The 72,089-nt window shown below is 43.6% G+C and overlaps 1 protein-coding gene and 1 long non-coding RNA gene across 2 annotated transcripts; both read left to right on the forward strand.

The window, feature by feature from the left end:
• The first annotated feature begins 1,784 nt into the window (after window positions 1–1,784).
• Window positions 1,785–3,684, forward strand: htr1a (5-hydroxytryptamine receptor 1A). Its single transcript, XM_033029961.1, has one exon. The coding sequence runs from the start codon at window positions 1,939–1,941 to the stop codon at window positions 3,166–3,168; it is 1,230 nt and encodes a 409-aa protein (XP_032885852.1). The 5' UTR covers window positions 1,785–1,938; the 3' UTR covers window positions 3,169–3,684.
• Window positions 3,685–18,614: 14,930 nt separating this feature from the next.
• On the forward strand, window positions 18,615–28,720 carry LOC116975084. The gene is made up of 3 exons (XR_004412536.1): window positions 18,615–18,625; window positions 23,114–23,116; window positions 28,682–28,720. It is a non-coding gene; the product is annotated as an uncharacterized LOC116975084 (long non-coding RNA).
• The last annotated feature ends 43,369 nt before the right edge of the window (window positions 28,721–72,089 follow it).

The following is a 72,089-nucleotide window of genomic DNA, read 5'->3' on the forward strand; positions in this document are numbered from 1 at the left end:
AGGGGGGTCTCGACCCGAAACGCCACCCATTTCTTCTCTCCAGAGATGCTGCCTGTTTCGCTGAGTTACTCCAGCGTTTTGTATCAAGGATTATTCCGGTGTCTTGCGACGTTCCATTTTAGCTGTTCCATAGTAAACCTTGTCTTGGGACCTATGGACCGCACCATGATACAAATATGATAAAAACGTAGGCAACAGTGAAATGAAAGAAAGGAAAACACCGTGTACATTTTTACGATCGATAGTTTGCAGAACTGTTTTTCTTGAACTTAATAATTCAAGTTACCTTGAGCATTCAACAGAAATCCTGAGCTATTTCTCTGGAAAAAGTTTTATTTAAATAATTCAGATTGTTCAGCTTGCGTGAAGGAGACTTTCTTGTGTGGTAGCTTATATGAATAAAGTAATGAAAGAATATAATTGCATCTCGTCAGTCGTCCCATTCCCACTGGCGACGCTGATATTAAAATGAAAAAAGAGAAATCTTCAAAATATCTGGATCGCCATTAAAGTCAATCTGAGATATGATGAACTAACTTCTGTCGAGCTAATGAAGTTTTGAATTATTGAAGCCACAGAACTGATGTTTCAAAATTCTAATTGTTGCATTATCTAGGGGAAGTCCAGTAGAGTATTTTCCCTGTTCCAAATTAGATTGATTCCGTTTGGGAGACGGGTCTTATTCTCTGCGGTCTGTGCGAGCATTCTTCGGAAGGGCTCTGCTGTTTGATCGGTGGTCACCTGTTTATTGATCTCTAGGTGGCAGCAAATCTCCTTTGCGTTTTGAGTGGTGCGCTATCCGTGGTGCTGAAAGTACAAATACAGCGAAACAGGTGTCTCCGTTGCATGGGCGAAATAGTAAAGAAACTATTTAATCGATTGTTGTAAGATGACGGTATTTTACCTTTTTAATTAATATTATAATTACGTTTTACCTCACCAAACGGCAGGCAAACAGATATCACCCGTAATGTAAAAAGCTTGCTGTACTTTTTACTCTGCCCGCTGATTACACTTATAACTCAGCGTAGCTCTACCCATGCAGCCGTGCAACGGGTTTATAGTTCCATTAACACTGTATATTTGATCCCTACATTTGGCTGATTAACCATTATAAATTAAGAGACAGAGCTCTATTTAGCTTCGATGCTTTGGGTTGTTCAGAAGTGTTCAACAATGTGAAATCTCTCCACCCTGTAATTTGGAAAATAACGCACGGAAAAAAAAGTTATGGAAGCCGAAGATGTCAATGATGAAATGAATCTTTATCGGGTGTTACTTCACACTCAAATGTAAATTCGTAGCTAATTGTTAACATTTTTTTTTTAATACTGTAGTTTTCAAGTTTCGGCTGCAACAGAATATACAGCAAAAACAAACGGCAACAGATGAGGAAAGGTGAATGGACCCCGGGCTGCACCACTAGAAACAAGCAAGAGACATATTTCATTCTTAATGTCATCACGTTGGGAAAGATAAGCGCAGAAAACGGCCGAGCGACGTGAGCTAATGACCAACGCCGTCCGTATTATTGATCCAAGAATCAGACCTGGTTGAGGCATAATGAGAAGAAAATTTGTATTTTTTGGACGTGGGAAATCTGGATACTCGAGGCGTGAGTCAAAAGGAACAAATGAGGAGGAAAAATGCAGCCGTGCTCCTAGCCGCTCTCAGTTGCACCAACATCAGTACCAGTAAGGAAAGGCGCACTCCAGAGACCTATTAGCTATCTGACGTATCCTGGACGGCGGTATATATTAATTCACTCAGTCATCATTCGTTGAGCGAAACGCCAATGATTTATAGAAATAAGAAAATGTGGCGACGTGTTCGATGTGTTTAGGACTTCACCTTCTCATTTAAATAATGTAGTTTCGACGGGAATTTGCAGACCGCACGCTTGACACAACTTCTCCTCGGCTCCTTGGCGATCTCACCATGGAAATGTACAACAACAGCACCTTTTCCTACTCGGGGTTCACCAAGGAAAACAATACGAACTTTTCGGAGGTGACGCTGAGTTACCAGATTATAACTTCACTGTTTATAGGAACTATGATCCTCTGCTCTATTATTGGGAATGCTTGTGTGATCGCCGCTATAGCACTGGAGCGTTCTCTACAAAATGTAGCCAACTATCTAATAGGGTCACTTGCTGTCACCGATCTGATGGTGTCGGTGCTGGTACTACCCATGGCTGCTCTGTATCAAGTTCTGAACAAATGGACCCTGGGACAGGTAACCTGTGACATTTTTATCTCTTTAGATGTGTTATGTTGTACATCTTCTATCCTGCACCTTTGCGCGATTGCTTTGGACAGATACTGGGCTATTACTGATCCAATAGACTATGTCAACAAGAGGACTCCGAGACGAGCCGCTATTTTAATAAGCTTGACATGGCTGGTCGGATTTTTAATTTCAATCCCACCCATGTTAGGCTGGAGAACGCCCGAAGACAGAGCTGATCCCGATGCTTGTAATATTAGTCAAGACCCTGGCTATACCATTTATTCCACCTTCGGTGCCTTTTACATCCCGCTAATATTGATGTTAGTCCTGTATGGAAGGATATTCAAAGCCGCCAGGTTCCGCATACGCAAAACGGTGAAGAAATCGGAGAAGCAAAAAGTAGCAGACACTTGCCTGACTGTTTCTCCAGCCGTCGCGCAAAAGAAAAGCAACGGTGAGAACAGCAAGAACTGGAGGAGGAGCGTGGAGCCCAAGCCTGCCTGCATCAACGGGGCCACTCGGCACGGGGAAGAAGGGCCAGCTTTAGAAGTTATCGAGCTGCACCACTACCACCCCAAAGGTCACCTTCCTCTGCCCAGCCACACCAACAGCCAATTGACATTTTGCTTTGAGGCGAGGAATGATAAGAACGTTGAAGCCAAGAGAAAAGTAGCCCTCGCCCGCGAGCGGAAAACGGTGAAAACTTTGGGCATCATTATGGGCACCTTCATCTTCTGCTGGTTGCCATTTTTCATCGTTGCCCTTGTACTGCCATTCTGTGGACCGCACTGTTACATGCCAATGTGGCTCCACGCAGTCATCAACTGGCAAGGCTATTCCAATTCTCTCCTAAATCCCATAATTTATGCTTATTTCAATAAGGATTTCCAAAGTGCTTTCAAAAAAATTGTAAAATGCAAGTTCTGCAGGCAATAATTCAACCATTATTCCAAATTCATTACTGTGGTGCATTAGTCCAAAAACAAACCATACCATTTTAACGTAATGTATTTAACATTTATTTTAGTCTGTACCTGTGGCACGAAGACAACTGGATTCAACTTGTAGCCAGATTGGCATTGCTGTACACATGACAACATTCGTGCTGACATCACATTTCAAACAGCATTTCAAATTAGAAGACAAAGGCCTATCCAGTTTCGATATAATCGTTATTTCCTTGAAACCTAATTGGAAAGTGTCCGTGTTGTTCTGCGATTTAACCACGCAATTCTGGACCTTGCATCCGCAGCTGTCAAGGTGCCGAGCTAAGCGGCACCATTTGTAGACGAAAACTGATACCTGTCTTCACTTGATGTGTGTCTCACAACCCCACGTATGCCGTGTGCTGAGGTTTTCTGCTAGTCTTTACTTTTGTGATTTTTTTCGAAGTTGCAGAGTTGGGCCTGTGATCGTTCGCAATCAGTAACAGTGACTTCCACTTAATGCAAAATAAAACTCGCCAGTTAAAAGAAAATACATGCTTGTGTGCGTTTATTGAACTGCGTACAATGGGACAGTGGGGCCGAAATTCATACCATTTACCCCACTGCCTCCAACGATGCATTAACTTATGTTAACAATTTCATGGTGTTAGGTACTTGGCATGAAATTGTTTTAATTTAACTGATGAGAGTGCTCCATGGCTAGAAACTGCTGTATGGATCCAGCAGCATAGTGGTCAGAAGCTACTATACAGATAATTAAATACCTGAATATCGAGGCGAGTATAATCAAACTCCCCCTCCCCAACCCATTCTGGAAAATTATAGCCCTTAGGAAAAATTGGACGATTTAAATGCACATGGACTCGTATAAACAAGTACAGAAATATCATAAAAATCCTCTCAGGTTCACCGGAGCCCCGAAGGACGTTTAAATATTTATGTGGCTTGGCTTATAAATGACCCACTCCAGTAGTTGAATCTTAACGGCCATCTGAAATGGGGGGCGAATCCGCTAACTGATAGACCAACACGTCTCCAAATCCTCAGGTTTATTGTAGAGCCTGAGCTGTTTAACAGAAAGTAAAACAATACATCAAATGCAAATAGTCTTTTGTGCAATCTGCGGTGACATGGGTAGTTATGTTACGCCTGTAATTTAAGCAGCAGTTAAAAGGCAGGTATTTGACACAAATGTCGATTTATAATTATATGAGGCATTAATTGTTTGATGATGCATATTGCACCTGTCATATTTCAGTAACCCGTCTTCTTAAATGTAAGAAGATCATCGACCAACTCCAGAGATTATCCAAGACTGTGTCAACAAGTCACATGAACTGTGACTTACTTACTGGTCTGGATTTGCTTCTTCCCAGTCCCGGCCCAATTCCAGTTTGACGACATTGGACTCCATTAAGTAAAGTCTTCTGAAATAATGTTCTGATCGATTTCAATTTACTGCGGTTCAATCTATCACCCTGTTCTACAACCTCATTGTGCTCCCGACAGCGCTATTTAATGATCTCTAACGAAGGGCGGTGATCATTTCAATGACTCCTTCCCTCCTCATGCAAGGCACTATGTAGATTCGTAGGTGCTCTCCCCGCAAGCCCTGTGACCTGTCACCTGCCCCATAAGATTGAGTGCCTTCTGAGGAAGGGTAAATTTAATTTAATGTTTTGTTTATAGGGACAGTGCATATTAATGAACATTTTGCATATAAAATATGCGAGATTGTAGCCAATCAGTAGCTAATTTCCGTCTCTAGTCTGGCTATTTGCTTGGAGGGTCGCTTCAGAAACAGAGCTGAGATGATGGGAAAAGACAACGTGCAAAGACCTAGATTGTATTGTGTATTGGTAAAGCTGCCCAAGCCCGCCTCGTTTCACGGGAAATGTATTGGCGGATGAGAGAAGCCAATGTTAACGAATAAACGTGCGGGTAAAACGCCGAACAGGTGTAGGCGCCGTCGTGCTCCTGTTTCAACTGGATGTCACTTGAAACCTCCAATCAGGGTAATACAGATGATAGATACAAAATCATCTATCTATGAGTAACTCAGCGGGACAAGCAGCAGCTCTAGATAGAAGGAACGGGGGACGTGTCGGGTCAAGACCCTTGTTCAGAATACCGATTGTCGTTTAGAGTAAAGCAAAACTCGGTTGACACAGAAAGACACAATGTGAACTCTCGGCCGAGGAGAACGATAGGCAAATCCTGAACCCCCCCCCCCCCCGAACCATGGGTAGTTCACAACTGCTAGTAGAATGCCCTTAGCGGAAGGATGTGACCAGGTTAGTGCTGTAACACCTGAAGCAGATCTTCCTCGTGAATATCATACTGCTAGAATGACCCACGCCCCAGCCGCACCATCATCCCTCAGCACCCAGTCTTGAAGAAAACGCATTCTTTACGCATTATTCATTTTGGAGAACATTCCCACGTTTAAATACAACGTTGTCAGGTAAAATGTTTATGTGGTGGGGCGTGAGGCTATTAAACCTGTGCCCACAATCTAGAGGTCATCATTTTGAATTAGAAATCTGGAAGGAACCTCAAACCCTTCTGAACTCAGACTCTAATTACTCCCGTGGCTGGATAGTAGCTCTGCTTGGTTTCGGTAATTTAAGGCAAAAACCTTTATTTTGGCAATTTTGCGATTTGTTTGGAGCCAATATAGTTGAAGCCAACAAAAATATTACATAATGCAAACTGTACCAATATACAACGTCATCATCAATATAGCAGAGCATCTCAGAGATATTTGTAATTGTGACCAACTTCAAGGAAGAAGACAATTTCTAAACCTGTGAATTACAGAAGGGTTTCTAGTTATCTATCACAGGGTGGATTTTTTTTGCCAGGATCCTTCAGAATTTTCTCCTGTGAGTAACCAAATAGATTTCCTCTGAATCACACTGCAGATTATATCCAATTCGAGGCAGAATGGACAGCTTCACTTCAAAATAACTACAAGAATAATGGAAGAAAATGCATCCTCCATTTAACCAGGCTTTTTCTTTTAAACTCACCAATTACGAGGGACTATGGAGCACCCTCTTCACATGCAGCTGGGCACAGAAATATGTCTCCATCTTATAATGCTCTCCATGATGACCTGTATGCAGTAGGTCCACATCGGAGCAAATGTCAGTGAAGACCATGTCAAACAAAGGTGTACATTGTTCTCACACTTTTCTAATTCTGTCTCATCTCAATGTTGCTTCCAACCTACACCAAACTTCCCAGTGGACCCAATCTTCAGAAATAATGGGAAACTGCTCAACCTATGATGATTATACTCCAGAAAAAAAGATTACCTGAACCTGCGTAGTTAATTTGTATTATACAGATAATGCTTGCATTTGCAAACAAACACAGAGGTTGACCTCCAGGCTGTTTACTGAAGCATTTGTTATTATACATTACAGATGCAAAGCAAATGTCCTCCAACAACTTGCCTGAACTTGCCTCAACTCTTGCCCTGCCCCTAATCATATAGATTTGTTGGAAAATGCTGGAAAACAAGGATGACCTGATATTTCGGCATCCATTGACTGGTGAAAGTAGATGCAAATTGAAAGTCACTTTGCCTTCAATGCACCAACACAGCCTTTAGCAACCTAGGCTGCACACCTGGCAGAAAGGTTACAGCAGGAATCTTCTTTTCTGCATGCTTCAGAAACCTGGACTGCCTGCAGCAGGTATCGCAAAGCGCTGGAAAGATTCTGCCTGTGCTGCCTCGGCAACATCCTCCAAATTCACCGGGCAGATCGAGAACCAATGTCACTGTCCACCCCCAGACCAACATATCCAACACTGAGGTCCAACTACATTGAGTTGACTATGTTGGTAAGGCCATATTGTTTGTATAAAGGCTTGAATGTTAATAATAATAATGACAATAATATTTGCACTTTGCACTTTAGTCATTATTTTCTCAAGCAATCACAACTCACTTTCTGGTTATAGGCTGTCAGAATCAGAATATTTCTTGGCAGCTCTGTGTAGTAAGTTCAGGATTTGAGGATCTGGGCTCATTGCACACCCAAACATAATAAGCAGCCCACAGTATGAATTTCAATACAGTGCTTTGTTCTGAATGTTGATTAATCCATCCAACCAGAATTTTGATTGATATGATATAATTACAACAGTACAATACTGAGAAGGCTCCATTTATATTCCTATTAGTAGGTTGAAGTGTAATGATGAGACATTATTTCAAATGGAAGTGGAAATCAGTATAATTATCCACCATAAAACATAATCCAGAAAATTACAGTGGCCATTTTTTCAACTACAGTTGCCACGAGCTCTTGTGAATAAATGGGTCAAGAAAGGACATCATGCAAATTTAAGTCTGCAATTGTACTTCAAATAGTGTATTTTAAGATCACACTTCTGTGGTAAATGTATAGCACAATTGGAACCCATTTGGCCTTGAAACTTTGCAAGTTCTTGGAATAATCTGAGTCCAATCTATTTGCTCTGACTCATCTGTTGTCTTCCAGAATTATTTCAAACAAAGTATTTTCTCTTTAAATAGGCAATGCCTTCTACCTCAGGTTTTTCCTACAGCAATGTATTTACCGTCCAAAATTATTTTAAGAGGTTTTGCTAATTAATTTTAACACATCTATCCAAACTATCACAATATATCCAATCTTCCTTTCTTCTCTGTTGGGTTTGAATGTTTCCCCATCTTTTCCTTTTATTTTGTTTGAGTCATTCCATTATGCTTTGTTCCACCTGCAGTCTCGAATGACCTTCATCAATATCACAAATTATATTTGGTATGATCATCGCTTACTGTAGTACAATAGTAAATTATATATCCACATCTTACTTAACCTCTCCACAGACTTTGACATGGTTGATCACCCAAATCTCTTCCAAAGTTTCTCTTCCATTAATAACTTGCTTAGTTTTACCCAGCACATTCTTGTCTATTCAATCATAGTTGGACACTCATTGTTAATGGCTTCTCTTCATGCTGCTGCAATATCATATCCACAATCTATTAGACCTTCATCCTTGGGCAAATCTGATTTGTAATTTGCAAGATGCTCCTCACTAATCCAATTGAACAACATGTCAGCCTTAAAATTGACCTCACCACCACCGTTTTGACTTTATCAACATCTCTAATTTGCCAGCCTTGTATTGATTGTGAAGAAAATTCTACCAACTTATGTTTTCAAATTCGAGTAAACTTTTGTTTGCTCTCCATCAATGTGTGTGTGTCTCTCTCTATCAATAACCAGAGGCAGAACATTTGCAAATTTGATCTCATTGCATTCGACAATGAGATGACCCTCCAATCACACATGCCCTTTATCACCAAAACTGTGATTTTCCACCTCTGTATATTGCCTTTCTTAAGGATACTCTAATGATGAAGCTCACATCCATGCCTTTGTTGTTTCCAGGCTTGGTTGTTCTAATCCATTCCTGACCAACATCCTATTTTTAATTTTACATAATTTTGAAGTTATCTGAAAGTCTGCTGCCACATCCTAATCCTCATCAAGTTCTCTCCATTTACAAACCCACGCTCAATGATTTTACAATGAGGTTTAATGTAGCTGAGCCTAAATTTTAAAATTCTTATCTCTGTTCTCTGATTACTACATACCTTCACACTTTAGTAACTCTGCAATCATGAACAATATAAACCTTTGTTCACTCTGCCCTCTGTACTCACCTAACTTTGGCATCTTGTGTCCCCCTAGTTTCAACTACTGCAGCATAATAATGAATATCAAATTCATGCCATCCAAAATTGTATTTACCTCCTTCCATCTTCACTGGATCCTCATGAGAAGCATGCACATCAAAGACCAGAAACCTCCAAACCTGTTATCACCATCACCAGTAGCCAAAACCAATGCATCCACAATGGAAGGAGCCATGTCTTTTGGTGAATGGATCTTCTATACTTCTCTACCACTTCTGCTTTAAAGCTTCTCCTTAACTTCTCCTTAAACCTTATGCTGTTAACTAAGATGATATCATCTGTTCATAATGCCTTATGTGGCTAAGTGTCAGATTTATTTGATAATAGAAATGGAGAAATGCATATGTACTTAATAAATTTGTGAAGCACTTTGGGACATGCAGTATTATTACATAGAAACACAGAAAATAGGTGCAGGAGTAGGCCATTCGGCCCTTCGAGCCTGCACCGCCATTCAATATGATCATGGCTGACCATCCAACTCAGTATCCCATCCCTGCCTTCTCTCCATAACCCCTGATCCCTTTAGCCACAAGGGCCACATCGAACTCCCTCTTAAATATAGCCAATGAACTGGCTATGAAATGATTTTCTCATCTCGGTCCTAAAAGATTTCCCTCTTATCCTTAAACTGTGACCCCTAGTTCTGGACTTCCCCAACATCGGGAATAATCTTCCTGCATCTAGCCTGTCCAACCCCTTAAGAATTTTGTAAGTTTCTATAAGATCCCCCCTCAATCTTCTAAATTCTAGCGTGTACAAGCCGAGTCTATCCAGTCTTTAACAATGCTACATAAATCTATTTTTTTCTGGTTGTATCATTCTTTTCTGATCAATGTTGGTGAGGGATGAAATTCAGTCCCTTGCGAGGGTTGACATAGGGACTGACGATGTAGAGTCGCTGTGGATAGAATTGAGAAATTGTAAAGGTAAGAAGACACTAATGGGAGTTATCCACAAGCCCCCAAATAGTAGCCTGGATATAAGGTGCAAGTTGCAGCAAGTTAAAATTGGCATGTAGCAAAGGTAATGCGAGAGAGAAAACGGGGAATTATAGACCAGTTAGCCTGACATCGGTGGTGGGGAAGATGCTGGAGTCAATTATTAAAGAAGTATTAACGGCGCATTTGGATAGCAGTAAAAGGATTTGTCCAAGTCAGCATGGATTTTTGAAAGGGAAATCCTGCATGACTAATCTTCTGGAACTTTTTGAGGATGTGACAAGTAAAATGGATGGAGAGCCAGTGGATGTAGTGTATCTGGACTTTCAGTAAGCCTTTGATAAGGTCACACACAGGAGATTAGTGGGCAAAATTAGAGCACATGGTACTGGAGGTAGAGTATTGGCATGGATAGAGAATTGGTTGGCAGACAGGAAACAAAGAGTAGGAATAAACGGGTCCCTGTCAGAAATGGCAGGCAGTGGCAAGTGGAGTGCCGCAAGGCTCAGTGCTGGGGCCGCAACTATTTACAATATATATTTATGATGGAATTAAAAGTAACACTAGCAAATTTGCAGATGACACAAAGCTGGGTGGCAGTGTGAACTGTGAAGAGGATGCTAGGAGCTTCAGGGTGACTTGGACAGGCTGAGTGAGTGGGTAGATTCATGGCAGATGCAGTATAATGTAGAAAAATGTGAGGTTATCCACTTTGGCGGCAAGAACAAGAAGGCAGATTATTATCTCAATGGTGTCAGATTAGGAAAAAGGGAAGTGCAACGAGACCTGGGTGTCCTTGTATACCAGTCACTGAAAGTAAACATGCAGGTACAGCAGGCAGTGAAGAAAGCTAATGGCATGTTGGCCTTCATAACAAGAGGATTTGTGTATAGGAGTAAAGAAGTCTTTCTGCCGTTGTACAGGGCCCTGGCGAGACCACATCTGGAGTATTGTGTGCAGTTTTGGTCTCCTAATTTGAGAAAGGACATCCTTGGTATTGAGGCAGTGCAGCGTAGTTTCACGAGGTTAATATCATGGATGGCGGGACTCTCATTTGAGGAAAGATTGGAAAGACTGGGCTTGTATTCACTGGAATTTAGAAGGATGAGAGGGTATCTTATAGAAACATATAAAATTATAAAAGGACTGGATAAGATAGATGCAGGAAAAATGTTCCCAATGTTGGGGGAGTCCAGACCCAGGGGCCACAGTCTAAGATTAAAAGGGACGCCATTTAAAACTGAGATGAGAAAAAACTTTTTCGCCCAGAGTAGAGAATTTGTGGGATTCTCTGCCACAGAAGGCAGTGGATGAATTTAAAAGAGAGTTAGATAGAGCTCTATGGGCTAGCAGAATCAAGGGGTATGGGGAGAAGGCAGCAACGGGGTACTGATTGTGGATGATCAGCTATGATCACAATGAATGCCGGAGCAGGCTCGAAGGGCCAAATGGCTTCCTCTTGCTCCTATTTTGTGTTTCTATGTTTAATATTAATTTGATATCTTCATTGTCAGCATTCCTCAGCATGGGTAAAGCCATTCCCTATGGATATGATCTGAAGACTTCTTTTAAATTATTATTTGAACAAGAACATCTTGGCAACACATCACTTCATTTATTTTAGCAAAGTGGAAAAAAAAATAAAAATTTCTCCAGTGCAATATTAGCAAATTATCTCCATTGCTAGGTTTGCAATTTAAGTGGAGTGAATCCTCAACAAGTATGTAAATATAAAGCAATGAAAAATCAAATTCTGAAGAGCAGATCAAAGAGCTCTCGGGAGAGAAAAAAATTGGTTATAATCCTTCTTCAAGATGAAAAAGAATCAAGAGCAAGTGAGCAATTGAGTGGGATTTGAACAAAGAAGTAGAGGAAAATTAAAGAGATGGGTGAAAAGTTTAAAGAAAACATTAACTTTAAAACAAAATTGACAGATTCTTGATTAGTAAGGGTGTCAGGTGTTATGGGGAGAAGGCAGAATAATGGGGTTGTGAGGGAAAGGTAGATCAGCCATGATTGAATGGCAGAGTAGTGCCTAAAAGGTCTGTCCCACTTTTCCGAGTTATTCACAAATTCTCCTGAGTTATTCACGAATTCTCCCGAGTTTTCAAACTCGCAGAATGTTCGTAACGAGTACGTAGGAGGCCGTAGGAGTCCGTGGATATATCGTAGCGGCTCGTTATGCCAGCCGTAGGTACTCGGGGCAGCAGGTAAGTCTGAACGTTTTTTCGGCCTGATGAAAAATGTCCACGAGTAAAAAATTAGCCCCGAGTACATACGGCTGACATAACGAGCCACTACGAAATATCCACGGACTCCTACGGCTTACTATGGACTCGTTACGAACATTCTGCGAGTTTAAAAACTCGGGAGAATTCGTGAATAACTCAGGAGAATTTGTGAATAACTCGGGAAAGTGGGACAGGCCCTCGATTCTGCTCCTAGAACTTATGAACTTATGCAACCAGTAAAGAGCATCAAAAGAACATGAAAATAAGTGAGGAAGTCACGAACAGCTGAGAGTGAGAGGCAGGTCAGGTGTAAAATGGAAACAGAAATGCGGAAATAAGTATTTACTGCATTTGTCATCTCAATCATGCAAAGAGAAGGTTGGCAGCAGACACTGAGTAGGTTGGGTACTAACGAAGATAGACCTTCCTGTATGTAATGCAGATATAAAAGCATTCTTGCTCACATCCTTCAATAAAGTATGTAAAAGTATGTGAAACAAAGTCCCATTATTTCCCTACATATGGCCTGTTATGAAAGTTTGTCCCTGCGGCTGTCACACTACTCAACAATGTACCTCGGTGACTGCCAATCACCCCCCCCCCGGACACTCCTCCCACAGGAAAAACACTATGTCTGTATACATGTAAATATATTTATTTATTGAAATCATATTCTATGTCGCTCTTCCAGGGAGATGCTAACTGCATTTCGTTGTCTCTGTATTGTACACTGACAATGACAATTAAAGTTGAATCTGAATCTGAATCTGAATCTGAACTAAAAAGATAAATAATCTTTAGCAGAAACTCATTAGCTTGAAGACATTTTTTAAAAATCATTTTCACCCTTAAGGTGCTCTCCCACTGTGGCGACCTAATTGGTAAGTTTAGAAGTGTTTAGGAGAATTTGGAAAAAATGTCATGTTGAAGACCTCCTTCGATTATGTGGAAGACCTCCTTCGACTCCCTTCAACTATGTTGAAGACTAGCTTTGACCAGCTTCGACTAGCTTAGGGAAAATTGGACACCGAATAGTGGAGTGAAGATGACCTCCTTTGATCTCCTTCCACTATGTTGAAGACTATCTACGACTACCTTCGATTATCTTCGACTACCCTCGATTACTTACGAATAACATGCCGACCTACTACGGCCTACTTCGACTAAACCTACGAGTAAAAAAGTATCGATTTTTTTCCATGGCGACCTTTTTTTACTCGCGGGCATTTTTTCAGCATGTTGAAAGATACGCCGCGACCTAGCTGAGGCCTCGAGTACACGGGGACTACTCTTGAGCATGAAGGAGAGTTACAAAGACCTCCTAGGACCTCGTGTCAACCATGCTGCAAGTATGAGTCAAGGGCAAACTCGCCTGAACTCGCGGATTAGGTTGCCACAGTGGGACAGCCCCTTTACTTCAGTTGCAGTTGTTTTGTTTCATTGAGATTTTTATATGATATCATTCCTGAACTGCAATCCCACTCTACTCCTTCTGCGATCTGCATACATTTTTTCCCAAGTTCTGCCTAAATGTATTGTAATATTAGGCAACTTCTATTTCTGTTGTGCTAATAGGCTTTGTGTAAATATTGTCATATTAAATGGAAATAGTACAGGAGGGCGACAGAAAACTTAGTGTAATGGCATCAGGACAATAACCTCTCTCTCAATGTCAGCTAGATGGAGGAGCTAGTTAATGACTTCAGGAAGCATGGTGCAGTACATGCTTCAAGTGACATCAATGGTGCAGATGTGGAAATGGTTGAGAGCTTCAAGTTCCTAGGCATTAATAACACGAAACATTTGTTGTGGACCAACCACATCCATGCAACAGCACATGAGGTACACCAATGCCTCTACTTCCTGAGGAGATTGAAGAAATTTGGCATGTCTCCCGTGATTCTTAAAAACATCTGCAGATCAAGATGCACCATAGAAAGCATACTGTCGGGTTGTATCACAACTTGGTTTTGGAACAGCTCTGCCCAAGATCACAAGAAATTACCGAGAGTTGTAGATATAGCCCAGTCCATCACAAAGACCAGACTTTCCACCATTGCCTCCATCGACACCACGCTGCCTCGAAAAAGCAGCCAATATAATCAAAGACTTGCTTCACCCTAGTTATTCCTTCTTGTATCTGTTTGCATCCACCAAGAGGTACAGAAGTGTGAAAGCACGCACCACCAGAATCTGGAACAGCATCTTCCCTGCTGTAATCAAGTTTCTGAACGATCCATCCATAAGCTGGGGCACTGTTTAATTCACATCTGTCCCAGTTTGTCAATGCAACTGTTGTGTTCCAATAGCGCTACAATGCTGAGAATAATAATCTGTGCATTGTATCACCCCCTTTGCTCTATCTATTGTACATGAGTTTGACCTGATTGTATTTATGTGTGTTATATCTGATCATTTTGAATAGAATGCAAGACAAAGCTTTCCACTGTACTTAAGAACATGTGACAATAATAAACCTAAACCCAGTTCAATCAAGATTTCTATCAAATCTCCATCGAAGGAGACACTGTGTTCGAATGTTGTCTATATTGGAGACTTCAGATCCGATGAAACATCTGTCCAAGAGGATAGCGGACAAATAGGCTTGTAGTATCATTTAGTAACCAAAACACGGTTCAATTTTGATTTTGTGGCAAAGCTAGAAGTTTGTGCTCTGCTAACATTATAACAACATGTCTAAATTGTGGCCAAGCAGCCAATTGAACCAACAGTCGACTTTAATTATACAATAAGTGGCCAATCTAAGATGTTTAAGGTCCTCACTTGACAATTTTCTTAGACCATTTTCCCAAACGTGCTCCAAATAGCCAGACAAAGCTAAATAATGTAGCTTTCATGGTTGAAGTGGAAACTGATGTGTTAGTTAAACAGTTTAAATTGGCTTAATGAAGGTAATGCGAGCAAATAAATATATTGAAGAATTTTCTAATGCAGTCAGGAACCAATTCAGTCAATTAATTTAATCTACTACTAAATCATTTACTTAACTGTTCCCCTTAAACGCAAGTGATTACATAAATGAGATTCAGAAGATTCAAGTAAATCATGAAAATGTTTAAAAAGCTAATTGCATGATATTTCACAAAACACTTTGAAGGCCATGGAACTTGACATATAATGATCAGCTGTGAATAAGTGATAGTCTCCCCAGATTTTGTAGGATACTAGACCAAGTGGGACCCGTTGGGTCCCATCCCCTCAATGCCCGGTTCAGGGGGGGGGGGGGGCGGCCTGCGGCATCACACACACACACACTAACCACCCCCCACATATACACACTACCCACCCCCCTTGATATTATATTAATATTATTCTGCTGCCCAAGAAGGGGGAACTCCGCTTGTTGAAAAACTGGCGCCCGGTCTCTCTCCTATGCACAGAGTATAAAGTTTTTGCACGGGCGATGGCAAATCGCCTGGGCTCCGTGCTGTCTCAATTGATTCACCATGACCAGTCCTACACAGTCCCTGGCCGGTCCATCCAGGATAACATCCACCTGGTTAGGGACCTGATTCATCTAGCACAGGGTACTGGTCAGTCAGCTGCTTTTCTGTCTCTTGTTCAGGAGAAGGCTTTTGAAAGGGTAGAGCATGAATACCTTTTTGGGACGTTGCAAGCGTTTGGATTTGGACCGCATTTTGTGGCCCGGGTCCGCCTTTTGTATGCTGCAGTGGAGTGCCTTGTGAAGGTTAATGGTGCGTTGTTGGCTCCCTTTCATTTTGGGAGGGGGGTCCGTCAGGGGTGCCCCATGTCAGGTCAGTTGTACTCGGTCTGTGTGGAGCCGTTCCTGTGACTTCTTCGGAGGAGGTTGACAGGCCTGGCCCTACCTGGCCCGGGGGTGGAGGCGGTTCTTTCGGCATATGCCGATGATGTACTCCTTATGTTCACCGATCCTGGTGACCTGCGGAGGATGCGTGATTGCCAGAAGATATTCTCGGCTGCATCTTCTGCCAGGATTAATTGGAGCAAGTGCTCTGGACTTTTAGTGGGTCAGTGGCAGGTGGACGCCCTGCCAGAGGAGATGGCAATGTTTGCGTGGAGCACCACGCACCTCCTCTATCTGGGAGTGTACCTGAGTCCCACTGAGGATGTTTGGCCGGCAAACTGGCAGGAGTTGGAGACGAAAGTGGTTGCCAGGCTGGGGCGCTGGTCAGGCCTGCTTGGAGTTCTTTCTTTTCAGGGGAGGCTGTTGGTCATAAATCAGCTGGTGGCCTCCATGTTATGGTACCGGCTGGCTATTCTTGTCCCGCCTTCCATATTTGTAAATGCTTTACAGAAGAAACTGGTGGACTTCTTTTGGGGAAATAGGAAGCACTGGGTTTCCGCAGCGGTCCTGAGTCTCCCGTTAGAGGAGGGTGGCCAGTCCTTGGTATGCGTGCGTACCCAGGTGGCGGCTCTCCGCCTCAGGACTCTGAGGAGGTATATGTATATAGAGACCCCCCCAGATGGCATGCTTTGGCCACGTATTTTTTCCGACGGGGTCGTTGTCTAAGGGGGGTCTCGCGGCTCCCGGAGGCGGGCATCAGTCGACCCGCCCTAAGGGGCTTGCCTGTTTTCTACCGGGATGTGTTAAGAGTGAGGAATCTGGTTGTTTTCAGCCAGCGTGTTGCTCCACGAGGGGAGGGTGATGTTGCGGCTGCGGGAGTGGCCGGTCCTCACCCAGTCATGGCGGGTGTTGAGGAAAGGCGTGCGCCTAGAGTGGTTTTGAATGAGCTCTTACCCGCTCCGTCAGATCTGCTCATCGGGCCTCGGTTCCGGGATATATCTCGGGCACCGGCTCCACACAACCTGAGCCGCCTTTCTGAGATGATTAGCGTGCCGTTTCGTGACACGAAGAGACGCTCACTGTATAGAATGTTCCTGCACATTCTGCACCTCCTTGCCTTCGTCTCCCATCCCGACACACCATGGCGGACGGTGTTACCACCTGAAGGCGGGGAAGGTCCCCAGTGGGGGTCCCTCCACAAGGGAGTTGTCCCCCTTTACATTGGGGACCTGGGGTGGAGAGTGCTGCACAGAGCGGTGGCATGTAACAAACTTTTGAGTCGGTTCACGGGCTCGTCCGCTGCCTGTATTTTCTGTGGCGAGGAACAGACCGTGTTCCACGTTTATATGGAGTGTGAGAGGCTACTGCCCCTGTATCAATATCTGAAGGGGTTGTTCCTAAAGTTCTGGTTGCATTTTAGTCCTGCGATTCTTGTGTTTGGACACAAGGCAGGGTGTGGGGAGAGCCAAGTGGGAGGGTGGGACCTACCTGTCGGTTTACTCCTGGGCCTGGCCAAGATGGCCATACGCGGGTACAGGCAGCAGGCGGTTGATGGTCAGGCTAGAGTCAGCTGCCTGCCCCTCTTTCGGGCCTACGTCCGTGCACGTGTGTCCCTGGAGAGGGAACATGCGGTGTTCACGGGGACTTTGGAGGTTTTCCGTGGGCACTGGTCACCGCGTGGGGTTGAGAGTATTGTGAACAATGATTGTAATGTTGTATTATAATGACACTTGATATAATGTAATTTCTTTTCTGTTTATGACTTGATCTGTTGTATCATTTGTTGTGTCGAAAAAAGTCTTGGAATTGAAAAAAAAAAAAAAAGAAAAGACAGAGAGAAAGACAGAGAGAAACAGAGAGAGACAGAGAGAGAGGGGCGGAGGGAGAGAGAGAGAGAGGGACAGAGAGAGAGAGAGAGAGAGAGAGAGAGAGAGAGAGGGGCAAAGTGGGAGAGCGGGGGTACAGAGAGAGAGAGGGGCAGAGACAGAGGGGGCAGAGAGGGAGAGAGAGGGGCAAAGAGGGAGAGAGAGACAGAGAGGGAGAGAGAGGGGCAGTGAGGAAGAGAGAGGGGCGGAGGGAGAGAGAGGGGCAGAGACAGAGAGAGAGGGGCAGAGACGGACAGAGGACCCGAGGACCCGAGAGATCGGCCGCTCCAGTATAGGGCCCGACTTGCTCATTCTTTCTGCGTCTTTTGAATACCCGAGGGGGGGGGGAGGGGGAGGGAGGGGTCCGGGGGTGACATCACTCGCAGCACGTGGAAGTAAGATGGCACGGAGAAAACCCATTGTGACGTCATCAGCGAAAGACAGTAGTTTTAAATTCAAAGTTTTGTCATATTTTTTAACATTTTCAGTAATGTCACGAAATAAAGCATGAAATTTTCAGATAAGCAGTTTTGGACTTGACAGGAAAAATGTCAACCGGAATAAGTACATATTTTATCATTACCGCGTAGATTTTTCTGCAAAAATTTAATAACACGCAAACACACACATACAAGATCAGACTTTTAGAGTTTTATAGATAGATATACAGTAGATAGATAGATAGATAGATAGATAGATAGATAGATAGATAGATAGATAGATAGATAGATAGATAGATAGATAGATAGATAGATAGATAGATAGATAGATAGATAAATAGATAGATAGATAGATAGATAAATAGATAAATATAACTGGTAGGCAATTGGGTTCAATTCAGACTTCCTGTGATATCTCAATGATATCTTGGGTTCCTTCTGAGTGCTCTTGATTTCTTGCACATCTCACAGATGTACGCTATGTTACGTTAGTTTACTGCAATGAATTCCCCACAGTGCAGGCGGTAGGAAGAAAATTAGGGAAAGTTTAGCTTAAATTCAGTTTAGAGATATAGCACAGCAACAGGCCCTTGGGCCCATCGAGTTCATGCTGCCCACCATTACCCATACAGTTTTTCCACATTATCCCACTTTTGCATCCTACGCACTAGGGGCAAGATGCAGAAGCCAATTTACCAACAACCTGCATGCCTTTGGAATGTGAGAGGAAACCGGGGACCTGGAGGAAACCCACGCGGTCGCAGAGAGAATGTACACACTCCACACAGCCAATCCCCATAGTCAGGATCAAACCTTGAGTCTTTGGCGCTGTGAGGCATCAGCTCTACTGCTGCACTGTTTTGCTGCAATTGATGGTTATTTGAGAGAGAATAGATTGCAAGGAAATGTGAGGGAATGGGACTGATGGGAATGCTATGAGAAGTTATATTAACTCAATGGATCGAATAGTGTCCGTCTATGTCATAAGGAAATAGAGCACATTCCATGCAAGTTACCCAAACAAGGTGCTGGAAAATCACCGCAAGCCCATTTTCTGCCATTTGCTGGGATCCAAACGGAAGCTTGATTTTGGGGCAATTAGGAAATTTTGGCGAAGGATAGTCAAAGTTCAGGGAACACATTATGAGCACATTGCAATGAAAGTGAAGTAGCATTATGTGATTTACTGTATTTTTTCACTGTCTTCAAAACTGACTTTAGGCTTTGCTAAGGGCAGGAACGCCGTGGATGAATTCTATACACCTAAAATGTAGCAACGGTATATGTAATGACCAAATCTGCAAAATATCAAGCAAAAATAGTAAAACGGGTAATTTTACAAGCTTTTAAAATATTTCCATGATCCAACTGTCCCCATAAATCGATACCTAGGATTGGTAAATAGTTCAAGCACTTGATATGGTAAATTCCATTTCATGCCTCATTTATGTGATTGACATGATCTTTATGTGATTTGGGGTAAATGTACCTATAGAAAATCATATTAATAATCAAATGAAGAAGTAATTGGCCGCTGATGCTCTGCTCTTTAATGGAAACATACCAATCTTTCATGTGATTGACAGTTTGAAATAATAAGTTGTGTAGGAACAAAGGAAATTAAAACCGATTCTTTGAAGGAGAATATATTAGAAAGCATCACCAAAGCAAATAAATTAATAATGGTTCCAGCTTTTATATATTAAATGTAAAAATATTAAAGGCAAGATCCTTCCACAAATTATATCGGCATCAATAAACTAGGCATGATTTCTGTTCTGCCCTGAAGTTTTGCACGCGTAGGTTACATATAAATTTATATAAAAGCACACCTAATCTAATCAATAATAGAACACTAAAATGCCCATTCCAAACCCATCATATTTGAACTGCTAATAAGGAGTATTGTTGATATTCTCTCTCCAACTACAACTTCCTCTAATCTTGTTTCCATAGTAGCGTGGAACAAATGCAATTCCTGACCTTGTTGGAGCACAGAAAGTCTCAGAAATACAAGGGTGATTACTCTGATTATTTTATTATATTATATTTTTCTTTTATGAAAGAACATGTAGGCTATGAGAGAGCAACATGAAAGACCTACGGTTATCAAAGTCAAAGAGTTATACAGCATGGAAACAAGCCCTTTGGCCCATTTCATCCTCATTGGCAAACATCCCCCATCTAAACTATTCCCATTTGTCTGCTTTTAACCCATTCTAATCCTTTTCTAACCAAGTACATCTCCAAATGTCTATCTTAAATAATTTAAAATCCAAAATAATCTTAATCCCAATATATTAATATTGCTTCAGCGCTCACAGCGCCGGAGACCCGGGTTCGATCCCGACTACGGGTGCTCTATATGTACGAAGTTTGTACGTTCACCCGTGATCGTGTGGCTTTCCTCCGAGATCTTTGGTTTCTTCCCACACTCCAAAGACGTATAGGTTTGCAGGTTAATTGCCTTGGTGTGTGTGTAAATTATCCCTAGTGTGTGCAGGATAGTGTTATTGTGCAGGGATCACTGGTCGGTGTGAGCTCGGTGGGCCGAAGAGCCTGTTTCTGTGCTTTATATCTAAAGTAAACATTGTGATTGTACCATCCTCAACCACTTCCTTCACCTGTTCATTCCATATATGTACCATCATCTGTGTGAAAAGGTTGCCTCTCAGGTTACTATTAAATACGTTCTTAAAACTATGCCCTCAGATTCTTCATCACACAGGGGACAACAAATCCTAATCAGTCAGAAGAAGAGTCTGAAACAGAAATGTAATATATATATTCCCTCCATAGAGGCTGCCTGACTCACTGAGTTTCTCCAACACTTTGTTTTTTGCTCAAATCTTTGAAAAGTTCTGCCACAGGAGGCTGTAGAAGGTCAGCTGCTGAGATTATCCAAACGTCTGCCTATCAAATAACCTATCTCACCTGTGTTGGGCTATTACCTGCCAGGCTTGTCCTGCCCTACTTTCTTCCAGCTTTCTTTGGCCTCCCCTAGAATCAGTTTGAAGGAGGATCACAACCCAAAATGTTGCCTATCCGTGTTCTCCTGAGATGCTGCCTGACCCGCTGAGCTACTTCAGCAGTCTGTGTCTTCTTCTGATCCTATTAAAGTTGAAGAACATGCAATAATGTGGATGGGCTACTCCTGCTTCAGTTTCTTATGTTTTATACCATGATATAATTGTCTAACTTATTAATAAGTGATACTTTAGCACAGTATTGTAATGAGCTGAAAATGCTGGAAATACCCAGCAGGTCAGGCAACATCTATGGAAAGGGAAACAGATTACATTTCAGAAATCTGACAAAATAAATAGACAAATAAATGTCTTTGCAACAGGGGAGTATTTGGGAAAGGAATGGTTAGAACAATGGGAATATGTTGAAAAAAGAATGTGTTGTTGTACTTGGTTTGTATATGAATGAAGCTGAGAATCACAATCCATAAAAAGCTACTTTTGAAACAATTGCTAATACTCATTACATTGGAATATCTTTTGGAATTATTGTTTGTATCTCCTGCATTTTCTTTTCATGTGTGTGTGAGATACAGAGAGAAAGGGAGAGGTAGAGTGAGGGGCAGGGGAAGGAGAGGAGGGAGAGAGAGGCAGGAGAGAAGCGGATACTTTCCTTTGTTAAAGGATTTCTCCATTGTGAGGAATTCCAGCGTTCTTCTGTAGTGCAGTGGCTGGCAGATTGCCAATGGTACCTGGAGACCGGGAGTAGGAAAGAGGCTGTGTTTATGTGTTTCTAACACTGTAACCCAGCTCCCAGACCATTTTGCCCAGAGCAGGTTGCCTGGGCTTAAATGAAGAGAAGGTACTTTTCGCTTCCGGCAGTTTCTGGAGGCTCGGAAAGCCTGTGAAAAGCCTCCCAAGAGTTGCTATCGGCAGTGAAGATGAGCGTGGGCGTATATCCTTGCTCGGCTGCAGAGAACTGTTTCTGCTGCTCTTTTGGGCTGAGACTGACTTTGAGATTGTTTTTTGAGTTGAGACTGCTGGTGTCTCCGGTGCTGGTTTGTACCCCTGTCAGATTGGCGGCGACTCAGCCTCGGGCTTGGAGCCACGCAGCTGCGGTTTCGGTTGCGGCTTCAGGGTCAATCGAGGAGGAGCCTATGTTGACTTGTAGAGGACTGAATACAGGATCTCAGTCCAAACCGGGTACCGATGGACCAGGGATACAATAACAATGGGTTTGCATGATCTTTTCCAGAACTATGTGATTGCCTCTGCCGAGGTTGCAGGGGGGAAGTGTGAGATTTTATTGAAGTCACAGGAAGATGTGGCCTTAGCTCTGGAAAAGGGGCTAACAGTGGGAGGGGGATCTTTGTACCAGTGGAAAGGTGGGTGTCCACCGTGAGACCGGTTCTCCCAGTGTTCCCACGTTCATCCGGGATGCGCACCTTCTTCTACATCTGGCAAAGATTGGGGAGATGCAGTTTAGGCTGACAAGGCTTATGCAGCCCTGGAGTAACTCGTGTCTTAAAGGGATCCTGTGTTTTAAGAGGCAGGTGTTTATGAAGGTGGGAATGGGGTCGGGCACAGAGGGGAGCTTCATCATTGAGCATAGAAGTGCCCCCTACCGCGTGCGTTGGAGTTGAGGAGAAGCACGGTGTCATGCGTGCAAAATGTTTGGACACTTCCGCAGGGATTGTGCCAATCGCCGGGCTGTTGCGACAAATCCCAACGCAGCAGCCCAGGAATGCATTGCTGACCCATCCGGGGCTGTCAGTTCCGCCTCGGTGACCCTGGCAGCACTGGAGGTCCATCTGGGGATGCCAGCTCCACCTTAGCTGGCCAGGGCAGGGCTGCCACCCGCCCGCCATGTCCTGTACCTGTGGCGGTGGATGGTGAGGGGGAGGGGGAGGGATGGCAGGTGCAGAGGAGGAAGAAGTCCAACAGGAAGAATAAACAGCTCCAAGTGAGTCAACTGCAAGCAGATGGGCCCACGCCCATTCCTGAGCCCCAAGGGTGCCTGCTGGCCTAGGAAAAGGTCCAGGAGGCACCTGGCGTGATTCAGCAAGGAGCTGAGGAGGTTCAGAAGGGAGCTGGGGAGGTTGATCCAGGCGATGGAAAAGAGGAAGCTGGTAGTGTGGAGGCGGAGGACTCTTCCTTTATGAAGGTCACCGTACCGCCGCACATCAGCGGGCCAAAAGAAGGCGTGGGCCCTGTGAGGGTGAGCAAGGCCCTGGGCCCAAAGTCAGGGGCCGCCTACCTCGAGATCTTCCACCCTCTTTGAGGATGGTGGCCCAGGACTAATGTCCTCTTGGCCGGAGGATGCCCTTTCATTTCCGGGCCTTCCAAGGGTCTTATCTCACCAGCTGTTGGGGGTGGATTCTCTGGAATTGTGTCCCCTGGGACGGAGGACGAGCAGACACAACCTGGGGGAGTCTCGAGTGTAGGGGTGGTTTCCCAGCCTGTGCTCCTCATTAGAGGCACAAGAGTAGCTGAGGGGTGTGCTGCCCCACCGGCTGAGGTAGAAGGGGAGACAATAAAATACAATACAATACGGTTTTATTCGTCACATTGCACATAAAGTGCAAGTGAAATGAATTTGTCAGCAGCGATACAATGATAAAGAACACACAAAAACACACAAAAAAACTTAACACAAACATCCACCACAGCATTCATCACTGTGGTGGAAGGCACAAAATTTGGCCAGTCCTCCTCCATTTTCCCCCGTGGTCGGGACCTCAACCCTCCTGGCTCCTGGATTGGGAAGGGGGGGGGGGGTCCACCTGAGCCAGCTCAGCCCAAATTCGAGTTGGGTGGCCTTCCTGTTGGCCCCGACTTTCCAGCCAGAGGTCCTGAAAGTGCAGGAAGTTGTGCCAGGCCATTTGCTCTATCTAGCCATGTGCCTGGATGGCATGCTGTTACATTTCATTAACGTGTATGCCCCCAGCACTGGCACGATGCAGGCCTGCCTGCTTCAGGAGGCGACTGAACTGCTGAGCACTATTGATTGCGGAGAGTGTGTCTTCCTTGGGGGGGAGGGGGGATTTCAATTACACCCTTGAGGTGCGAGATCGCTCTGGTACTCAGTGTGCCCCTGCAGTAGCAAAGAAGTTGAGAGGTTTGATTGATTCCTTTGAGTTGGTTAATGCGTGGCGGAGTCTCCACCCTGATTCCAACGCTTTTTCGCGGAGGTCTGAGGGGGGTGGTTTCCGTATCGATCGCATGTACATCCCCGCAGCGTATGGCTCTTGTGTCACGGCGGCCTCTATGCGGCCGGTGCCATGCTCGGACCACTGCCTGGTGTGAGTGGACTTTATCCCGGCGCAGACACGGGCATAGTCTGCATACTGGCACTTTATTAATCGCCGATTCCAGGAGTCATTCAGTCGGTTTTGGGTGAAGTGGAGGGAGAGGCAGAGGAGCTTCCCTTCCCTTAGGCATTGGTGGGATATGGGAAAGGCTTACATCCGTCTCTTTTGTTAGGAGTATACGTGGGGGTCGACCAGAAGGCGGGACGCGGCAGTCAAACTACTCGAGAGGGAGTTACACGACACATAGTCTCGCTTGGATCGGATCGGTGAGGACTCCTGTGAGTGGACAGAGTATCAGGAGAGGAAGGAAGCGCTGAGGGACCTGCAGCTTGAGCGGTCCTGAGGTGCTTACGTGAGGTCGCGGGTCCAGGTGCTGCACGAACTGGACCGAGCTTCACCTTTCTTTTTCTTTCTGGAAAAGGGCGAGCTGCTCGCGGATGATGGCTCCTCTGTCTAGAGAAGATCAGTGCTTTAGTTTGGTCCTTTTATGGGTCGTTGTTCTCTGCAGATGGTTTCAGCGGGGAGGGTCAGCGGGTCCTGTGGGAGGGTCTACCGACTGTAGATATAGAGGCATTTGAACTCCTTGATGACCCCTTATCATTGGAGGAGTTGACTCGTGCCCTGCACCAGCTCAAGACGGGCACGTACCCTGGGCTGGATGGGCTGACGGTAGAGTTTGTTAGAGCCTCTGGGATGTCCTGGGGGGTGACTACATGAAGGTCCTGGGGGAGAACCTGGTGACCGGGGAGATGCCCCTCTCGTGGCGTAGGGCAGTCGTTGTCCTGCTGCCCAAGAAGGGCGAACTCCGCCTGTTGAAGAACTGGCGCCCGGTCTCTCCCCTCTGTACAGAGTATAAAGTCTTGGCACGGGCAACGGCAAAGCGCCTGGGTCCCGTGCTGTCCCAACTGATCCTATACAGTCCCTGGCTGGTCCATTCAGGGTAACATCCACCTGGTTAGTGACCTGATTCATCTATCTCAGGGAACTGGTCAGTCAGCTGCTTTTCTGTCCCTCAATCAGGAGAAGGCTTTTGAAAGGGTAGATCATGATTACCTTTTCGGGACTGCAAGCGTTCAGATTTGGACCGCAATTTGTCGCCCGGGTCCGGCTTTTGTACGCCACAGCGGAGTGTCTCGTGAAGGTCAACGGTGCGTTGTTGGCTCCCATTCACTTTGGGAGGGGGGTACGCCAGGGGTGTCCCATGTCTGGTCAGTTGTATTCGGTCTGTGTGGAACCGTTCCTGTGTCTTCTTCAGAGGCGGTTGACAAGCCTGGCTCATCCAGGACCGGGAGGTGGAGGTGGTTTTCTCAGCCTATGCCGATGATGTGCTCCTTACATTCACTGACCCTGTTGACCTGCGGAGGGTGCGTGACTGCCAGCAGATTTTCTCGGCTGCATCGTCCACCAGGATCAACTGGAGTAAGTGTTCTGGACTTTTGGTGGGTCAGTGGCGGGTAGACGCCCGGCCGGAAGTGATGACATCGTATGCGTGGAGCACCACGCACCTCCACTACCTCGGGGTCTACCTGAGTCTCACTGAGGATGCTTGGCCAGCGAACTGGCAGGAGCTGGAGATGAAAGCCGTCGCCCGGCTGGGACGCTGGTCAGGCTCGCTTAGTGTTCTTTCTTTCCAGGGTAGAGTGCTGGTCATATACCAGCTGTTGGCCTCCAAGTAATGGTATTGGCAGGCCACTCTTGTCCTGCCCTCTATCTTTGCAACCACGATATAGAAAAGGCTAGTGTGTTTCTTTTGGGGAGATAGGAAGCACTGGGTTTCCGCAGTGGTCCTGAGTCTCCCGTTAGAGGATGTTGGCCAGTTCTTGGTATGCGTGCGCATCGAGGTGGCGGCTCTCCGTCTCAGGACTCTGAGGAGGTACGTGTACACGGAGCACCCCCCCCAGATGGCACGCTCTGGCCACGTATTCTTTCCGCCGGGGCCGTTGCCTAAGGGGTGTTTCGCGGCTCCTGGTGGCGAGCATCAGTCGACCCACCACAGGGGTCTGCCTAGCTTCTGCCGCGATGTGTTATGAGTGAGGAATGTGGTCATCTTCAGCCAGCGCGTTGCTCTTCAGGGGGAGGGGGGTGTTGGAACTGCGAGGGGGGCCGTTCCTCACGCTGTCACGGTGGATGTCGAGGAGAGGCGTGTGCTCGGAGTGATTCTCACCGAACTTACCCCTGCTCCGCCGGAATTGCTCATCGGGCCCAGCCTCCGGAATATTTCCCGGGATCCGGCCCTACACAGCTTGAGCCACCTTTCCGAGATGCCCAGAGTGCCGTTCCGTGACGTGGAGAGATGCGTACTGTACAGGATGCTCCTGCACACTCTACACCTCCTCGCCTTCGTCTTCCGTCCGGACATGCCATGGCAGTCCATGTTACCACCTGACGGCGGGGGCGGTCCCCAGTGGAGGTCTCTCTACAAAGGAGTTCTCCCCCTTTACATTGGGGACCTGGGGTGGACATTGTTGTACAGAGCTGTGGTGTGTAATAAACTTTTGAGTTGGTTCACAGACTCGCCAACTGCCCGTAACTTCTGTGGTGAGGAAGAGACCCTGTTCCACATTTATATGGAGTATGTGAGATTGCTGCCCCTGTACGAATATCTGAAGGGGCTGCTCCTCAAGTTTTGGTTGTATTTTAGTCCCACGATCTTGGTGCTTGGGCACAGGGCAGGGAGTTGGGAAGGCCAACGGGAAGGTGGGATCTCTTTGTCGGCTTGCTCCTGGGCCTGGCTAAGATGGCCATTCGCGGGTCCAGGCAGCGGGCGGTCGATGGTCACACCAGAATTGGCTGCCTGCCCCTCTTCTGAGCCTACGTCCATGCTCGCGTGTCCCCGGAGAGGGAACATGCGGTGTCCACAGCGACTCTGGAGGTCTTCCGTTGAGGCTGGTCTCCGCGGGGAGGCAAGAGCGTTGTAGATAAAGATTATACCATTGTACTATAATGGCCGCTTGATGTATTGTGACCGTTGAACGTTTATGTACTTGTGGTGCACTATAATATGCAATTGTTGAATAAAGTCCTTGGAATGGAAAAAAAGAGAGCGAGAGAAGTGATTAGCAATAATTGTTGCATGATTATCCCTTTACGTGATTCATTTTGTGCTCATCTCATCCCAACCGTAGCCTTGATGAAATTCTTTCCCAGTAACAATTTTTTTTTCTTATCAAAGAGAAACGTATTCTTGTTGCTGATAGTTCCAGCTCTTAATGTCTTTGATTCGATAAATAAAGCAGATGGACCTATTTGTAACTGCAGTGACAATTTTGATAGATTTCAGTTTCACATAATTGGTTATTTTCTTCTAATATTTGAAATGGCTCAGACGTTCGAGGTTGCCTTGACAGTCGCATCACTTCAGTGCAAAGGGGCTCCAGAGGCAGCAATATTATCTTTCTATTGTAGTTTCTGCTCAAATGGCTTGTTGAAGTGTCCATTTTAAATGTTTCAGCTGAATTCTGTGATAGGAGAGGATGATGGAAAGATTGCCACTTTCCCCCCAACTTATCAATTTTATCAGTGGCTCTGAACAGCAATAGAATACTAAGCAACAGTACATATTTGACTGGAGACCATTGAGATTGCAATATGCAGTTTATTACCGCAAAAATGTTTTTTTAATTCAAAATGTTATAAAGGTATTTTCACAATAGTGCTCCTTATTATTTTCTTACTTGTGTTATTCTGTCACTAGATATGAATATAGAGAGCAAATGTTTCAACACTGTGATTGTCATGCTCAAGCTGTAGTCTTCCCAATTACATCTCAGTTTACGCACTCTTTCTAGTTGTGTTCTGTAGACCAGACAATGGTGTTTGTTGTCTACATTTTTAAAAAATTGGATGACAATGAAGTTAAGTTAATGAATATATCTGCAGATGACAACAGCTTTGGTGATACAATGTTCACTGAGGAAGGATATCTAAGTTTACAACTGGATCTAGATCTGGAAGGTGGGGGCAAGTATGGCAAATAGAATTTAACTATGACAGGTGTGAAGTGCTGCACTTTGCAATGTCAAACTGGAGCAGGATGTATACAGTAGGTGGGGGAGGTCTGGAGAGTGTTGCAGAACCGAGAGATCTGGTAGTACAGGTTTACTGAAAGTGAAGAAGACAGTTAGATAATGTGGTGAAGAAGGCGTTTGGCACTCTTGTCCTATTTGGGAAGTTAATTGAGTATAAATGTAGGAACATCATGATGCAGCCATACGTCGTTAGTGAGACCACATGGAGTACAGTGTGCAGTTCTGCTCATTCAGCTATCAGTGAAGGATAGAATGCAAAATAGATTCATTAAGATGGAAAGGATGCAGAGATATTCACCATGATGTCACTTGGACTTGCAAGCTTGAGCTCTGGGAAGAGGTTCGATAGGTTGGGACTTTTTCATTAGAGCATAGGAGGCTGAAGGATTACCTTTTTGAGGTGTATACAATCATGAGGGCCATTGAAAAGTAAATGCCCACTGTCCCTTTCCCAAGGTAGAGGACTAATATTAAAGGGCATAGATAAAAGGTGAGAGGGGAGAGTTTAAGTGGGACCTCAGAGGCAAACTTTTCATTCAGAGGATAGTACATATCTGGAATGAGCTGCCAGAGGAATCTACAGAAGTGGGTACAATTATGATTTTTAAAAGACACTCGACTAAGTGCAGACCCGTTGGGTCTGTTCCCCCAACGTGTGGTTGCGGGGGAGGGGGGGGTGCGGCATGCGGCATCACACACACTAACTACCCCCCCCCCCGCACACACGCTAACTACCCCCCTTGATATATTAATATTTTTAATTTGCACCTTTTATCCCATAACCGCCCTATCCACTGATTCATAGCCCCCAACTCGCAGGCGCATCTAGAAAGGGAGGTTGGGGGGGGGGGGGTGGGGGGGGGGGGGGGGGGGGGGGGGGTAGAGAGTGAGGGCAGAGAGAGAATGGGGAGAGACAGAGAGAAAGGGGCAGAGACAGAAGGGCAAGAGACAGAGGGAGAGGGGTGGAGGGGAGGAGTAGTGGGAGTGTGGGCAAGGGGGGGAGGGTAGGGGAGGAGGGGTGAGAGAGATGGGAGGAGAGAGAGAAGGGAGGAGAGAGAGGGGGAGAGAGAGGGAGAGAAGGGGGAGAGGGGGGGAAGGGAGGGGGAGAGGTGAGGGGGAAGGGATGGGAAGGGGAGGGGAGGGAGGGTGGGGAGGGAATGGGTGGAGGGGAGGGGGAAGGGTGTTTAGGGGAGGGAGGGCAAGGGGGTGGGGGAGAGGAAGGGGGGAGAGAGAGGGGGAGAGAGAGAGAGAGGAGGGAGAGAGAGAATGGGAGAAGGGAGGGAAGGGAGGAGAGATGGGGAGAGAGAGAGATGGGGAGAGAGGGGGGAGAGACAGAGAGAGCGAAATGCATCACGTGTTCAGAATGTTCTGGAAATGAAGCGTCCGCGTCTCATGCACGAAAGCTGTCGGCAGCTCTACGGAATTCAGGGGAGGTTTTAGCGGGACCACGTGAAGGTTGCAATCTCCCACACCTGTCCCATCGTGATGGCATATGTAAATGAGATCCATTGTGATCGTACATCTGTGAGATGGCACCGTGACTCATGCAGCAGTTTGATTTTAGTGGGACCTCGTGAAGTTTCCAATCACCCACCCCTGTCCGATTGTGATGTCATATATGTAAATGAGACCCATTGTGATTGGACATCTGTGGGATGGCACTGTGACATGCAGCAGTTTGATTTTAATTTTTTTTGATGTTTTGTGAACAATTTTATTCAAAATCTGGGGAAATAAATGAATAGATCTAGAGAGGAGTGGATTTCTGAAATCATAAGTTAAATCCGTACCAAACTATTTAAAAATCTCTGCGTTTTTGCGTCTGGTTTTCGAGGAAATACGTTTCAAAGGCAAAATGACATACACCCACATACACACACACAAACACACACACACACAACCACACACACACACGCACGCACGCAAACACACACACACACACACACACGCACGCACACACACACACACACACAAACACACACACACAGACACATACACACACACGCACGCACGCAAACACACACACACACACACACACACGCACGCAAACACACACACACACACACACACACACACACACACACACACACACACACACACACACACACACACACACACACACACACACACACACACACAAAGGTTTAGAGGGCTATTGCCCAACAGGACTTGCATGGAGATGGTAATGGACATTGTATGCCCAAGGACTTGTTTGCATGCTGTACAACTATGACTATTTATTCTTTCCATCAGAGAGCACTTCAGTATCTTGGTTTGGTGATTTGTTAATGTTTTTCTCGGAACTGAAGCCATCCAGTCCGCAGATGCATGATATGTACTAAGTAAGTCCTTATTTGTATGCAATAAACTTTTTTCGTTATCCAAAAATATTAAAATGAAAGTTTAGTATTCTGTTAATCTTTGACTATGAATTCAACAATAGAGTGAAATCTTGAAAAGATGTTTGAATAAATCATCCTGGAAATTTCACATTTGGGTGAGTGTTAAAATATTGAGATATGGCTCCACGAGTGTTTTATTGCTGCTCTCAACACCAACATTCTCTGTTGGTATTACATCAAAGCATATAAATGTCACTTAGATGCATATTAATTGTATAACCCACAGCAGAGTATAAGATAATATTTTGTGCTTGGCCACAAGTAACATAATACTTCTATTTGTGATTCTGCTCCTTCCTTTTAATGAAATGTTATAATGACTGCTGAATATTTTAGAGAAAGTAAAATGCAATCTTTTCAAGTTATGTGTAGGAGTCTTAAAGTAAAATGTCACAAACTATTTTGGTAAAATCTGGAATAATGAACAAGTTGGGAGTTTTGTATCACATGATGCTCGAATTTATGATTGTACAATTAAATAATAATAGCAGCTTTAATCAACATGCATTCAATTTATAATGTTAATTTTGGATATTTACCGAGAAACATAGAAACATAGGAAGTAGATGCAGGAGTGGGTCATTTGGCTCTTTGAGCCAGCACCGCCATTCAGTATGATCTTAATGAAATTTAATTTTGTTTGAACTTAGGTTCAAATGACAATAAACGGTATTATGATTTTGATCATGGCTGATCATCCAAAATCAGTACCCTGTTTCTGCCTTTTCCCCATATCCCATCGGGAACATTTTTCCTGCACCTAGACTGTCCAATCTCTCAATAATTTTATATGTTTCTGTACGATTCCCTCTCATCCTTCTAAATTCCAGTGAATACAAGCCCAGTCGACCCATTCTTTCATCATATGTCAGTCTCTCCATCCCGGGAATTAACTTGGTGAACCTACGCTGCACTCCATCAATAGCAAGAATGTCCTTCCTCAAATTAGGAGACCAAAACTGCACGCAATACTCCAGGTGTGGTCTCACCAGGGCTCTGTACAACTTCAGTAGGACCTCCTTGCTCCTATAATCAAATCCTCTTGCTATGAAGGCCAACATACCATTAGCTTTTTTCACTGCCTGCTGTACCTGCATGCTTACTTTCAGTGACTGATGTATGAGGACACCCAGGTCTCGTTGAACCTCCCCTTTTCCTAATCTGACATCATTCAGATAATAATCTGCCTTCCTGTTCTTGCCACCAAAGTGGATAAGCTCGCATTTATCCACCTTATGCTGCATCTGCCATGCACATGGCCCCTCACCCAACCTATCCAATTCAACCTGCAGCCGCATAGCATCCTCCTCGCAGCTCACTCTGCCACCCAGCTTTGTGTCATCCGCAAACTTGGAGATGGTCTTGTTCTTAGTTCAACACTTTTTCACACAGTTGTGAGTGTGGAATTCTCTGCCTCAGAGGGCCGTGGAGGCCAGTTCTCTGGATACTTTCAAGGGAGAGCTAGATAGGGCTCTTAAAGATAGCGGAGTCAGGGGATGTGGGGAGAAGGCCGGAATGGGGTACTGATTGGGGATGATCAGCCATGCTCACATTGAATGGTGGTGCTGGCTCGAAGGGTCGAATGGCCGACTCCTGCACCTATTGTCTAGTGTCTATTGTTTATGACAGTCACGCCATCCTGGGAATTAACCTCGTGAACTACACTGCACTCCCTGAATAGCAAGAATGTCCTTCGTAATAGCAAGAATGTCCTTCCTACTGCGATGCTACATTCTCCCTGCGTGGGCATTCCCCGGGATCTCCGGTATCTCCCACACTCAAAAGACGTACTGGTTTGTTATAATTGTAAAATTGTCCATAGTGTAGATCAGTGTCACTCATGTTATGAGTCATGCTTTTGTAGTTACACCCACTTGCTTTTACAGTAATTCCCTTAGAACCAGAGAAATGTGCTAGGTTGCAGTTATCTATGCTATGTCGTCAATAAAGTCTTTGGACCTTTATCATGGTGTAAGGCTTCAGTTATTACCACAGCTGTAACACAACACCTAGTGTGTGTGGTGTTAATGTGTGGGGATCGCTGATCAGCACGGACTTGGTGGGAATGAAGGGCCTGTTTTTGCATTGCATCTCTAAACTAAACTAAACTAAACTAAACCAAATTAAAAATTTAAACCCCTACCCTCTAGATTAGGTCTCCCCAATCCTGGGAACTATCTTATTCATATATACCTCTGATAATTTTATAAACATCCATGAAGTCATCCCTCAGACTCTTTCACTCCAGAAAAAAGTCTCAGACTCTCCTTCAATCTCCCCTTGCAATTCAAATTCGCATATCCTGGCAATAATCCTCTGAATCTTATGCATCATCTCTAGATTAATTACAACCTATCATGTTGTCGACCTCCCCATGGTCAGCCCTGTCAACTGACCTCAGTCAGGCCAACGACAGCAAACAGAGACAGCAGCAGTGCCGCAGCTTGGCGCCAGCTCGGAGCATGCGCCCTTTTTAGGGTGGGCACCTATGGATGTCGAACCGGATGGCATCACCCTGCTGCAGACTTCTGCTGCCTCAAACGCAAGAAGAAGAAGAATGATGTGCACACAAAATTCTGAAGTACCATCCTAACCAACAATTACTACAGTTGTAACATTTTACCTCAATTCCTACATTCACTGGAGAAACAAGGAACTGCAGACGCAGCTTTACAAAAAAAGACAGACAGCGCTGGAGTAACTCAGTGGGTCAGACAGCAACTCTAGAGAACAGGGATAGGTGACGATTTTGGTTGGGACCCTTCTTCAGATTGATTGTGGTGGGGAGGTGGAAGAAAGCTGGAAGAGAGGAAGAGCAGGGCAAAGGTGGATACAGGAAAGGGAGGGTTTTCAAAGCAGATGGTTGGGAAAACGCCAGAGATGAAGAGACAAAAGGTGTGAGATAAAAATAGAAGTGTGAATTATGAATCCATGTAAGCTATAATGCAAGACGACCCTCTGAAGAAAACTGGAGGAATTACGTTTTGTAGCTGGAATATTAGGGGCGCTAACGAGCCAATTAAAAGGGGTAAGGTTCTTGCCCAATTAATATCAATTAACGCTGATATTATATTTTTACAGGAAACGCACCTTAAAGATCACGCTCAGACCAGGCTGAACGCTAACTGGATCGTTCAAATATATCACTCCTCTTATTTCCCCAAATCCAGAGGCACCGAAATTATATAATCTGTAAGGGCATACCATTTAAACATAAAAACACCATAGCAGACAAAGATGGCAGGTACATCATCGTTTCTGGAGAGATATACTCCCCGCTCACTATGGTAAATATCTATGCTCCTAACTTTGATAACCCACAATTTTTCAATAAAATTTTGAATATAATTTCAGACTCCACCCAGCAAAACCTGATAATTGGGGGAGATTTCAATTGTGTTCCAGATCAATACTTGGATAAATCTTCACAACAAAGGATATAATACAAAATCAAAATCCAGCGAACTCTTAAATACGTATATAAGAAATACAAATATAACAGACGTGTGGAGGATTGCAAACCCATCCGGAGGAGAGAATACTCCTTCTACTCATCAGTACATCAAACCTATACACGTATTGACTATTTTCTAGTGGACACTAAACTAATACCTTTCACAATCAATCCCAAATACCACAATAGTACTATTTCCGATCATTCCCCGCTAACCTTCTCCTTAAATCTAGAAGGAATGTTTAATACAAAATCGTTCTGGAGGTTTAATCCTCAAATACAAAATATTCCAGATTGCTGTAAATATTTAAAACAACAGATGGAACTCTTTTTTTGAGACCCCAGGTATTTCGCCCTCGTTATTATGGGAATCTTTTAAGGCTTTTATTAGAGGTTCTATCATTTCATATCAAGCATATCAAAACAAAAAGAATAGGATGGAACAATTGCAATTAGAAGAACAGATCAGACAACTCGACTCAGAAAACGCAATAGATCCGACTATAGATAAGCATAATAAGATAGCAGTATTAAATTTAAGCCAAATCAAATTCTATCTGCAATTCTATCAGATTATTTCAAATTACTAAACAGGTTCATTTTGAATTTGGCGACAAACCACACAAACTTTTAGCATGCCAGTTGAGAAAAGTTAAAAAGGACCATGCTATCCAAAATATCAAATCAGATAAATTGTTAACACTGCCATAAGACATTAATGAAAGATTTGCCCAATTTTATCAACATTTATATACATCCAAAACATCAACAGAAAGGACTGTCTTGATAACTGTAATCTTCCGACACTTTATCCACTGGAATGAGATGAATTAGGAGAACGGCAAAACACCAGGGCCAGATGGGTTTAGTAAAGAATTTTATAAAAGATTTTACGAGGTAATTTCCCTGCGTTTATACAACCTTTATACATATGCATTTAAAGAACAGACATTACCACATACACTAGTTGAATCAACTATCACACTTATACCCAAAAAAGATAAAGATCTGGAAGACCCAGGATCATACAGAGCAATCACCCTGTTAAATACAGATCAGAAAATATTAGCGAAAACTTTGGCATTAAGTAAATACGTTAATAAATTAATACACTCGGATCAAACGGGGTTCATACCCAAGAGATATTTGTTTAATAATTTCAGACGCCTTTTTAACATAATGTACTCACACAGAACTATAAAAGAAGACATCAATTATTTCATTAGATGCAGAAAAAGCATTTGATCAAGTAGAATGGAAAACTCTTTTTACAGTATTGCAAAAATTTCAGTTGGGAGAAAATTGTATCTCATGGATAAAATTGTTATATGATAAGCCGGCTGCCAGAATACTGGCTAACCATATACTCTCACCTAAATTCCAGTTATCCAGGGGCAATAGACAGGGATGTGCATTATCACCCCTGTTATTTCCCCTTGCGATTGAACCTCAAGTGGAAAGTATAAGAGTACATCCGAACATTTACGGCTATAATTCTAAATACTCCAATAATAAAATATCATTATATGCAGATGATGTATTAATATATATCACCAATTCCCAAGTTAGCATTCCAAATATATTAAATCTTATAGAGGAATTCGGCTCCTTTTCAGGATATAGAATAAACTGGAACAAAAGTGAAATTATGTCAATAAAACCTCAAGAGTTGACACACCTTCTAAAATTCCCTTTCAGAATAGCTACGGAAAAATTCAAATATCTGGGTGTTCAGGTAACCAGAAAATATACCTCTCTATTCAACGCAAACTTCCCGCCTTTAGTTACTAAATTAAACGCTCTTATTCAATTCTGGAAAACACTTCCGATGTCTCTAATAGGCAGAATAAATGCTATAAAGATGATCTTCCTCCCACAAATCCTGTATTTATTCCAATCAATATCTTCCTAAATTTTTTTCAAAAAACTTGATTCTCTGATTACAAACTTTATTTGGGATTATAAAACACATAGAATTCATAAACGGCATCTATGTAAACCCAAAGAAACTGGTGGATTGGCTCTCTCCAACTTCTTATACTATAACTGGGCAACAAATATTAAACTTGTAATCTACTGGCTGGACAATACAGGCCAACAAGTAGATTGGTTAATAATGGAGAGAGAGGATTGTTTGCCTTTTAATATAGGCGCGATTCTTCTCTCTCCAATAAATTTGAAGAACACATTATATGATAAAAATCCGATTATTCACAGTACTCTACGAATCTGGAGACAAGTGAAATCAACCTTTAAACTAAGAAATTTATCTCTTCTTTCACCAATTGCCAATAACCCTTTGTTCAAGCCATCTATTATAGATAAAACGTTTACATATTGGGAAAGATTAGGAATCAAAAAACTCAGAGATCTTTCTGAGATGGGAACTCTTCTCTCATTTCAAGAATTACAGTAGAAATATCACCTGAAAGGTAATCAATATTTCAGATACCTTCAAATTCGAGATTATCTGAAAACATATACCCAAGACTACCAAATCTTGCTGCCAGAGAAACTAGACGAATGTATGAATAGAAATTCAGAGTCAAACAAGTTAACATCATATTTGTATAACACCCTTCTAAATATAGAAATCCCATCGTAAGAAGCAATTAGAAGAGACTGGGAAGAGGAACTCGGCCTAAAAACTCTATAAGACAGATGGGAAGAAAACCTTTTATATATACACAATTGTTCCATTAACGTTAGACATTCGTTAAACCAATTTTAAATACTGCATAGACTCTACTATTCAAAGTCTAAACTGAATAAGATCTTTCCAAATGTATTTGTGACAAATGTCTCCTTCAAGAAGCAACTATAACATATTTCTTCGCCTCTTGCATAAAATTACATATTTTTTGGAGAGGAATTTTTGAAAATTTCTCAAAAACACTAAAAACAAAATTGGATCCCGACACGGAATTGATGATTCCAGGCACGTCTGTCAGAAGCCGGCTCTGAGCTATCAATATTTAGTTTCCTTAATTATGGCCTGATAACGGTGAAAAAACTAATACTCAAATTTTGGAAACATACATCTGTCCCTACTCTTAAAATGTGCATTACAAACATGTCTGGGACGCTACATCTTGAAAATATTAGACTTGTCTTAGCAGAAAAACCAGAGCATTTTTCGAAGACATGGACACCATTCATTGATTTATTACAAGGATAGTATGGTGCAACACAATTTTGGAGTTAAATCTAATTACGGATTGGGTGATGGATGGGGAGGGATGCGAGGCAGGTATATCATCACTTATTTTTTTCTTTCTTTTTTGTCTTTTTATTTTTCTATTCCTTCCTTATTTCTTTTACTTACTCTTTGGCTACACCACTTTGGTAGTCTAGGGGTTCTATCCTTGCACGTTCCACTTTTTCTCTCTCTTGCTTTTTCTCTCTTCTTTTCTCTTAATTATAGCTAAAAGTCAAAATTGAAGCTGTACAATAACTGTATTATGTCATATGCCATTGGATATATTTTGTACACTTGCTTCTAATAAATAAAAACATAACATTTTAAAAAAAAATAAAAATTATGGAACTAGAAGGAATATAGGTGGAAGGGAGGGTGAGCCAGAGCAGAGAAATGGGTGCACATCCAGGTGAGTCACAGGAAAGAAACCCTTCATTCCCCCCCCCCCCCCATCCTATCTGCTTTCTTCCTCACCCCCCCCCCCCCCCCCTCCTCCGCCAACCCCTTCTCTGTGAAATGTAATAGACTGGAATCTTCAGTAATGTAAAATAAGATGAGTCGAGCTGGTGGACTGGAACAGTCAGGACCAATGACTATCCTTTCCCTATTCTTTGGTCTCAACATCATCATAATTCAAGTGAGATTCTAATGAAATTGGCTAAGTTGAGCCTGATTGCAAGAGCTGCAGCTACAGCTGGGACAGGGTGAAAAGTGATCCAGAGGAAACCAGCTGTTGCAGTCAGTGGCCTGATGGTGTTCTCTAGAGCCAGGAGCATTTGGTTTTGTTCCTAATTGCAAGAAAGAACCATATTTCAAAAGGGTCTTAATATGACTGGTTAGCCTGCAATAGTACTTAACTAGATGCATTTAGAAGTGTGTTTGGAATGGACCTATAGTTTCCTTCAGTGTTGACAGGAGTTTATGTCCCATTTCCAGTCTCTTTGCACCTTGGATTATTTTGGTGGTTGCACATATAAATGTGCAAAATAGATCTGGGCTCTGCCTTGCGAAAATTGCTATTGTTACACTATTTTACTTCTGCAAAATGAAAACAACAATATTAAATTTAAGATTCCAGCTTCTCCAGTTCCTTGTATCTCAATATTAGATTTGAAATCTGTAACCTCTTCATTATTTTGCAATTTCACACAATGATAAGCTGCACTGCCTCACCAAAGTGATCTTATCTTTTTTTTTTGGTTTTAGTTTTAGAGATACAGCGCGGAAACAGGCCCTTTCGGCCCACCGGGTCCGCGCTGACCAGTGATCCCCGCACATTAACACGATCCTACACCCACTAGGGACAATTTTTACATTCACCAAGCCAATTAACCTACAAACCTGTACGTCTGTGGAGTGTGGGAGGAAACCGAAGATCTCGGAGAAAATCCACGCACGTCACGGGGAGAACGTACAAACTCCGTACAGAATGCACCCGTAGTCGGGATCGAACCCGGGTCTCTGGCACTGCATTCGCTGTAAGGCAGAAACGTTACCGCTGCACCACCATGCTTTGCTTGGTCAGTCAATTTGAAATGAAACAGCTGTATTATTTGTATTTTGCCTTGTGTTATCCAAATCTGAAGAAGGGTCTCGACCCGAAATGTCACCCATTTCTTCTCTCCAGAGATGCTGCCTGTCCCATTGAGTTACTCCAGCATATTGTGTCTACCTTCAGTAATCCATTTTTGGAGAGATTGAAGAGGCACACGTGCCAAACTGTGACTACCCAGATTGACTCCTCAAGAGAGATTAGTGTTCTTTTGTTGCTGAGTTGGGCAGCTTGGGGACCCTTCAGAAGGTTGGTCAGCCATTCCTGTAAAAGTGGTCGGTAACACTGTAAAAAGTAAAGCAATATATCTTTGGCTGAGATAAATGATAACAAAGAAGAACATTACAACTGACTTCTGGCCTTGGTGCCCGAAAGCTAAAGGAATTCCTAAGCATTGATAAGGCTTATTGTTCCATTCTCTATGGAAAAATAAGCCTTATCAATGCTTAGGAATTATTTTCATAAATTCACCTCTGGGTGACGGGTGAAGGGGTAAGGGGGCTGTCCCACTGCGGCGACCTAATCCGCGAGTTCAGAAGAGTGTCTTCGACCTTCGAGCTCAGGGCACTCACCTGAAAAACCTCGAGCTGGATCGACCGTCAGCGATGAAACCGCGAGGTGGATTGACCGACCGCACGCACACACACACACAAACACATCGGGGAGGCGGGGACCAGGGAAAGCGGGGGAGTGCTGTCTGAAATTCATGATGAAGAGGAAGGTAAAAGACGGCTGCACAGTTTACGGTAAGTCCTTTAGAGAGCGTGGTGGTGGGGGGGGGGGGAGAGAAGGGGGAGAAGGGGAGAGCAGGGGAGAGCAGGGGAGAGAAGGGGGGGAGAAGGGGGAGAAGTAGTGGAGACACTTTTAAGAAGTATAATAAAGTTTAGCAGGAATTTAACCTTAGAACCTTAGAACCTTAACCTTAGAAATTAAAGTTTTCCTTGGTCCTGAAAACTCCAATGAGCCAATGAAAATGCCCGGTCAGCAAAGGAGATTGCCTACAACTGCCCTCGACTGCCTGTAACTACATAGCGACCCCACTCCACTGCACCACGAGTTCAAAAGAACCATGCCGAACAATTTTTACTCGCTGAAAAATTTTCAACATGCTGTAAAATTTTCCAGCGATCTAGCTGAGGACGTGAGTAGGCGGGAACTTCCCTCGAGCATGAAGGAGAGTTCCAGTGACCTCATAGGACCTCCTAGGACCACGTGTAGACCATGCTGCGTGTTTGAGTCGGGGGCAAACTCTTCTAAACTCGCAGATTAGGTCGCCGCAGTGGGATGGCCCTTAACCACCCTTAACTGTGATATTATCAAAAAATGTTTTTCATCCTTATTCCCTTCAGATGATTTGGGCTTCGCAAGTTTAGTCACCATTTAATTACCTGTAATTAATTGCTTGCAAAGGTCGTGCTTACCTGCCTTATTGAACTGCTGCAGTTCTTGAGAGGTACAGTAGGTATACCTACAATGGTGATAGTTAGGTCTAGGATTATGACCCAGCAACAGTGAACAGTGATATTATTCCATGTTCCAATGTGATGTGGCTTGTAGGGCAACTTTCAGGTGGTGGTGTTGTCATTCCTTTGCTGCCCTTGTCCCTGGTAGAGGTTGTGGATTTGGAAGGTGCCATCTAAGCACCTGGTAAGTTGTGGCTGTGCATCCTGTAGATGGTACAACTGCTTCTACTGTGTGTTGATGAGGGATTGAATGATGGTTGTGTACAGAGTAAAGCAGGCAGCCATCTTCTCTATATTTAGACTAGTTTATTAGTTTAGTGTATTATTAACACAATATTTTTTGTTGCATGCTATCCTGACAGCAAACAAATTATACATGATTATAATCAAGCCATCCACTATGTACGAATACAGATTAAAGGGTAAAATGTTTAGTACAAGGTAAAGTCTAATGTATTTCAAGCTTCTTGAGTGGTATGGAAGCTGCACTCATCCAGGCAAATGGAGAGAAACATAGAAACATAGAAATTAGGTGCAGGAGTAGGCCATTTGGCCCTTCGAGCCTGCACCGCCATTCAATATGATCATGGCTGATCATCCAACTCAGTATCCCATACCTGCCTTCTCTCCATACCCTCTGATCCCCTTAGCCACAAGGGCCACATCTAACTCCCTCTTAAATATAGCCAATTAACTGGCCTCAACTACCCTCTGTGGCAGAGAGTTCCAGAGAGTAATCAGTCTGGTGAACCTTCTCTGTACTCCCTCTATGGCAATAATGTCCTTCCTCAGATTTGGAGACCAAAATTGTACACAATACTCCAGGTGTGGTCTCACCAAGACCCTGTGCAACTGCAGTAGAACCTCCCTGCTCCTATACTCAAATTATTTTGCTATGAAAGCTAACATACCATTCGCTTTCTTCACTGCCTGCTGCACCTGCATGCCTACTTTCAATGACTGGTGTACCATGACACCCAGGTCTCGCTGCATCTCCCCTTTTCCTAATCAGCCACCATTTAGATAATAGTCTGCTTTCCTGTTTTTGCCACCAAAATGGATAACCTCACATTTATCCACATTATACTGCATCTGCCAAACATTTGCCCACTCACCCAGCCTATCCAAGTCACCTTGCAGTCTCCTAGCATCCTCCTCACAGCTAACACTGCCCCCCAGCTTAGTGTCATCCACAAACTTGGAGATATTGCCTTCAATTCCCTCATCCAGATCATTAATATATATTGTAAATAGCTGGGGTCCCAGCACTGAGCCTTGCGGTACCCCACTAGTCACTGCCCGCCATTGTGAAAAGGACCCGTTTACTCCTACTCTTTGCTTCCTGTTTGCCAGCCAGTTCTCTATCCACATCAATACTGAAGAGTATTCCATCACACTCCTAACTTGTGCTATGTCGATGGTGGACAGTCGTTGGGGAATTGAATAAGGTGAAGTGGTGAGCCACTGGATTCTTAGCCTCTGACTTGCTCTTCTAGCCACATTGTGTGTATGTCAAATCCAGTTCAGTGTCTGGGCAATGGTAACCATCAGGAAATTGATAGTGGTGGATTCAGGGATGGCAGTGCCTTTGAATGACACTTGATCTTACGTGTACACAAGGGTAGGCTGTGAAATTCCTTGTAATTGTTCACAATCTACAACCAGGACTTCCACATTAACGGCAGAGGATTTTAACGTATCAGTGGTGTGTTTACCCAAATAAGCTGGGCACTTCAACAAGGTAGCACAGAGCTTGCAGGTTTAGCAAAGGAACCAGATTGGAGATATTGCAAAGAAAACAAGGAAAGAAGGACAAAATGCAAATTATTAATTTAAATAGAATGCGCTACAAAGTGAAGATATCCATTTATATTTGATTGAAAGGTTTTTGTGACATTGAGTATTCTTGAAAAAAGAAGGAAATAAATATTTGGTTTAAGTCTGTGTTCTTTTAGTTTGACCTTCCTATGACAGCAGTTGCCTGGAAAGACTTTTGAGCCTCACAATTATAAATGGGACGCATAGAGACAATAACATAGAACAAAAGGATATAAAATGATCAGATTTCTTTATTTGAAACTGCAATAGAAAAACACACTCATGCACACAGACATACAATAACCTCTTTGTACAGATTTTTCCTTGATGTATAAATTGTATGAATGTGGCATAACAGAAGGCAATGTGATCATTGTCTCTGCACCAAAGCCAGCGCTGCGATGCATTTGGTTTCATTAAACTGATTGTCCAGAAATGCGCTTACAATAAGTGAGTAAATCGAAAACGCAATTTCATGTTAATTCTGATGCTTCAGCATATTAAAGGCTATTAATTCAACATCAAACTTACATAGAATATAAAAATATCACAATATCCTCAGGGCATGTTATAAGGTCCAGATGATCATTTAATAGGTCAATTTGTGCAAGTGCTCTTCAAGTAAATGGATTGCAGTGTATATATAATGACTACTGAGAATAGTGATGTTGCTTGATGATCCACCCAGAGAGCTGCCTCCTGTCTTACAGTGGCATCCATTTTAACATCAGTTAACATCAGCCATTCTTTACAATCATCACTTTTCTCTGATCTTAAAGCTCAATTTTGAAACCTTCACGTTCCTCACAATTCACCCTCTTTTCCTTCTATTCACCCATTCTACACTGTCATCCATTGTGATTTGTTTGCAATATACTCCAAGAGACACTGTGGCAATAGCTCCTTGTTTTAATGTTTAATAGTAAAATGACATTGAAACTGAGGACATTTCTGACTGGGCTCATGGAGGTTAATGTGAAGAGAAAGCAGGAGCAATTTATAGTGAGAAACAGCATTGACTTTGCATACTTTATCACCCCATCCAAAGTTATCCACAAGCAGATAAAATGAATGAAAAGCTAATCAAGGGGATAGGAGGATATAAGTGGACATAAAGCTGGCTTTTCTCAAAAGTCTTAAAAGAGGTGAAGGGCCGTGGAAGGAGTATGGAGAAACAGAGCAATTTACAAAGAGATTTACGCAGGAGGCATGCACAAGGCCAAAATAGAAAGAATAGTTATTTCTGGGGTTAGGGTTGTGCGAGGCCTCCAGCAAGGGAGAATTCCTATTCACCGAGTATTATCAGGGAAAAAGCAAAGATGAAACACTTACATTTATTTAACACTTCCACAAGCTCAGAATGTACAAAATAATTTTAACACATCTTTAATGCTTTATAAAGTACAGCCATTGTTATCATGTGGACACGGGGCAGCCAATTTACAACTAAGCTTTCACCAAAAGCTGTTTGATAACAACCATGGAATGTTTCTGAGAGATATATTGGACAATATTTATATTCTTAGAGTATTACGAGGGAGAACAGTTAACTGCCCATCCTTCTTCAGAATGATATTAGGTAATCTTTCTAACTCTCTCCACTTTAGTTTAGTTTATTATTATCATGTGTACCAAGGTACAGTGAAAAGCTTTTGTTTGCGTGCTATGCAGTCAAAGAAAATATTATATATGAGTACAATCAAGCTGCCCACACTGCCCAGATAAAGGATAAAGGGCACAACATTCTGCGCAATATAAAGCCCGATATGGTCCAATTAAAGATAGTTCGAAGGTCTTCAGTGAGGTGGATGGGAGGACAGGACCACACTCTAGCTGATAAGAGGACTGTTCAGTTGCCTGATAACAGCTAGGAAGAAACTATCCCTGAATCTGGAGGTATGTGTTTTCAAACTTCTGTAACTTGTTCGGAGAAGGGAGAAGAGGGATTGTGAGTGGTCATTAAATCTGCTGCTGACCTTGCCACGGCAGCGTGAAGTGTAGATGGAATCAGTGGTAGGGAGGTTGGTTTATGTGATGGTCTGGGCTACGTCCACAACTCTCAGCAATTTATTGCGGTCTTTGACGAAGCTGCTCCCAATCCCAATAAAATGCTTTCTAAAGCACATCTGTAGAAGTTGGTGAGAGTTGATGGGGGCGTGCCAAACTTCCTCAGCCATCTAAGGAAGTAGAAGCTTTCTGAAGACCTTGGCCTGACACCTCGTTCAAACAGGACAGCTACGATAAATCATCGTCAATGTTGCACCACATTGTAGTGGCAAAGAGGACTTCTTCAGAATGGGACTTGAACCTAGAACTTTGTTGTTCAGAGGTAAGTGTAATGCCAATGACTGACACGATAGAATCAAGGAAGGGTTTACAGAAATAAGGCATCGCCATAAATGGATTTGAATGCAAGAAGAGTAATTTGAAATTGAGAGCTTTAGGAGCGGAGAGTTAATGTTGATCAGCAAGGGAAATAGTGATGGGTGAATTATATACAGTAAAATAGCTGAATTTGCAAAGCAGGGAAAGTGGGCAGCATTGTAATAATAATAATAATGGATGGGATTTATATAGCACCTTTCTAATACTCAAGGCGCTTTACATCGCATTATTCATTCACTCCTCAGTCACACTCGGTGGTGGTAAGCTACTTCTGTAGCCACAGCTGCCCTGGGGCAGACTGACGGAAGCGTGGCTGCCATTCTGCGCCTACGGCCCCTCCGACCACCACCAATCACTCACACACATTCACACACAATTATAGTCACTAGCAATCTTGGTATAGGCAAGGGCAAGGATGAGTGCTTCAGTAGGAGGTGGAGAAGGCTCGAGCAGGAGTGCGGGAATATTGCAGAGATAGTCCTAATTTTGGAGATCTTCTTCTTATCGAGTCCACATACAAGATTAGAAGTTGTTCCTCTAGAGCTGAACACACTTCTCGGCATCTGCATAAAATGGCGTATGTCTTGCGCTTCTAGTGCTTCTTGTGAGTGGTGGTGGAAAGATTGGTGGAAGCAGGGTCGCGACGTGAACGCTCTTTCCTTGACCCCAATGTTGGAGATAATACAGTCATGAGTTCAGCTTAAATCTAAACAAGTAAAGTTTAATTGTGACTAATCTAAACCTGGATGTTTGAATGATTGAAAAACACAGCATGGAGCAGGTCCTTTGCCCAACGATTCCATGTTCACCATTGGTCACCTGTTCACACCAGTTCTATGTTATACCACTTACACATTATGGGCAATTTAAAGAGGCCAATTCATCTGCAAACCTGCATGCCTTGGGAATGTGGGATGAAACTGGAACTCTCAGAGTAAACCCACACGGTCACAGGGAGAACACGCAAACTTCACGCAGACAGCACTCAAGGCCAGGGTCGAACCTGGATCATTGTGATGAATGTTGGATAAATACTAAAATAGAAAAGAAGTTTGGTGAAGAGACAGGTCTGGGAATCCTTTGAATGCCCGTGAATTCTGGCCACGTCTTCAAATAAGGCTGCTGATGGGCAATGCGTTAGTGAAGTAAATTCTGGGTTACATTCTAGATGCACAAAGATATCCATGAAAGGTGACATGAAGCTATTATAGAAATTACCCCAGACCAGGCCATTCTGCTTAAACTAGAAGCACCTGACCCTAACCCTAAGGCAAGGTCTAATTAAATGAAGTTGGACCACAAAGTGCTGGAGCAACTCAGCAGGTCAGGTGAGCAAGCAATGTTTCGTGTCAGAACCATTCTTCAGAATGAGCCAAAACGTCACCTATACATGTTCTCCAGAGATACTGCCTGACCCGCTGAGTTACTCCAGCACTTTGTGTCCTTTTGTGCAAACCAGTATCTGCAGTTCCTTGTTTCAATAAAGCTGAGGTGATGCAGAAGCATTAGAGTTGTCAGTTATGTACGCATTGTGGCATATTTGATCACCAGCCTGTCACATGGAGTTCAACAAATTGAAATTGTCCCAAGATGTATATTCTGAAGGTTGCAAACAACTTTGCTTTGTATTAACCTGCAAAAATGACTTTTCTCTCTGGATGTGGTTAGATGCAATTTCACAGAAGTTCCCATTATGGGTGGCACAGTGGCTCAGTGGTAGAGTTGCTGCCTTGTAGCGTGTGCGGACATGGTGCAGACAGATGAGAGGTCGAAGCAAAGAAGGCGAAGCCAAAGAACGGAATGGAAACGAGGCCGAAATGACAATAAACCGAAAGAGTCCGAAGACGAAACGCCTACTAACCGACAGGATGGGAGGCCTAAATGCAAACTAACCGAAAGGGCGGGGACGCCTACAACCCAAGGAACCGAAAAGCTGCGTCGCCTAAAAGCAAACTTACCGAATGGCCGCTCTGTCGAAACGCCACCTACCCGAAAGGTGGCGTCACCTACAGGCCAAAGGACCGAATGCCGCTCAACAGAAAAGTCCAATAACGGACATGACGTTGCCGGGGGACGGGACTTGTCAGCGATTGGTCTAGATCCCCACGTCCATCACATCACTGTGAGGGCATGAACATTGTCCCAAACCTCCGCTCCACCCGACCCGCAGCCCGCGGAGGGTGGCCCTAGGAGAGTGGGCGCTGTCCCGAGCGATGCGCACCTTCGGCCGCTTTCAACTTGGTGCTTGGGTTCAGATTGCCCAGTCACCTATGGCTTGTGTGGGAAAATGAACCCCACGCTCCCATCTCCCCCTTCTCTCTCCCATCTTCTCTCTCTCTCCCCTCTCTCTCTCTGCCCTCTCTCTCTCCCTCCTCTCTCTCTCCCTCCTCTCTCTCTCTCCCCTCTATCTCCCCTCTCTCTCTATCATCTCTCTCTCTACCCTCTCTCTCTCTCCCTTCTCTCCCCTCTCTCTCTCTCTCTCTCTCTCACTTCTCTCCCATGGCCACCCTCCGCAGGCTGCGGGTCGGGTGGAGCGGATGTTTGGGACAATGTTCATGCCTTCACAATGATGTGATGGACGCGGGGGTCTGGACCAATCGCTGACAAGCATTTAGGCGTCCCATCCTTTCAGTTAGTAGGAGTTTCGTCTTCGGACTCTTTCGGTTTAGTGGCGTTTCGGCCTCGTTTTCATTCCGTTCTTTGACTTCGACTTCTTTGCTTCAGCTTCTTGTCTGTCGGCGCCACGTCCGGGTACCGCCTTATAGCGCTAGAGACCCGGGTTCGATCTTGGCTAGATGTGCTGTCTGTACGGAGTTTGTACGTTCTCCACGTGATGCCGTGTGTTTTCTCCGGGTGCTCCAGTTTCCTCCCACAGTCCAAAGATGTGCAGGTTTGTAGATTAATTGGCTTCTGTAAATACCCTAGTGTGTAGGATGGAACTAGTGTATGGGATGATTGTTGAAGTGCGTGGGCTCAGAGGGCCAGAGGACCTGTTTCCACGCCGTAACAATTGCTCTATATGTAATCAAAGCTGTTGATACAGTTATATGAAATATGAAAGCAAATAAGGAAGAAAGCTCCCCAATTATAATTATGCCCACTTTTTACAGATATCGAAACAAAGTTGTCACATAGTCACCAAAGATAGGACTTCCTTCTGTGTCCTCCCGAGAGACACTTAGCTTTCTATTTACATATGCAAGATGTAATAAACATTTGTAAATAAATCGTGGATTCTGCTTCTACCAGGTGCTGGATTTCTCAGTGAAGAAATGCCATTTTGCAGCAAATAAAGGATTATTGATACGTGGCTTTGGGGCAGCTTTTAGGAATAATAAATGAGCACAGCAAGAACCAGAGCCAGAGGCATTAAATATACATGATGCTGGATAATGTTTTCTGACATATTTTTGCTTGATATATGGAGATAACAGTTTTGTGAGTTTTTGTATGTTTCTCTGAGTGGGCAAGAGAACCACTTGAGAATTCTTAGTTTAACTTATCAGCCTTTGGGTATACTTTCTACTTCCATTAAAAAAAAAATGCATGTAAATTGTGCTTGTGAATCTCATTACCTGCCTTCTGGAGGAGATAGTGCCTGGGAGATATCTATCTATCTATCTATCTATCTATCTATCTATCTATCTATCTATCTATCTATCTATCTATCTATCTATCTATCTATCTATCTATCTATCTATCTATCTATCCATCTATCCATCTATCCATCTATCTATCTATCTATCTATCTATCTATCTATCTATCTATCTATCTATCTTCTTGTTATCTTCCGGTTTGTGCAGTCTTTCTATTTGCGCAAAAACGGTTCGCAATAGCGCTACGATTTTTTGCCAGTTCACTCACCGTTCTCCTATACTGCGATTGCTCGAAGTTTTGTTCCGATCGGTTGAATGTCGTAAAAGTTAGTGGGGTTTAAAAAATCTTAAAAACCGTGTGTGCGCAGATCGATCTCTTCTGCCGTTCAGCGCCGCACGAATTAGTCTCTTCCCCTGTCACTCACGGGGATGGTCTGCCCCTTCCTGTGCCATCCCGTCTTTACTGGAGCTGAGCACAGCCGGCGGAGGTTTCCAACCGGACACAATTAGTGGAGGGACCCAAAGCAGCCCAGACCCAAGCAGCCCAACATCCGAGCCCCAACGTCGGAGACCCAGCCCAGCCCAGCCCAGCATGGGAGACCCAGCTCAGCCCAGATTCGGAGATGTCGCCGAAATTGTCAAACGGAAAGCGGAGACTCTGATCCCGGTGGAGGAAGAACGACCAGCGCCCCTTGTGTCCCCATTTCACCGCCAATTCCAGCCACTACTCCTCTGGTCCCCCTCGCTGGCTCCTCCCCGCTCCCCCTTGATACTCCCCTCTCGCCCATGGCTCTTCTCCCATCTTTTCTCTGAGCTCAGCCTCCCCTTCCCCATCCAGACACCCCTCTCCCGCCACAATTCCCCCCCCCGCCCCTCCCCCCTACCCCCACAGTGTGCCCCCGGCCCCACAACCCCCCCACTCCACAACCCCCCCGCGCCACCACAACCCACCCCCCCCCCCACGAACCCCCCACCCCCACACCCCCCCCGCCCCCACAACCGCAACCGCACCCACAACCCCCCGCCCCCACAAACCTGCCCCCACCCCCACAACCCCCCCACGCCCAAAAGCCTGCCCCCACACACACCTCCCCCCACCCCCACATGCCCCCCTCTCCTCACACCACCATCTCCCCCCTCCTACACCCCTCTGTCCACACACACCCCTCCTCCCCTCCAACCTCACCCCCCCCCCCCCCACGCCACACACTCCACTTCCCTCCCCCCCCTCTCCTCCTCCCCTCCAACAGATGAAGTGGAGGGGGAGGGAGTGTTCGGGGATGAGGGAAATGAGCCGCGCCTTCGCAGTCAGGGGCTATGGGTGATTGGGGAATATTGCATTGGGGGAACGTGGGTTTGCGTTGGAGGAACGGATGAGTGGTGGAACATTGCGTTAAGGAATGGGTTGCATTGGAGGACCAGGCCTCCCGTGTGACTGGAACCCAACAGCTCCCACTTAGCCTAGTTTTGTATAGCGTGGGCTCAGAAGGTTCTTGAACCTGTTTGACAAAAAGTCTTCTTCTTATGCCCTTCAGGATCAGGAATGATTTAATTCCACTCCAGTTCTGTGGTTTCTGGGGTGACTGATGAGGCCAACGTGGAAGCTGCGTACCACAATAGGAAAGGACCATGCAAAGTGGGGTCACAATGTGGGGTCATACAGTGGGGATTGTCTGTGAGGGTTACACCGTGGGGTTCATTTCTATCTTTCACAAAGCATGGAGAGAAAAATAGGGCCAATATTTCAGAAACACTCATCGGATGAGAGGACATCAGCCTGAAACAGGATCTCTATTTCCCTCACCACAGATGTTGCCAGCCCTGCTGAGTATTTCCAGCAATTTCAGTTGTTATTTCAAATTTCCAGCATTTACACATTTCGTAGTTTTCAAACCAATGGGTCAATCATTGACTTGATATGGAACTGCTGATATTTCATTGCTGGTGAAAATTGTGCACTTTTTATAATGGGTAGGGTATCAGCAGAGCAGAAGAGCAATGCAGTTAAGAGGTACACCGTGGGTGCACGTGGAATTGATTATGTGAAAGATAAAAAGGACCAACATAATCAAGGACCAGTCTACCCCGACAGGTCCTCCTCTCCTCTCTCCCATCAAGTATGAGGTACAGAAGTTTGAAAACACATACTGTACCTCCAGATTCAGGGACAGTTTCTTACTTGCTGTTATTAGGCAACTGAAACATCCTCTCACCAGCTAGAGAATGGTCCTGATCTCCCATCTACCTCATTGGAGATCTTCAAACTATCTTTAATCTTTATTTGGACTTTATCTTGCACTAAACGTTATTCCCTTTATCTGTATCTGTACACTGTGGACAGGTTGATTGTAAATGTTTAGTTTAGTTAGGAGATACAGCGTGGAAACAGGCCCTTCAGCCCACTGAATCCGCACTGACCAGCAATCCCCGTACATTAACTTACCCAACACACACTAAGGACAATTATACATTTATACCAAGCCAATTAACCTACAAACCTCTATGTCTTTGGAGTGTGGGCAGAAACCGAATATCTCTGAAAAAATCCACGCAGGTCACGGGGAAAGTACAAACTTCGTACAGACAAGCACCCATAGTGAGATTTACCCCGGGTCTCTGGCGCTGACTAGATAGCATGCAATAAAAAAGCTTTTCACTGTACCTCAGTACACATGACAATAATAAACAAAACTAAACTGTAAATAGCAAAGTGATCTTCTTTATGAGGCCTCTCCAACAACTCCAAACTAACGTTATGCTACAAATCAGTTATGTAGTGGAAATGATACTTTGATTTAACTTTGATTGTCAGTATGGCTGTGCCAAAAAGTTCATCACTATAATCCCATAACCATGATGGCAAGGTTAATGGATGACAGAGTCTTCAGACTCATTCGTGTTCACCAATGATGTGTGATGTATCCACACTATTTGTTCTCTGCTGTCTGATGCCGATCCTGATAAAGACGATGGAACCAACTTTAGATGGAATTGACGATGCACAGAGGAGCTGTCCTGTACGGGTTTGGCTGCCCAGCCTGCAGCTGTCCATTTTTTACACCTTTTTAAATTTTTAGTTAGTTGAGTTTTTGTTTTTCAGAGTTCTAGTCTTCTTTATGTGAGGGTGGGGGGGGGTGGTGGGGTGGGGGGGGAGAGGGAAACTGCTTTTCAGGGTCCCTACCAGGTCGGAGAGGCGACATTTCTCCGGGCAGCACCTTCGACCCGTCCTCGTGGCCTACCAGCGGGCCTGGAGCGGCGTTTCTGAGGGGACCGCCCAGAACCTCGGCTTCGGCGGTGACAGCGCTGGTGCGGTATTGCGGAGCGGGCGATGCCTTGCCCGGGTCGTCACGCTGGAACTCCGGTGACCTGAAGACCGCCGATGAACATCGCGGAGCTGTGGGACAGTGGAGCGGCCAGCTGCGGGCAGCGGCGCTGACTTTAGCATCGGGAGCCTGGGATCTCTCGCCGAGATCGCCAGTGATGGACATGGGGATGGGGCTTTGTGCTTTCCCTCATAAAGGGAACCATTGTGGGGGGATGTTTTTTATGTTAAATTTCTTTATTATTGTTATGTTGTTTTCTTTTTTATGTGCTGCAATGGCAATACACATTTCACTACACCAATTGGTGTATGTGACTAATAAAGAACCTTTGAACCTTTGAACCTTTTAAGCTAACTTATTTGCTGCCTAACCTCTCCCCATAGCTCTGGCCGAGGAGTCATGGCAACATCCTTGTACATCTTCTCTGAACTCTATCCAGATTAATGGCATCTTTCCTATGGGGCAGGGTGACCAAAAGTTAACACAATACTCCAAGCACATTGGCGCAGGGGTAGAGTTGCTGCCTGACAGCACCAGAGACCCAGGTTGAAACCTGACTATGGGTGCTGTCTGTACAGAGTTTGTAAGTTCTCCCCGTGATAGGTAGGTAGGGGGCGCTGCAGTGGCAGCAGCCTGTCAGCAGCGCGTTAGTTTTTTCAACTTTTTTAATTTTTTTAGTATGTTTTAAAGTATGTTTTTGATGTTTCTCGGTGTGTTTTGTGTGGGGGGTGGTGTGGGGGGGTTAGGGGGAAACCGCTTTCGGCCGCCTCCTCCATGGAGAGGCGACTTTTTCCAGGTTGCCTCCCCCGTGGCCTAACAGCAAGGATCAGCGCGGCCTTTCCCGGAGACGCGCCTGGGGCTTCAGCGGCGGGCGCAGCGTTGACTCTCGGCGCGGAGCGGGTGAGCCCTCGTTGCGGCTCGCTGGAGGGGAGCGCTCCGTTTCGCTGGCCCAGGGCAGCCGGCAGCCTGAAGCCGCGGTCTGCAGAGCTCCAGCTGGCGCGGCGTCTACAGCCCGGGATCCCTCGTGGGGGACCCGGGGGAAGAAGAAGCCATCACTGCCAGCCCGCGGCCAACCCCGGCATGGACTTACCATCACCCCTGGAGGGGAGCTTCGACCACCGGCCCTGCGGTCTGCGGTGCTTCTGGCTGCGGCGCGGCACGGCGGGAACCTTAAATCTTCGACCGCCGGCCTGCGGCCTACACCAGCCTGAAGCCGCGGTCTCCGGTGGGGAAGAGCTGATCCTGGACTTACCTTGCCTTTGACTTTGTCCCTTACCATCTGGACGCCCGCAGCAACGGCTGCGGAGGATGAAGGTCCCGACCACGGGGGAAAATGGAGGAGGTCTGGCCAAGTTCTGTGCCTTCCATCACAGTGATGAATGCTGTGGTGGATGTTTGTGTTATTTTTTTTTATTGTGGTTGTGTTCTTTATTATTGTACCGCTGCTGACAACCCAAAATTCCACCGACCCTGGTTGTGTGGCAATAAATTCTATCAATCAATCAATCTGCATGGGTTTTCTCCAGGAAGCTCTGGTTTCCTCCCATACTCCAAAAAGATGTACATGTTTGTAGGTAGGCTAATTGGCTTGGTATAAATATAAATTGTCCTTAGTGTGTTTAGGATAGAGTTAGTGTGCAGGGGTCGCTGGTCGGTGGGGACTTGGTGGGCCTGTTTCCGCACTGCATCTCTAAACTGAACTAAACTAAATAATATGTTTATATTTGTTGCTGCTTGATCTCCTCTTTTTATATGAAAATTCTTTGTATCTTTGGTACTTTCTAGTTGATTCAATGTGCAAAATGTGGTCATAAAGGCGATGCACCAGCAGCTGCATTTTATTGATTTCAGGCTTTTGCACTAATAAGGTTCTCCCAGGCATATCTGGATAAATGAGAGAATGGTTGTAGAGCAGGATAAACCATTGGAAAAGAAAGGAAATGGGAAGAAAGGCACTGAGCAGGGGTAATATCCAGCAAGTGATTTCAGGGACCATTTCGGCTCAGAAAGAATTGCTGGCATGAAGTAATGAGCAACGAGCAATGTCATTGAGTCATAGAGTCATACAGCACGGAAACAGGCCCTTTGGCCCAACTTGCCCATGCCGAAGATGATGCCCCTTCTACACTAGTTCCACCAGTCCACATTTAGCCCATACTAAGCTTTCTCTAACCAGTTACCTGTCCAAATTCCTTTTAAATTACCTAATCTGGCTGCTCGTTTCATATATCCATCATCCTCTGTGTGGAAATTGTTGCCCCTTGGGTCCCTATTAAATCTTTACCTTCACACCATAAACTTATGTCCCCTGGTTCTTGGTTGCCATATTCTGGGTAAAACAGTATATAATGCCCGCTTGTTCTTATACACCTCTATAAAATCACCCTAATCCTCCTGTGCTCCAAGTATTAGTCATGCGGAAACAATGCTTCCAATGCCTGGACCACATAGGAAGAACCTTGAAGTAAACTGGACGAATTGATTAAAAGAAACAGCACAAAATAGGTGGTTTGTCCCATGCAATCCTCTCCACCATCAATCACCTACTCCTGCGAGATTGACCTTATCACACTCGCATTCACTCCCTACACATGAGGGGCAATTTACAATGGCCAATTAATCTACAAGCCCTCAGGTCTTTGGCATGTGGGTGGGAACTTAAGCATTCAGAAGAGGTCACCAGGAGAAAGCGCAAACTCCACACAGACAGCACCCATGGTCGGGATCAAACCTGAGTCTCTGGAGTCATGGAACAGCAGCTCTACTAGTTGATATCCTGCCCAATGAAAGAATAGAGTAAGACCGTTAAGATAAGTGACGTGCTACACATCTCTGTTATAACGAGTATATAATCCTTGCCATCAGCTGTCGGGTGAACAGCAGGAACTCACAGAGAAGAAATAAAATGTAGGAAGAAGAAGGATGCATTGTAGACAGCTTATTGCTCCTCAGTCTGTCCATTATGAATACCCATGAGTGCTATTTCTGTGTACACAAATCCAATTCTCACATCTCTTAACTAATGATGTTCAAGGAAGGAGTGAAAAAACAGGGAACTGTGAGCCAGTTCAGCTGAGCATCAGTTTTCAGGGAAACATCAGCGGAACAGATAATAAACATTTCAATAAGAATGATATGCCAGAGTCAGCTTAATTTTATGAAAGGGAAGTTGTGTTTAGCAAATTTATTAAAGCTCTTTGAACGTACAATTTTACAGGGGCTGGAAAAGAGAACCAGCAGATGCAGTGCATTTACCTTTCCAAAAGAAAATGAAAACTCGAAACCATCCAAAACAAACCAACCCCCTTGATTGTTCCCGCCCCCCTATTCCACCATTCTAACAATCAATACCTCCACTTCTGAGCAACAATGGTGCTAATCTGTCTCCACTGCAAAATATAACCTGTATCAACAACAAAATGCATGGCCATTACTCACACAGATTACTCTGGCAGCATCTCCCAAACCTGTGACCTCTATCACTGGGAAGAACAGGGGCAGATATATGGTAACGACATCACCTGCAGGTTCCCCTCCATGATGGACATCATCCTGTCTTTGAAATATATCTTCAACCGTTCATCATTACAGAATCTAATTATCTAAACCCCCTTCACGACTGCACTGTGGCAGTACCCTCATAGAGTCATAGTGATACAGTGTGGAAACAGGTCCTTCCACCCAACTTGCCCACACCGGCCAACAATGTCCCAGCTATGCTAATCCCACTTGCCTGCACTTGGTCCATATCCCTCCAAACCTGTCCTATCCATGTTTAGTACCTGTCTAACTGTTTCTTAAATGTTGGGATAATCCCTGCCTCATCTACCTCCTCTGGCAGCTTGTCACATACACCCACCACCCACCACCCACCACCCTTTGTGTGCAAAGGTTACCGCTTATATTCCTATTAAATCTTTTTCTCATTTACCTTAATTGATGTCCTCTGGTCCTTGATTCACCAACTCTGGGCAAGAGACTCTGTGCATTTACCCGATCTATTCCTCTTATGATTCTCTCTATTCCTCTCCTTCACCTGAAGACTATAGCGGTTCAAGACAATTGGTCGACACCAACATCGCAATGACGATTACGGATGGACAATAAAGGCTAGTCTTGCCAATGGTAACCAGATTATGAAAAGGAATATTAAAAAGAGATGTCACCAAAAAGATTACGGCACAGGTGAGTAGGTGGGATTGAAGGTAATAACGTGATGGATGGGGAATGGCTAAAAAAATCAGGAAATAGGTAATTTTTCAAGTTGACAAAAAGTAACTAATGGGATGCCTTCGAGATCATGTTGAGTTCATCTTTCTACAATCGATGTTATGGGCTGAGAGGATTGATACCTATGTATCAAAATTTGTTGATAAAACTAAGATAGATAGGAAAATGAAATATGAGAATATTGCAAAAAAAAGTCAGTAAAGTGATATAAAGTGAATGGATGAAAAGCAGCAGATGATGTGCATTGAGTGGAAATGTAAATTTATTTACATCTTAGGTAAGAATAGAAAAGCAGAATATTATTTGATATTGGTTTATCATTGCCATATGCACTGAGAAACAGTGAAAACGTTTGCTTTGTGTGCTATTCAGTAAAATAGTAAGATTAAACGAGCCTCATCCAGCTAAATTTCAAATATCTCCGATGATCCTTATGAACAGGCACTGAGTAATATGCATCCTTTAGATCTATACATACCATATAACATCCTCTGGAAACCAATTGCTTGGCAGTAACAAATGTTTCCATTTTGAAATGTTTATACTTTTCAATTTCAGCTTGAACCTCCAAATTCTCTTTTTGTGAGAAAATGAGTGCCCTACTTGGTGTATGCTGTGTGGGTGGACACAAATTGGGAAGGAATTCAATTCGAAATCCTTGTATACTGTGCAGTATAAACAAATCGATGTTATCCCATACCATTCCTTCAGAAACAAGTGTAATCTGCCCCCAACTGGTAGATGACTTTCACTTAATATGTTCCGACAAGAACGAGACCCACCTACCTCCATGGTTACCGGTGGAATTTTCTGTCCCCTGGTTCTGGTGGAAAAAGGCATGTTTGCCCGTGCACCTGCTGGAGTGCGCCAGCTGCGCATATTGAATGGCCGACTTGGCCCTTGACCGGACCCGGTTTCAGCAAACCGCTTGTAGGGATACTGCCGCCGAACCATTCTGCTGGCCATTGGTGCTTTAATGAGCCCGACCATTCTTGACTCGTCGTCCAGCTCCTTAACTCTTTTTGCGAGGTCTTCACCAAACAGCAGATTTGGTGGCTGGATATTACTGGGTTAACACAGAGCGGCAAACCGGGTTGATGGTAGGATGGATGGCGCTCTTTCTAAGGCAGTTTATCTCGAAGTGCGCATTGCACATGAGGGCCAGAGCATCCTGCTGTACATCAGAGAGGTGCCTACCATCCACTGACCTGACGAACGCCGTAATGCCCGAGGCGAGCAGCTTCAGCACCCTCTGCAGCCTCATTTCCTGAGCCCTGATGCCTACGCCCATATGACCCCAGATGGCGTGGTTCACTGCCGGCACTTTGAGCAGGATAGAATTAGCTGGGGTGTCATACTTTTTGGCCGTTTCATCCATGGTCAGCTCTTGAAGCTGGTGTGAGGCCAAGTAATTAATAATTGCAGCCAACTCTTCACCCAGTGGCTCTCCTGAGTCTGTTGGGATGGCAAATCTTGCTGCCAGGAATGGTACCTCTGACTCATGCCTTTCATCCCTTGGGGTAGCCTCCACTGCTAAACCCACAGACTCAGCGTCAGAATTATACTGACCCGTTATGCTCTCCTCCTCCAAGAGGGAGACATAAAGCAGCCCTGTAGCAGGTGCCGCTGGCGCGGGCTCTCGAAGAGGCCGGCGCTGACACAACTCCTCCTGTTGGAGTGTATCTTGGTGGAGCATCCTCGCCATCAGGAGCTCCATCCTGGATAACCGCCCATATATGTTATCCATTACCAGAGGGGAACCCTCCCGGCCCGACTCGTCCGAGTCTACCGGCCGTGCAGACTTTCTTGTGGCTTTGCGCCCCAAAGGTGCAGCCACAGTGCTCTCAGACACCAAGTCTGCAGTCGCTGGTCGTACGCTAGCGGCTCAGTAGGTGAGCTAGGCGGCCTCCCGCTCCCGTCTTCGTTAGCTGCTTTCCCAACGGCTCGCCTTGCTCTCGACGCTTTCTCCATACTCACACTTGTCGTCCTGAAACAAGAATTACCAAGCGCAGAAAACAACCTCCGACTATGTTTTACACTTACCTGAGGCTTTTTAAAACTTACCGCTGGAGGAGCGATGCACCTCCCAGCCGGTCGCTGTGCCATGCGTCAGACGTAATGACGCGCATGCGGACTGGCGGGGTCCTTCACGGAATCACTCACGTGACTCCGAAGTAAAATTGGACCATACATGAATACAATCAAACCGTATACAAGTGCAACAGGTAGTGCAAGGAAAAAAATAACCTCAGTGCAAAATATAGTTTTAGAGCTGCAGAGAAAATGCAGATTAAAAAAAAAAGTGGGCTGTTTGGTGTACAATTTTGGTCGCCTAATTATAGGAAGGATGTCAACAAAATAGAGAGAGTACAGAGGAGATTTACTAGAATGTTGCCTGGGTTTCAGCAACTAAGTTACAGAGAAAGGTTGAACAAGTTAGGGCTTTATTCTTTGGAGCGCAGAAGGTTAAGGGGGGACTTGATAGAGGTTTTTAAAATGATGAGAGGGATAGACAGAGTTGACGTGGAAAAGCTTTTCCCACTGAGAGTAGGGAAGATTCAAACAAGGGGACATGACTTGAGAATTAAGAGACTGAAGTTTAGGGGTAACATGATGGGGAACTTCTTTACTCAGAGAGTGGTAGCTGTGTGGAATGAGCTTCCAGTGAAGGTGGTGGAGGCAGGTTCGTTTTTATCATTTAAAAATAAATTGGATAGTTATATGGATGGGAAAGGAATGGAGGGTTATGGTCTGAGCGCAGGTATATGGGACTAGGGGAGATTATGTGTTCGGCACGGACTAGAGGGGTCGAGATGGCCTGTTTCCGTGCTGTAATTGTTATATGGTTATATGGTTATATGGTTATATGGTTTGCCCAATTTTATCAAAACTTGTATACGCCTAAAACTAAAATAGAAGACAATATAATTGTAGATTTTTTAGATAATTGTAATCTGCCAAAATTGGATATTTTGGAACAAGAGGAATTAGGAGCACAGATCACAAGGGCAGAAATAAGTGAAACAATAAAAGAGCTGAAAAATGGGAAAACGCCTGGACCAGATGGTTTTAATAATGAATTTTATAAAGGTTTCCAGGAGTTAATGGTACCACGGTTATTTAAGTTATATAAATATGCCTTTACCGAAAATAAATTACCAGAAACATTAGCCGAATCCACAATTACGTTAATACCTAAAAAAGATAAGTACTTAGAAGAGCCGGGCTCATACAGAGCCATATCACTCCTAAATACAGATCAGAAAATGTTAGCAAGAACTTTAGCAAGATGATTGAGTAAATATATTAATAAATTGATAAATCCGGACCAAACGGGGTTTATACCTAAAAGACAATCATCTAACAATTTGAGACGCCTTTTTAATATAATGTATTCATACAAAACGGAAAAGGAAGACTTGTCAGTTATATCTCTGGATGCAGAGAAAGCATTTGATCAGGTAGAATGGCAGTATTTATACAAAGTACTTTGGGAGAGAATTTTATCAGATGGGTTAAATTACTATATGATAAACCAATGGCAAGAATACTAACTAATAATATATTATCTTCAAAATTTCAATTATCGAGGGGCAATAGGCAGGGCTGTGTTTTATCACCCCTGCTATTTGCACTTATGATAGAGCCGCTTGCTGAAAGGATAAGAAGGCATCCGGATATTCAGGGATATAATACTAAGGATACTATTAATAAAATATCACTATATGCAGATTATATACTTTTATATATTACAAACTCCCAAACGAGCATCCCGAATCTATTAAATCTAATAGAGGAATTTGGCTCTTTCTCCGGTTATAGAATAAATTGGAATAAAAGTGAAATTATGTCATTAAAACCCCAGAATGTGAATCACCTATTAAAATTTCCATTTAAAATCGCAACGGAAAAATTTAAGTATTTGGGTATTCAAGTTACTAGAAGATATAAATCATTATTTAATGCTAATTTTATACCATTATTAAATACATTGATTCACTGATTAATTTGGAGAACGCTCCCACTGTCACTAATCGGCAGAATAAACGCTATAAAAATGATAGCGCTACCACAAATAATATATTTATTCCAATCTATACCGATATATATACCAAAACACTTTAAAAAAAAATTAGACTCGAATATTTTTAATTTTATTTGGGATTATAAAGCACATAGAATTAAAAGTAATCACTTGTGCAAACCCAAAGAGGTGGGGGGGGGGGGGGGGGGTTTGCATTACCTAATTTTCTATACTATTATTGGGCAGTACATATTAAAAATATAATTTATTGTACAGTTCTGCTCAACAGTTGGAATGGATAAGAATGGAGAAAGAGGATTGCACTCCCTACGATCTAGGAGCGATCATTTTTTCCCCAATAAAGCTGAATATGTTATATAAGAAGAATCCAATTATACAAAATACAATACGAATCTGGAAACAAATAAAATTAACTTTAAAATTAAGAAATTTATCAGTGTTAACACCAATAGTGAATAACCCAGTATTTAAACCATCTGGTATGGATAAAACATATAAACAATGGGAAAAAGTGGGATTTAAAAAGGTAGGTGATTTGTATGAATTGGGAAATTTATTATCATTTCAACAACTAAAATCAAAATTTAAATTGAATAACAATCAATATTTTAAATACCTACAGGTGTGTGACTTTATGAAGAAATATATACCAAGATTCCAAAGTATAATTTTAGACCCACTGGAAGAAGTAATGAATATCAATGCAGAGTCAACAAAATTAATATCATACTTGTATAACAGTATTTTAAATATAGAATTACCATCAACAGAGGCAATTAGAGAAGACTGGGAAAAAGAATTAATGATAAAAATCTCAAAAGAAACATGGGAAAAATATTTGATACATATACATAAATGTTCGATCAATGCTAGACATAACTTAATTCAATTTAAAATATTACATAGATTATATTATTCCAAAACTAGGTTGAATAAATTTTATCCAAATATTTCTCCCATTTGTGATAAATGTCTTTCTCAAAATGTCAATATTACGCACTCATTTGTCTCTTGTTCAAAACTTTATAAATTTTGGTGTGATATATTTGATATATTCTCAAAGCTATTTAAGACAAAAATGGAACCTAACACTGAAATTATTATATTTGGAGCAAATGGAGATGGGAACAAATTAAATACACACCAAAACTCATTTTTCAATTATGGGTTAATAACAGCAAAAAAACTTATACTTAAATTTTGGAAAAATGCTAATATACCAACATTTAAAATGTGGATCAGTAATATGCTGGACACAGCACATTTGGAAGAAACGAGACTCCTCCTAATAGACAAACAAGACCTATTCTTGGATTCATGTGGTGATATAGTATCATGAATACCAACAGTTTCAGGTATGGGTGAAAGATGATTTAAAATATTTAAAAAACATCTCACTGTGGCAATGGAATAATCTCCATCCTGCTTTCCTTCTTCACTTATTCCTTCTCTTTCACTTTTTCTTTATTGGTTTTTCACCCACGCTCACTAATCTATTCTTCACTTTTCACAACCTCTTTTTCTTCTCTCCTTTCTCACTTCTCTCTTTAAAAAAAAGGGAAGTTGTGCAGAGAATGTAATATGTTAACATCGTTTTTGTACTCACTTCTAATAAATAAAATATTAAAAAAATAAATTAAAAAAAAGTGGGCTAGGACAACAACAAGGTAGGTGGGCAGATTTGGTCTATAACTTTAGATTATGAGAGGTCCATTCAATCGTCTGATAACAACAGGGGAGAAGCTGTGTCTTAATTTGATGGTGTGTGCTTCAAAACTTTTTTATCTTTTGCCTGATGGTCCATAAGACATATGCTGTTCCCAGCATTTGTGGGCTTGCCCAATGGGGAAAGTCAGAGGAGATTAGGCCCATATTTTCTGTGGCTGGTTAGCATGAAAAGTGAATCATTAATGAATCTGAGCGGGTTTGACAAGGCAGATGCCAAAAAGGTGCTTCTTCTAGTGAAGGGTTCTAAGACCAAAGGGAATGATGTTGGGATAAAATCAATATCTGGGATTGAGATGAGAAGGATTTTTTCCTCATGGTAGTGAATGTCTTTGGAAATCACTGCCCTGGATGCTGGGTCATAATATATACTCAAGGCAGAGATGGATAGAGTTTTAGATTGCAGGATATGAAGGCACTCGTGGATAATACAGGAAGAGGTAACTGTAGCCAAAGATCATATCAGCCATTACCTTTTTTGAATGGTGGAGTAGGCATATCCATCATATGGACCACTCCTTTTCATATTTCTTATGATTTGAGTGATTTCATTCGACCGCAACTTTTTAATATTGTTGAGGCTGGAGCCTTGATCTGAAAACATAACAAAGATAATGTGGAATCACTCAACAAAAGAATTATCAAAACACAAGCTGTTGGAGTAACTCAGCGGGTCAAGCAACATCGTTGGCGGACATCAAAACCTAGCCTATCGAAGCTGAAGAAAAGTCCAAACTGAAGAAGGCTCTCGACCCAAAATGTCACCTACTCCTTCTCGCCAGAGAAGCTGCCTGCCTCCGGAGTCACTCCACTTTTTGTGGTTATCTCCCAAACTGAAATGGTGCTTGTCCATATCTTCCATAGATGCTGCTTGACACACTGAGTTCAGTAGAACTTTGTGTTTTACTCAAGATTCCAGCAGCCGCAGTTCCTTATGTCCACAAAAGCGTGGTACTCATCCAGAAAGTCCATTTATTTATTTTTTATTTATTTATTTTTATTTACTAGAAGTAATGTACATTACAGTGATAGAAGCCAAAAATAACATAATACATTTCCTGTACCGCTTCATATTTTAAACTTTATAAAAGAAGAAAAGGAAAGAGAATTAGATAGGATAGTGAGTGCGTGCAAGAGTGATCAAGAGAGACCCTTAGAAACGTACAACTCGAAAAAGAGGTAAGAAAAGGAAAGAGTGAAAAAGAAAACTAAAGATATATCAAAGTAAAAAAAAGAAAAAAAAGAGAGATAAAAGGGATGTACCTACTTCGTATTTTTACTCCCCCCTCACCAGGTCCTGAAACCATTTATTTTCAAAGTTATGTTGCACCCTGTACTTGTAATAAGTCGATAAATGGAGACCAGATCTTTTGGAAATGGTCTGGTTTACCTGCTAGGAGGAATCTCATATCTTCCCAGAAAGTCAATTTTAACTCGTCCCATACACACACATTCCATGGGGTGAGTTAGAGGACAAAATAATATCTTGATGCAACTTCAATAAAGATTCAACAAGTGAAACATGGTTATTTGTATGTGACGACACCATTAAATAATTGTTGCTTCATTTCTGGAAATAATTTTTAGATTCTTACCCATTTTGTACAGGAAAGTAAAAATTCCTTCCAGAACCAAAGATATAAAATTCAAACCAGATGGCAAACCGGTTCAATTTAGGTCACCATTTGAATTTGAAGGTGATTCCTTTATTACATTGTGACTCTGCCTTATGGCAGTTTGGATAATGGAAATTCACCCTTTGCAATCCACAAATTACAATCAAAAATTTGACATACTAAATATAACATTGTTCTGTTAAGTGAAAAAATGACTATTTAAGCACCGAAGGAACAGTGAAATTTGTTGATTTTTGGCAAGAATTTAGATAAAGAAAAAAAATCGCTCTTTGAACAGTTTTCGAGGAAGGCAAGCCATCAAAATGCAGATGAGTGTAATTAGCAGCAGTGTTGGCGCTGTGGAAATTCCACAGTACAATTTAAAACCTGTTGAATTATACAACCAATTGCTGCTTCAACCTTAGGAAGGCCCTGTAGACAGCTATTGCAGACAGATTATTTGTTTTCTGGAGTCCATGGAGCAGTGTAATAGCACTGAATAGTTTTATGAATTTATTTGCAAATTAATAAAATTGGCTGCCTCTGGGAAGTTACTTTTCAGGCACATCATGCACAGAATGAATATAAATGAGTACATCTAAGCAGCATTTACTTCCTTTGTCATAATTTCTGCCATATTCATTATTCCAGGCTAGGAAAGCAACATAATGAGTGCAACATTAATGAAGCAGTTCTGCCGAGGAATATTAGTATCACCAAGGGGCGGTATAGCGGCGCAGATGGTAGAACTGCTGCATCATATTGTCAATGATGATTCAATCCCTCGTTCAATCTCGTTTGTGTGGAGTTTGCATGTTTTCCCTGTGACTGGATAGGCTTCCTCAGGGTCCTCTGGCTTCCTCCCACATCCCAAAGATGTATAGATTTGTAGGTTAATTGGCCCTAGTGTGTAAGTGTGTAAGTGTGTAAGGATGCATAAGTGGGATAACATAGAACTAGTGTGAATCGATGATCAATGCCCGGTATGGACTTGGTGGGCTGAAGGATCTATTTGCATGCTGTGTCTTTTATTCAATTCAATTCAAATGATGTAAAATTCAAGTATGCTTCAATAATCAAGAGTGAGTTCAGTTAGGCAATGGTCACAGAACACAGAAACAGAACATTTGCCTAACCATTGCCATGCTGAATATCAAGCACTATCAATGCTAGTTCTATTTACCAGCACATGAGCCAAATCCTTTTATGCCTTATTGATTTAAATGCACATTCAAGGGTGGCACAGTAGTGCAGAGGTAGAGTTGCTACCTTACAGTGGCAGAGACTTGGGTTCGGTCCTGTCTGTGTGGAGTTTGGTGCTGTCTATAGAGTTTTTACGTTCTCCCTGGGACCGGATGGAATTTCTCCAGTGTGCTCCAGTTTTCTCCCATGACATACAGGTTTGTGGGTTTATTGGCTTCTGTAAAAATTCTAAATTGTGCCTAGTGTGCAGGATAATGCTAGTGTACGGGGTGATCGCTGGTCGGTGGGGACTCAGTGGGCCAAAGGGCTTGTTTCCATTCTGTATCTCAAAAACAATCTTGATCCTTCTTAAATATTATGAGGATGCCTGAAAACACCACCTGCTCAGGCAGTGTCCTTTTATGTGTATTTGATTTCAGGATGTGACATAGAAACATAGAAACATAGAAATTAGGTGCAGGAGTAGGCCATTCGGCCCTTCGAGCCTGCACCGCCATTCAATATGATCATGGCTGATCATCCAACTCAGTATCCCGTACCTGCCTTCTCTCCATACCCTCTGATCCCCTTAGCCACAAGGGCCACATCTAACTCCCTCTTAAATATAGCCAATGAACTGGCCTCGACTACCCTCTGTGGCAGGGAGTTCCAGAGATTCACCACTCTCTGTGTGAAAAAAGTTCTTCTCATCTCGGTTTTAAAGGATTTCCCCCTTATCCTTAAGCTGTGACCCCTTGTCCTGGACTTCCCCAACATCGGGAGCAATCTTCCTGCATCTAGCCTGTCCAACCCCTTAAGAATTTTGTAAGTTTCTATAAGATCCCCTCTCAATCTCCTAAATTCTAGAGAGTATAAACCAAGTCTATCCAGTCTTTCTTCATAAGACAGTCCTGACATCCCAGGAATCAGTCTGGTGAACCTTCTCTGCACTCCCTCTATGGCAATAATGTCCTTCCTCAGATTTGGAGACCAAAATTGTACGCAATACTCCAGGTGTGGTCTCACCAAGACCCTGTACAACTGCAGTAGAACCTCCCTGCTCCTATACTCAAATCCTTTTGCTATGAAAGCTAACATACCATTCGCTTTCTTCACTGCCTGCTGCACCTGCATGCCCACTTTCAATGACTGGTGTACCATGACACCCAGGTCTCGCTGCATCTCCCCTTTTCCTAGTCGGCCACCATTTAGATAATAGTCTGCTTTCCTGTTTTTGCCACCAAAATGGATAACCTCACATTTATCCACATTATAATGCATCTGCCAAACATTTGCCCACTCACCCAGCCTATCCAAGTCACCTTGCAGTCTCCTAGCATCCTCCTCACAGCTAACACTGCCCCCCAGCTTCGTGTCATCCGCAAACTTGGAGATATTGCCTTCAATTCCCTCATCCAGATCATTAATATATATTGTAAATAGCTGGGGTCCCAGCACTGAGCCTTGCGGTACCCCACTAGTCACTGCCTGCCATTGTGAAAAGGACCCGTTTACTCCTACTCTTTGCTTCCTGTTTGCCAGCCAGTTCTCTATCCACATCAATACTGAACCCCCAATGCCGTGTGCTTTAAGTTTGTAAACTAATCTCTTATGTGGGACCTTGTCGAAAGCCTTCTGGAAGTCCAGATACACCACATCCACTGGTTCTCCCCTATCCACGCTACTAGTTACATCCTCGAAAAATTCTATAAGATTTGTCAGACATGATTTACCTTTTGTAAATCCATGCTGACTTTGTCCAATGATTTCACCACTTTGCAAATGTGCTGCTATCCCATCTTTAATAACTGACTCTAGCAGTTTCCCCACTACCGATGTTAGACTAACTGGTCTGTAATTCCCCGTTTTCTCTCTCCCTCCCTTCTTAAAAAGTGGGGTTACGTTTGCTACCCGCCAATCCTCAGGAACTACTCCAGAATCTAAAGAGTTTTGAAAGATTATTACTAATGCATCCACTATTTCTGGAGCTACTTCCAAAGCTACAGAGTTCAATGTATTGCTTATCCTCTGTTCATCTCATTGAAGTACCATTGCCATTGTGCCATGGAGGTAAATAGGGAATCCTAAAGTTCCGAAGGTGCCAATGAAGGAATTATGGCAGTCAGAATGGAATGGGACTAGGAGGGAACCTGAAGTCAGTGGTCTGTTCTTCCAACACGAAGTGCTATCAATGTAAGTTTAATAAGTTGCTGTCATGAGTCTTGTAGATAGTTGAAATGCATTGTGGTGGAGGATGGATAGTGAATTTTCTGGAAAGTTCAGTTTCAGTTCAGTTTAGTTTATTGTCACATGTACCGAGGTACAGTGAAAAGCTGTGTTGTGTGCTTTTGTTGTGTGCTAACCAGTCAGCAGAAAGACAATACATGATTGCAATCAATGCATTTAGTGTATAGAAAGGTGATAAGGGAGTAATGTTTAGTGTAAGGTAAAGTTAGCAAAGTCCGATCAAGGATAGTCCAAAGGTCTTCAAAGATGTAGATAGTAGTTCAACACTGCTCTCCGGTCATGACAGGATGATTCAGTTGCCTGATAACAGCTGGGAAGAAACTGTCCCAAAATCTGGTGCTGTGCGTTTTCACACTTCTATACCTTTTGCCTGATGGTAGAGGGGAGATGAGGGAGTGGCCAGGGTGCGACTCATCCTTGATCATGCTGTTGGCCTTGCCGAGGCAGCGTGAGGTATACATGGAATCAATAGAAGGGAGATTGGTTTGTGTGATGGCCTGGTCTGCGTCCATAATTCACTGCAATTTCTCGCTGTTCTGGATAGAGCTGTTCCCAAACCAAGGTTTCAAGGGTTTCAACGGTGTGTTTATTGTCACGTGTACCAGTTAAGGTACTGTGAAACTCGATTTACCATACAGCCATACTAAAAAGAGTAACAAGACACACAACTACATAAAAGTTAACACAAACATCCACCACAGCAGATTCCCCACATTCCTCACTGTGATGGAAGGCAATAAAGTCTAATCTTCTTCCCTCTTTATTCTTCCACGGTCGGGGGAGTTGAACTTGCCGCAGTCGGGGTGATTGAAGCTCCCGTGATCGGGGTGATTGAAGCTCCTGCGATCTGGAGCTCCTGAAGTCGATCCCTAACCAGGGACTGTGGCATGATATTAAAGTCCACAGGCTCCCGTGGTTGGAGCTCCAGAAGACGGTCCCCAGCAAGAAGCCGCCAACTCCACGATGTTAGGCCGCAGTGCGGATGGAGATACGATACGGAAAAAGTTGCATCTCCGTCGAGGTAAGAGATTAAAAAAAGTTTCCCCCAACCTACCCCCTCCCCCCCAACATAGACCAATCTAAAGAACACTAAAACATACATTTAACACATACTATAAAACAACAAAGAAGGAAGGGATGAGACAGACTGTTGGCGAGGCGGCTACTGCGGCACCACCCGGTGGAAGGTGCTGATCACATGGGCTGTTTTTGTTCCCCGATTGAAGTCAAGCTTCTTGAAAGTTGCTGCACTATCGCACCCTGGCCACTCCCTCGTCTCCCCTCTCCCACCAGGCAAAAGGTATAGAAGTGTATGCACATCAGGCAAGTGAATGGTATTCCATCATATTCCCAACTTGGTCCTTGTATGTGGTAAAAAGCTATTGAAGGGTCAAAAGGCGAGTTGTTCACAATATATACAGCCTCTGTTTGCCATGGTGTTGGTATGGCTTAAGTGGTGCAACACAAGTTAATTTATACTTCTCTGTTCAAGTCTGGATGTTGTTCAGATTATATTGACATAAGCTTTTTTTGTGTCGCTGATAATTGGCCTCCAACATCTTCCTATATATTAATTGTGAGTTCAGACATTTATATTAGATTCCCTTTTTAAACCACATTGAACACAACATTTGAATAAATTATCAGGACCATTCTCGTATAAATGTTGGTGTGATGTCAAAATAAATTAATCTCACACATCTCCTGCCAATTAGATTTAGACTTTAGAGATACTTTAGAGATCCAGCGTGGAAACAGGTCCTTTGGCCCACTGAATCTGCACCAACCAGCGATCACCCCATACATACATTAGCACTATTCTACACACTAGGGACCATTTACAATTTTTACTGAAGCCAATTAAGCTACAAATCTTTGGAGTGTGGGATGAAACCGGAGCACCCGGAGAAAACCCATGTGGTCACAGGGAGAACGTACAAACTCCATACAGACAGCACCCATAGTCAGGATCGAACCCGGGCCTCCAGCGCTGTAAGGCAGCAGCCCTGCCGTTGTGCCACTGTGCTGCCCTACCTTGTATCTTGCATCCATAGTTCAAACAAGAATGTTATAAGGTCAGGTGCTGAGTGGTTCTGATGGAACATGAACTGAGTGTCAGCAGACAGATAAATGGTGACACATGGTCATTTGAAGGCCTGATGACTACGGAGGATATCTTCCAACACTTCACTGACATTTGATAAGGAAGATTGGCTGTGTCATTGCTACTTTGTTCTGTAGATTGTCCATTTTCCATGACTGTTTAGTTGCTGCTGCCACAGCTGTGGTGGTGCAACTAGGGGAGAGAGAAGGGTGTCGGGGAAGGGGGTGGGTGTGGTCAATGTTGTTAATTTTCATGCATAGGCTTACAGGAAACCGCAATGGCTGTTTTCAGTCTCCACCCTCTTTTTTGTGTCCCAGTAAACTCCTTCTTAATACAAAAATAAGAAAATAAAAATAGTTGCGGCAACAATATGGTCATTGAAGCGTTGGTCTCTCCACCCTTCAATACCATGTCTGGCCCTGTGCCTCTTCCAACAGTCTGAAGAAGGGTTTCAACCCGAAACGTTGCTTATTTCCTTCGCTCCATAGATGCTGCCTCACCCGCTGAGTTTCTCCAGCATGTTTGTCTACCGTCCCTCTTCCAACAGTCTAGCCTGATGCCCTTTGATTGCATGAGTACCCAAATATCTACCAATCTCAAACTTAAATAAAGATTCAGAAGGGTTCAGTTCTGGACACCATGTTATAGGAAAGATATTGTCACGCTTGAAAGGATTCAGAAAAGATTTACGAGGATGTTGCCAGAACTATAGGGTGTGAGCTAAAGAGAGAGGTTGAGTAGGCTGGGTTTCTATTCCATGGAGCGCAGGATGATGAGGGGAGATCTTATAGAGGTGTACAAAATCATGAGAGGAATAGATCGGGTAGATGCTCGGAGTAGGGGAATCGAGGACCAGAGGACATAGGTTCAAGGTGAAGGGGAAACGATTTAATAGGAATCCGTATAGGGTAATTTTTTCACACAAAGGGTGGTGGGTGTATGGAACAAGCTGCCAAAGGAGGTAGTTGAGGCTGGAACTATCCCATCATTTAAGAAACAGTTGGACAGGTACACGGATAGGACAAGGTTTGGAGGGATATGGACCAAACGCAGGCAAGTGGGACTAGTGTAGCTGGGACATTGTTGGGCGGAGTGGGCAAGTTGGGCCGAAGGGCCTGTATCACTCTTTGACTCTATGACATCAAGCATCCATAGGACCTCATCTTCACCATAGGTGTCCAGTCACTCTACACCTTCATCCCCCACCAGGGGGGGCCTTAAAGCCCTCCGTTTCTTCCTCGACCGAAGAACCAACCAATCCCCGAATACCGATACTCTCCTCCGCCTAGCAGAGCTGGTCCTTACCCTCAACAACTTTTCATTTGACTCCTCCCATTTCTTCCAAATCCAAGGCGTAGGTATTGGCATGTGCATGGGCCCCAGCTATGCCTGCTCTTTGTAGGGGACGTTGAACAACCATTGTTCGAGGCGTACCGTGGCCCTATCCACAAACTCTACCTCCGCTACATTGACAACTGCTTTGGTACTAACTCCTGCATCCATGCAGAACTCACTGACTTCATCCATTTCACCACTAGCTTCCATCCAGCACTCAAATTCACCTGGACCATTTCTGACATTTCCCTACTATTTCTAGAGCATACTATCTCCATCGCAGGTAATAGACTACTGACCGACGTCTACTACAAACCCACTGACTCCCATGGCTAGCTGGACTACACTTCTTCCCACCCTGCTTCCTGTAAGGACTCTATCCCCTACTCCCAATTCCTCTATCTACGCCACATCTGCACCCAGGATGAGGTGTTCCAAACCAGGGAAAAGGGCTCAAGGGAAGGCTGGGATATTGTGTACTTGGGCTCCTTAGCTGAGTTTCCACGGAATGGTTGGAAGCTCATCATTCTTAGCCTTTGCATCTTCATGCTTTTCTAGTTCATTGTTTGAATTTCCTCTGTCATTTTCACCTCGATATAGCATGTTTACAATTGACTTTGAGAATGTTTAGTTGCTTCTACAACCTGTTGTTTTTTTATGTTTTGTAGTTATCCCGTGCTGAGATTCTAGGAACCAAAATACAAAGCAATTGGAAAGATTAATGGAATGTCGAGTCTTTATCTTAACCATGGCTTTGACGCAGCAGAAAATGAACAGTGTATAAATCTATGACGCGCTGAGTTCCTCCGGCCTTTTATTTTTTGCTCTAGATTCCAGCACTGCAGTCTCCGCTGGCTCTGTATAAATCTGTGGTTCTCTACATCAGGAAAGCAAGATTAGATCTTAGTACCATACTCAGAAATTGGACCTGAAGAAGATGCAGTATGAATTTACCAAAAAAACATTACAAAGAAATAGGAAAAGTTATGAGGACAGCTGGCTGGCATAAACAAATTTGCTATTCTCTTGAATATGGAAGAATGAGGAGTAATCTCATTGAAGTGACTAACTAGTTAGCCTCCGGTTGGAGAGAAAATATATGCATTACCTTAAACTGAGAGTCAACACCAAGATGCTCAAGTAGAGATCTGCAACTGTTGAACCAGAGTAGACAACTGAAAAGTTCAACACTTAACTTGATAGGATTTGTTAAGGACTAATATTAAGGATTATGATATCAAACTGCAGTGCATTACTCTCTTTTTGAACATTACAGGATGTGCTGAATGTAGTGCCATAGAGTCAGTCATACATCACAGAACAAGGCTATTCGGCCCAACGTTAAACTATATATTACTAAAAGTCTGATCTTGACCATTTCCTGTTGTTCTGTATAATGATTCTAGCAAAAACGCTGCCACTTACGGCTGTGATTTTTGGCCATCGTACTCAGAGACCCCTTCGCAGCACAGGATAAGAGGATTTTTCGCATCGATGAAAAATAAAAGAGTTATTAGTGTTTAAAAAATGTTGAGATTCTCTGTCCTGAAGATCATGCCCCTTCCTGAGAGACTATAAAACCCGGGAGTGTTGAGTGCCTCAGTCAATCTCTGCAAGATGGGGTAGCACGAGGGTCACGTCTCTCAGTCTGAGCTGTGAATAATACTGTACACAAGTCTACTAAACTGCGAGTGTGGTTTTACTGACCTTGAGTGCCCTTAATGTGGTTTGCAAATGAAAATGTGGTTGGTTTGAAAAAGCCCAGCAAATGGTTGTTGGTGGTTGGTTTGCAATAAAGCACAGCAAATGGTTGGTGGTGGTTGGTTTGAAATGGCAAATGGTTAAAAGTCTAAAATTGACAACTTCCTGTTTGCACTGTATATTGATTTTAGATTAAACGCTACCACTTACGGCTGTGATTTTT

This window comes from Amblyraja radiata, chromosome 1 (genome assembly GCF_010909765.2).
Source record: "Amblyraja radiata isolate CabotCenter1 chromosome 1, sAmbRad1.1.pri, whole genome shotgun sequence".
Taxonomy (NCBI): Eukaryota; Metazoa; Chordata; class Chondrichthyes; order Rajiformes; family Rajidae; genus Amblyraja; species Amblyraja radiata.

What these genes read in the sequence shown, in the direction of transcription:
- htr1a (XM_033029961.1), top strand. Translation starts at nt 1,939, where the DNA reads ATGGAAATGTACAACAACAGCACCTTTTCCTACTCGGGGTTCACCAAG.